Source organism: Triticum aestivum, chromosome 6B (genome assembly GCF_018294505.1).
Source record: "Triticum aestivum cultivar Chinese Spring chromosome 6B, IWGSC CS RefSeq v2.1, whole genome shotgun sequence".
NCBI classification, from domain to species: Eukaryota; Viridiplantae; Streptophyta; class Magnoliopsida; order Poales; family Poaceae; genus Triticum; species Triticum aestivum.
In genome coordinates, this window is record NC_057810.1 from 471610523 (window position 1) to 471682611 (window position 72089).

At 46.8% G+C, this 72089-nt stretch overlaps 1 long non-coding RNA gene across 2 annotated transcripts; it reads right to left on the reverse strand.

The window, feature by feature from the left end:
• Positions 1-547: 547 nt before the first annotated feature.
• On the reverse strand, positions 548-24972 carry LOC123137530 (uncharacterized). Of its 2 annotated transcripts, none has more exons than XR_006468337.1 (3): positions 24591-24972; positions 1226-1324; positions 548-777 (listed from the first exon to the last, which is right to left on the reverse strand). It is a non-coding gene; the product is annotated as an uncharacterized lncRNA (long non-coding RNA). The 2 variants fall into 2 exon arrangements; XR_006468338.1 differs by lacking the exon at positions 24591-24972 and adding an exon at positions 1863-2031.
• Between the last annotated feature and the right edge of the window lie 47117 nt (positions 24973-72089).

Sequence of the window (72089 nt, forward strand, 5' to 3'; positions counted from 1 at the left end):
CACATCATTCTCATAATGATGTGATCCTGTTATCAATGACATCCAATGTCCATAGTCAGAAAATCATGACCATCTGTTGATCAACGAGCTAGTCAACTAGAGGCTCACTAGGGACATGATGTGGTCTTGTATTCACACTTGTATTACGGTTTCCGATCAATACAACTATAGCATGAACAATAGACAATTATCATGAACAAAGAAATATAATAATAACCATTTTATTATTGCCTCTAGGGCATATTTCCAACACATGGTCCATATACATGTCCTTTTTTATTCAACATTAAAGCACTTGATTTGTTAAGAGTGTAATGTTGTAAACAGTGTACCTAATGATCATGTGTAGCCTGGTTGTAATGTAGTTTGTAAACTTCATATAAGCATACCAACACAACGTGGGCACACATGCCAGCGACACAAGAGACATAGCGAGCGTCCAGCCATAACCATGACTTTGAAGGATATCAAGAACAAATGTTCACAAAATTAAGCATACATGATAGAATTGCCAAATTCATAATCTACAAGCAAGATGCAATCAACGGGGTCTGAAATTAGGATTTAGATTAAGCATATATGATTGAATTACTGAATTCAGATTCTAGAATTTCATGTCATTATCAAATGTAGATTAAAGTCAAAAATAGCAACTGAAGAACTGGTTGTCATCACCTTCCTCATTCACCATCTGGTTGTGCTCATCAGGCTGGGCAACGAGATCACTTTCATTGGCCATAGAGGTGTTATCATCACGATGGACGAGGTCATCATCTTCTAAGAAAAAGCAGTTAGGGAGAGTGCATTGATCATAGAATAAAACTTAATAGACAAGGCTCGTTGTTTAAAAAACAAATAAATCTTCAATACTGGTTATTTATAACATATGCAACATGAAATTACTTAGAAAACTATTACTACCATGAAGAAATAGATACACATCTAGCTATTCCATTTAAACAAGCATATTTTAATGGATATCCATGACTAATCCATGTCTAAAGACAGAATCATGCGCATGGTATGATATTAACAATAAGGAACAAAGTGCAATAAAGCCAAATTAAGGTTTAGATTAAGCATATGAGATTGAATTGCTGGATTCAGATTCTAAAATTTCATCAATGGTTAATCCCTACGGTTTAAATGGTTAATCCCTACGGTTTATTAAGAATTGCAGATAAAAATCAGTTCAATAGCAACTGAACAGACCGGTTGGCATCACCTTTCTCATAAACCATATGGTTGTTCTCATCAGGCTGGGCAACGTGACCACTTCCATTGGCCATAGAGGTGTTGTCATCACGATGGATGAGGCAATCATCTTCCAAGAAAAGGCAGCTCGTGAGAGTGCATTGATCATATAATAAAACTTAATATACCAGGCTCGCTATTTGAAAAACAAATAAATCTTCAATACTGGTTATAACATATGCAACATGAAATTACTTAGAAACGTATTACTACCATGAGGAAATAGATACACATCTAGCTATTCCACTAAAACAGGCATAATTTTATGGATATTCATGACTAATCCACGTCCAAAGACAGAATCATGAGCATGATATGATATTAATAGTAAGGAATAGAAACCACCGATGATAAAAAGAAAAAGAAATATTAAGGTAATACACAATATAAAAATTTGTTGGATATAAACATGTGTGTGGAAATTCAGTTTGTACTTATCAAAGGTCAATTTCCTGCACTCATAAAGTGAACATCAGTATTCAAGTGAATCCATTGAGTTTAGATAATTTCCTTGAACCTAGAAAAGGTCAACATAGTAAAAATCATGGTAGTAGAATTTTCCTTCAACACCATGTTGTGTGTGGTCATGAAAGTTGCAAAAGACTTACCAATTGTGGCGGGGACGAGCGACAGAAGCAGTCATGCATTTAGGGTCTGACATCCCTTCTCTTTGAGTACTTGCATCAGCCTCTTGTAGAAGTTGTTTCTTTGACCTTGTATTTGTTTTATTAGTTGGCAGGCCTGCATGAGCTCTCTTAGTTGGCCAAGGCTTAATTCCACAAGTCTTTTCATAGTAGTTTTTTTTGCCTAGTCCTCTTACATTCCTTCAAGCCCTTAATTCCACTGGGTACACGCACACTCTAAATATTTTTCTAGAGATGTGTGGGATGGTGCGCTCTGGCGATTGCCGTGGCGCCTCGCCCCTGACCGTGGCTCCGCCCACGATGGCCGGCGCGCGCAGCACCCCGCCCAGCCCCGCTGTCCCTTCGCCGTGCCCGCCCCCTCCGCCCTCGCCGGAGATGCTTTTCTCCCCCTCCCCGGCCGTTGTGCCCCTGGCTGCCCCGCCGAGGATCCGGTGGGCCGATCTCATCAAGGACGATGCCGATTCCCCCCTCGCATGCCCCTTTGATGCTCGTATGGCACGCCCCTCCCCGGCCCCTCGGCGAGTCGCGCCGCCCTACATGGCTGGCAGCTTAGCCTCCCCCGTGCGAGGCTCGGCTGCTAGCTTGCAGCGGTCGTTGCGCTCTGCCCCGACGCCTGGGTCGCAAGACGCTGTCTTGCGGGGACGCGGTGCTCGACATCGTCGGTAGCGTGCCTGGGGCATGGCTGGACGCTCGGAGATGGGCCTGGCCGGTGCGTCTTGGCGCCGGTCGGTGGCGGGATCTCCCCTCTCGTCGGTGCCACTCCCGCGGTTAGCTTGCCGTGCTGAGATTCTGGCTGCCCCGCTCGTGCGCTCGTCCCCCTTTCGCCCCTTCATCGCCTACTTTGGATAGTCATCGCTTGCTCTCTGCCAGTCTCAGCCCACCAGCCGGACCTGGCTGGCCTCCCCCCGCATCCTCGCACCGGTGGCGGCGGCGGCGGCGGTGGTCGCATGTGGAGGGGAAACCCTTTCGGCAACCACCCCGCGCCCCTTGGGCCTTGTCGATCATGGCGTGGCCTGCTGGGCCCGTGCCCTGCCCAGTGGCCCGTTGCCCTTGTTGGGCCTATCGCCTGCCGTTTGGGCCAACCTGGCCAGGTTGGGCCTCTGCGATGCCCTAGGCCCATTGTGGCTGATTCACGCATTTGCCCCCCCCTACGGGTTTCCGCTTGCCTCGGTTCCCCTATCCGCCGCCACATCTGTTTCCTCTCTTGTCTCCCCGCGTGCTACCTCTGCTGCTCCATCCCCGCCGCCCTCCCCGTCCTCTTGCGCCCCGACCTCCCCTCCCCCCTCCCCCCTTCCTCCCCCGACCCGTCTGGCCATGACCCGGGAATGGACGATGGGGAGGCTCGCCGGAAGCGGCGTTTTGAGGACCGGCCTCGCGCGTCCCCCAGACACGGTCCGCCGGGAGGAGGAGCTTCAGCGGGAGCTCTGTGCTCTTCGGGATGGACACCTTGAAGACCGCCGGTCCCTGGGCCGCTCGGACCGGCAGGACCGCTCCCGCTCTCCTCTGGGCACCAGGGCCGATTGGCGCGGGTGACGCCGTTCGCCCTCCCCGCTTCGTGTCCGTTCCCCCTCGCCTTCGCGCCATCCTCACCCTCCGTCCCCCTGTCAGCAAGCCCTACCGCCTCCCACGCCGGCCCGGAAGTATGTTCCCCCGCATGCCACCTTCGCGGCTCCTCTCGCTTCCAGGTTCGGTGCGGGTGGCGCTCCGGCCCGCGGCCGCCAAGGTCAAGCAAAGAAGAAGAAGCGCCGTGGTCAGGGTTGCGGCATCTTGCCCACTCCCGCTCCGCTAGGCCCTGGCTCCTCGTTCGCCCCGGGTCTGGTGTCCGGCCTCCCTCGCCCCCCGTGCTTCAATTGCGGGGTGGCGGGTCACTCCCAAGTCTCCTGCGTCAACCCTCAATGCTGCTATATATGCAAGGACCCGGGCCACCCCGCCCTTCTGTGCCCGGATCGCCCCGTGCCGGCCAAGCTCATGATGTACGGTCATGGCATCGAGGGGTTGGGCTTCTTCCACCTCGAGGTCCTGGACATCCCTCCCCCACCCCGTCGCTCCAGGCGGTCGTCACGGTGGTGGTGTTGGGGAACGTAGTAATTTCAAAAATTTCCTACGCACACGCAAGATCATGGTGATGCATAGCAACAAGAGGGGAGAGTGTAATCTACATACCCTTGTAGACCGAAAACGAAAGCATTAGAACAACGCGGTTGATGTAGTCGTACGTCTTCACGGCCCGACCGATCAAGCACCGAAACTACGGCACCTCCGAGTTCTAGCACACGTTCAGCTCGATGACGTCCCTCGAACTCCGATCCAGCCGAGTGTCGAGGGAGAGTTCCGTCAGCACGACGGTGTGGTGACGATCTTGATGTTCTACCGTCGCAGGGCTTCACCTAAGCACCGCTACAATATTATCGAGGAGGACTATGGTGGAGGGGGGCACCGCACACGGCTAATAGATCTCAAGGATCAATTGCTGGTGTGTCTTTGGGGTGCCCCCCTGCCCCCATATATATAGGAGCAAGGGGGGAGGCGGCCGGCCTATGAAGGAGGTGCACCAAGGGGGGAGTCCTACTCCCACCAGGAGTAGGACTCCTCCTTTCCTTGTTGGAGAAGGAAATAGGAGGAGTAGGACTCCTCCTTTCCTTGTTGGAGAAGGAAAGAGGAGGAGAGGGAGAAGGAAAAGTGGGCTGCCCCCCTTGTCCAATTCGGACCAGAGGGGGGGCGCAGGCCTCCTTCCTTTTGGCCTCTCTCCTCTATTCCTGTATGGCCCAATAAGGCCCATATACTCCCCGGCGAATTCCCGTAACTCTCCGGTACTCCGAAAAATACCCGAATCACTCGGAACCTTTCCGAAGTCCGAATATAATCGTCCAATATATCGATCTTTACGTCTCGACCATTTCGAGACTCCTCGTCATGTCCCCGATCTCATCCGGGACTCCGAACTCCTTCGGTACATCAAAACTCATAAACTCATAATATAACTGTCATCGAAACCTTAAGCGTGCGGACCCTACGGGTTCGAGAACAATGTAGACATGACCTAGAACTATTCTCGGTCAATAACCAATAGCGGAACCTGGATGCTCATATTGGCTCCTACATATTCTGCGAAGATCTTTATCGGTCAAACCGCATAACAACATACGTTATTCCCTTTGTCATCGGTATGTTACTTGCCCGAGATTCGATCGTCGGTATCCAATACCTAGTTCAATCTCGTTACTGGCAAGTCTCTTTACTCGTTACGTAATGCATCATTCCGTAACTAACTTATTAGCTACATTGCTTGCAAGGCTTATAGTGATGTGCATTACCGAGAGGGCCCAGAGATACCTCTCCGACAATCGGAGTGACAAGACCTAATCTCGAAATACACCAACCCAACATGTACCTTTGGAGACACCTGTAGTACTCCTTTATAATCACCCAGTTACATTGTAACGTTTGGTAGCACCCAAAGTGTTCCTCCGGTAAATGGGAGTTGCATAATCTCATAGTTACAGGAACATGTATAAGTCATGAAGAAAGCAACAACAACATACTAAACGATCAAGTGCTAAGCTAATGGAATGAGTCAAGTCAATCACATCATTCTCCTAATGATGTGATCCCATTAATCAAATGACAACTCTTTTGTCTATGGTTAGGAAACATAACAATCTTTGATAAACGAGCTAGTCAAATAGAGGCATACTAGTGACACTATGTTTGTCTATGTATTCACACATGTATTATGTTTCCGGTTAATACAATTCTAGCATGAATAATAAACATTTATCATGATATAAGGAAATAAATAATAACTTTATTATTGCCTCTAGGGCATATTTCCTTCAGGTGGATGGGGTGGCCTCCCCAGAGATGATCGAGGTGGAGCTCAACCACCTGTACCAGCGTCAGTGGGACTGGGTGGTCACTCCCACCGCCGACAACATCTTCACTGTGATCTTCCCCGACGCCATCAGCTACGGCTACGCCACCCGCAGCGGCCAGATCACCCTCGCCCTCCACCAGCTTGTCGTCGACATCACTGAGCCGATCTTGGACCCGTAGGCGGTGGCCGTCCTGGACACAGCCTGGATCTTGGTGGGAGGCCTCCCAGACATTGCTTGGTCTGAGGTGGTCATCCGCCAGATGTCCCAGATCCTAGGCAAGGTGGTGGTGGTGGACGAGCTCTCCCTCGCAAAGAGGAGGAGGTCCGCATCAAGGTCAAGTGTCTGGACTCCTCCAAGCTTCAAGCCACCATCCGAGTGTTCTTCAACGACCAGGGCTTTGACCTCCGGATCGCCCGTGAGCCTCCCAACCACGTTGGGCGCCCTCGCTCCTCCGATGACGCCCCCCCGGTGGCAACCCTGGGACCGACGACAACTTCCATGGCCACCACCACCCCCGCTCTCACCGCTCCCACCGCTCCGATTATGATGCGGGCTCCGACGACTCACGCTCCCGCTCTCTGTCTCCGTCGCCTCCACACCCCGCTGTTGGACCCCAGGTCCGTCAGGCTTTGCTTGCCCCTCTCCCTGTCTCTTCGCTTCCCCGGGACGCCTCCCCTGTCCCGGGCAGCGAGACCATGGAGGGGAGCGACGCGTCGAGCGTCGGCCTGGTGGTCTTCCCAGCATCCTCTCCTCGCTCCCCGGCCGTCGTCGGCTGCTCCATGCCGGCTTTGGAGGGGTCGCCGCCGTCTCCCTTGGTCCTCCTGGTCCCCTTTGAGGTCGTCCCGTCCCCGACCAGGGTGGATGGCATCGTGGCCTCCTCGCTGGTCCCGGTTGCCATCGCTCCTTTGGGTCCCTCCGCCCCGGCCAGGTCGGGTTCGCTGGCGACTCCCGTCGATCGACCCGCCTCGCCGGTGCTGTCCGCCCCGGGCCTCAGCCTCGTGCTCGCCCCCGCCGCCATCCCCCCGGCTCCGTCTCAGACCTGGCGCTCTGTCCCTCGTCCCCGACTACTCCGACGTCGCCTTCCTCGCACCTCGTCTGCATCGGGCAGGCGCCCTGGCCCGCCCCCGCGGTGGCCCCTGATGCGGAGCGGGAGACGCGGGTGACCACCCCGGTGGCCGCTCAGCCTCCTCCTCCGCGAACAGCGGCCTACTCCCACCGGGGCCGGTCTGTCTCCTCCCCGGTGACGGCTTCCCGCCGGAGCGCCCGACTTGACGCAGCGTGTCCCGACAACAGTCCGGCTCTGCCCATTCCCGCCTGGGCGGAGCTTCGCGCTGCAGCTCGGAACCTGGACCCATGTACCCCTTCTGTCCCCCCATCTACTTCTACTTGCTCGTTTTCTGCTCCCCCTTAGTCCAAATTGCGGCCATCAAGGCCCGCGAGATTCTCGATGGTAGGCTAGTGGAGGCCCGCGCGGCTCTGCTTTCGCCTGCCGACCCCTCCCCTTCTGTGGGGGACGCCTCCCCAGCACCACCTAGGTGGCCCGGCGGCCTCCTCCCCCTCGCCGCGGCCGAGCTTAGTGGTCGTACGCGGTACCGCACCGCCGCCCTCCGCGCCCAAGCGCATCCCGCGTCCTGGGGTCAAGCAACCCCCAATGGCGCCTTACTGCGGGCTCTTTTCTGGAACATCCGCGGTTTCGGCCATGATGGCCGACGTCGCCAACTCGTGGAATACATGCATGATGAACACATTGATATTGTCGCCATCCAAGAAACCATGCGTATAGAATTTTCTCTCCCGGCGCTTGATCGTCTGAGCTCTCACCTCTTTGCTTGGCATTGGCTCCCTTCTAGTGGGAGCATAGGCCACTCGGGTGGCATCCTTTTAGGTGTCAAGGATGCCACCTTCGAGGTGGGTAGCATGGACCGGGGGCAATTCTTTGTGATCGTGGAACTCTTCGAACGGTCGCTCAACTTCAAGTGGGAGGTCATCATTGTCTACGGCCCGGCCGACCATAGTAGGTTTGCTTCCTTCCTCGAGGAGGTCCACCGGAAGATTTCGGCTGCCTCTCTTCCTGTGGTCGTTGGAGGCGATTTCAACCTCCATTTTGTGGAGGACAAGAGCAACGCGAACGTTAACTTTGCATGGATGCAAATGTTTAATGATTGCATTACTGACCTTGGCCTCCGCGAGATTGATAGGATTGGTGCCAGGTTTACCACCAATCACCAGGCCTTCCCGACCCAGTCTGTTCTGGACAGGGTCCTAGTTTCCCTGGAATGGGACCTTCGTTGCCCTCTAGCCTCCCTTCATGCCATCACCAGGATTGGATTTGACCACGTGCCCCTCCTCCTCTCCTCCACCGATGAGCGGCCGCTGATTCCCCCTCGATTCCGCTTTGAGACATTCTGGTTTTCCCAAACCGTTTTTGTGGAGGCTGTTGGCGCCTGCTGGGTGGAGGCCCGTGCTCACCCCCACCCCGCCCTCCCTCGGCTATTGACTCTTGGCACTTCTGCGCCAAGAGGGGCCGGCAGTTCATGAAGGGTTGGGGTGCTAACTTGGGACGTGACCTCCAGGAGCGTAAGAAGGCCTTGTTGGCCGCCATCCAAGCCTTGGGCATGCGTGCTGACTCAATCAGCCTCTCCCCGGATGAGTGGCACTCTCGCTACGACTTAGAAGACCAACTCTCCGTCATCTACACTGATGAGGAGGCATATTGGCGCCTCCGCGGGGCCCAGAAATGGATCTTGAAGGGCGACGCGAACACGACCTACTTTCAGGCCATCGCAAACGACCGGCGTAGATGCAACACCATCCCCCTCCTCTGGGATGGTGCCTCCCTATTGTAGGATCCCCGTGACATTCGTAGCCATGTCGATGGTTTCTATAAGTCCCTGTTCTCTGCCGCTCCTAGGAGCGGCCTCTCCCTGGCATCTAATTGTTGGGCCGGTGCTCAGCTGGTTTCTGATGAGGAAAACGCGGCCCTCACGGCCCCTTTCTCCGAGGGCGAGGTTTGGGCCGTGATTCGAGGCATGAATCCCACCTCCGCTCCGGGCCCCGACAGTCTTCCGGTTACATTCTTCCAGGCCTTCTAGAATGTGATTAAACCTGAGGTGATGGCCATCTTCGATGAGTTCTATGTTGGGTCCATCGACCTCGGCCGCCTCAACTATGGGATAATCTCGCTCATCCCGAAGGTTCTGGGTGCCTCCGACATCCGCCTGTTTTGTCCAATCACGGTCGTCAACGTGATCTTATGGATTCTGGCTAAAGGGTACGCCAATAGGGTGACCCTCCTCGCTGACCACGTTACCCACCCCAACCAGTCAGCCTTCATTCAGGGGCGGTACATCCTGGATGGGGTGCTTGTTCTTCATGAAGTCCTCCATGAGGTCCGATCTAAACACCTCAAGGCGGTTTTCTTGAAGATTGATTTCCATAAGGCCTATGACACTGTTAGTTGGACCTTCCTTCGGGAAGTTCTGCTCCGGAAGGGCTTCGACGACCGATGGATCACCAGAGTTATGCAGATGGTCTCATGCGGTCGCACCACCGTGAACATCAATGGGGAGATCGCCCCTTACTTCCCCACACTCTGTGGGGTTAGACAGGGTGATCCCTTCTCCCCTTTCTTGTTCAATATTGTGGTGGACGCGCTTGCCGCCATCCTGGATAAGGTTAAGTCTGCTGGCCACATTCATGGGATCACTCTCCACCTAGCTAGCCGCACTGGGATCTCCCTCCTCTAGTACGCCGATGACACCATCATCATGGTCGAAGGCTCTGAGTCGGACATCTCCAATCTTAAGTTCCTTCTCCTCTGCTTCCAACTAATGTCTGGCCTTAAGATAAACTTCGACAAGAGTGATGTGATGGTGATGGGCTACTCTGAGACCGAGTCCCTTGCCATTGCTAACAGGCTCAATTGTCGCCTTGGGTCCTTCCCCACGACCTACTTGGGAACACCCATTAGCGACTCTCGGCTCACTGCCGCGGACCTCCGCTCGACCGTGTCCAAGCTTCAGACGCGCATCGAACCTTGGCAGGGTAGGTGGTTGCCAAAGGCGGCTCGGACTATTCTCATTAACTCATCCCTCTCCAGCCTCCTCTTGTTTCTCATGAGCTTCTACAGCCTACACGAGACTCTGCACCATGAGATCGTCAAAATCCAGTCCCGCTTCTATTGGGTTGGCGACAACAACAAGCAGAAATATCATATGGTCAGCTGGCCTAAAATTTGCAAGCCCAGGTAACAAGGCGGCCTCATATCATGTGCTCCAAGCGTATGAATATCGCCCTCCTATCCCGCTGGCTCTGGCGCATCTCGCAAGGCCAGGGTGGTCTCTGGCTCGACATCATCCGGAACAAGTACCTGCGTGGACTGATGGGGTTATGTACCTAGGGTAGGGTCATGGACCTGATCCAAGTAACTTACCCCAGGACATCCTTAGAAGAGGTCGCCTTCCAGTCGACCAACGAGGACTCACTCGACTGGCCTGAAGGACTCGACCACGAAGACTCACTCGACCACCAGGAGGTCAAGAGGCACTCTGCACTGCAACGGCCTGTAATCAAGTAGACTTTATGATAGTAAAGGCACTTTATGTGGGGCGTTACCAGTAACGCCCCAGACTTAACTCACCTTAAACCCTCTCCTACGTGGGCTGGCTAGGGTCCTGGCGCACTCTATATAAGCCACCCCCCTCCACAGGCAGAAGGGTTCGGCATCTTGTAACTCATATACTCATAATCCACTCGATCGCCTCCGGGCTCCGAGACGTAGGGCTATTACTTCTTCCGAGAAGGGCCTGAACTCGTACATCCCTTGTGTTTACAACCTCTCCGTAGCTAGGACCTTGCCTCTCCATACCTACCCCCACTCTACTGTCAGGCTTAGAACCACGACAGTTGGCGCCCACCGTGGGGCAGGTGTTTTAGCGATTTTGTGGAGAAGTTGCGATTCTTCCGAGTACTTTCATCATGGTGTCTGCTGGAGTTTTGGTCGAGGGTCAAGAGATCCGTCTCGGCACTCTCACCTTCATCGCCGACGACTCCGCATGGCTCCAGGAAGCTCCACTCGACGTAGATGCGCTCCCCGTCCGCGGTGCGACGCATTTTCACGCATGTGTCCGCGGCGTTCTGCTGCGGCAACCGTCGACCCAGTATCGGTCGGCTCCTTTATCGTCCACCCTCCCGGCCTCCCGCCAGCGCAAGCGCTCAGGCCGGTCGAGGCTTCAGCGATGGGTGAGGCACGCGGTGGCTCGCCAATCGGCCACCACCCAAGTTGCGGAAATCGAGCCCAACGAATCTCTCTACGGCTTGTTCGATCAGTCGACTGGCTCCGTAGAGACTGCATCCGAGTGCGGTAGCAGTGATCCAGCGGCCGAAATCTTGATGGTCGACGGGCCCCGCAGTCCCCCTGGCTTCGCCCGTGGCGGTGGAGCAGGTGACGGCGGCGACCCTACACGAGGCTACGAAGAGTACCAGCCCGAGCCACTCGACTCTCTGCAAAGAGAGGAACTTCTTCGCAGGAACGAGGATCCCCTGCGTATTACCATCGCAGGAGAAACCCCCGAGGCTCGTGCCTTGGAGGAGGCGCGTCTGGCCAATTTGGCCGAGCGCACTCGACTGGAGAACCTTCAGCGAGCTCTCGACGAGCGCGCGCGGCAACGAGTTCCCGACAACAGTCGACGTCAACTCTTCCCGCCGACTCAGGTATATCGAACCCCAATTCAGAATTTAGCAGCTGCGACCCGTATAGCAGAGTCCATCCAGCCTTCGCAGTCGGAAGCTGGTAGAGGTTTGCTGCAGATCAGGGATCTGCTCCGAGCAGCAGGAGATCAGAATTCAGCCGTGTCTCAGTCGCGCAACAGGATTCACAGTCGATCCGTCACTGTGAATATGGTTCAGTCGGCTCATAGCCCCAGATCGCCTCCGCGGCGTGAAGGGCGCGAGAATCGACGAGATCAATATGGCGACAGACTCGACCGAGATGATAGGCGTCGAGTGCCCTATTCCCCTCCGAGGGGTGGGTCTTACGCTCCTCGGCAGCCAGATGATAGGCGTCAGTACAGTACAGGGCGTAGGGTTCCAGTCGACCCCAGAGAACCAGGCTTCGACGCGCGATCCATTATCGTACAAGGGTTGGTCGACCGGAACAGAGCCCATCGAGGTGGACTCGACAAAGATGTACCCACAAGCAGTCGAGTGCATGTTTCTGGTCCTGAATGCTTCAGCAGAGCTATCAGAGCCGCATTTATCCCTCCCAATTTCAGGTTGGCGACAGGAGTCAGCAAGTTCACTGGTGAGTCTAAGCCTGAAACTTGGCTTGAAGACTACCGAGTGGCAGTTCAGATCGGTGGTGGGAACGACGAGGTGGCCATGAAACACTTGCCTCTCATGCTGGAAGGTTCTGCCAGGGCATGGTTGACTCAATTACCTCCTAGCAGCATTTACACTTGGGAAGATCTGTCCCGAGTGTTCATCAGAACGTTTGAAGGAACTTGCAAGCGACCAGCTGGATTGACAGAGTTGCAAGTCTGCGTGCAGAAAACTAATGAGACTCTCAGAGAGTATATTCAGAGGTGGATCACTTTGCACCACACTGTGGAGAATGTGTCTGATCATCAGGCAGTCTGCGCCTTCAAAGATGGCGTCAAGAATAGAGAACTGAGTTTGAAATTTGGTCGAACCGGTGACATGACCTTGAGTCGGATGATGGAGATTGCTACCAAGTACGCCAACGGCAAAGAAGAAGACCGACTCCGAAGCGGCAAGCACAAGCCGAGTCAGTCGGAAAAAGGAAACACCAGTCGGAAACAGAAGCGGAAGGCTGAACCGGCAGCTCCTGGAGAGGCTCTGGCCGTGACTCAAGGAAAGTTTAAGGGGAAACCAAAAGGATCCTGGAACCCCAAGAAGGTAAAGGATAAAGAAGGGAACGACGTGATGGACATGCCATGTCACATTCACACGAAGAAAGACGAAGAGGGGAATATCATCTACCCGAAGCACACCACTCGCCAATGTCGACTCCTGATCCAGCAGTTTCAGGGAAAACAGTCTAAGGACAAGGAGAAGGAGTCGGACAAGGCCGAAGACAAGAAGGACAGTGAGGAAGGATATCCGCATATCAACTCCACTCTGATGATCTTTGCAGATGTGGAAAGCAGAAATCGACTGAAAGTGATTAACCGAGAGGTGAACATGGTTGCCCCAGCAAAAGCAAATTATCTGAAGTGGTCTCAAACACCCATCACATTCGACCAATCTGATCACCCGACTCATATTGCCACCCCTGGGAGGCAAGCTTTGGTGGTCGATCCAGTTGTCGAAGGCACTCGACTGACAAAAGTGCTGATGGATGGTGGAAGTGGACTGAACTTGTTGTATGCAGACGCATTGAAAGGTATGGGCATTCCGATGTCCCAACTGAGCACTAGTAACATGAGCTTCCATGGAGTTATACCAGGGAAGAAGGCCGAGTCACTCGGCCAGATAGCTTTGGACGTGGTGTTTGGTGATTCGAAGCATTTTCGCAAAGAAAAGTTGACGTTTGAGGTCGTGGATTTTCAGAGTGCATATCATGCCATTTTGGGGAGACCAGCTTACGCGCGGTTCATGGCTCGACCATGCTACGTATACCTCAAATTGAAGATGCCCGGTCCCAAAGGAGTGATCACTGTCACCGGTGATAGGAAAAAGGCAGAAGAGTGCTTTCAGAAGGGCTCCAAGATTGCCGATTCCCAGGTGACAGCAGTCGAGTTCGAAGAATACAAGCAAAACGCAGATCCGAGTGACTTGCTGCGATCCAAGAAGCCCGCCACAGAGTCTGCTTTCCAGTCGTCCAGTGAGACGAAGCCTGTTCACATTCATTCGACCGACCCCGAAGCAGCTCCGACCCGCATCTCCACAACACTCGACCCAAAATAGGAAGAAGCGCTCATCCAGTTCCTCCGTGAGAACTGGGACATTTTTGCATGGAAGCCCGCTGACATGCCAGGTGTTCCCAGGGGACTGGCTGAGCATCGCCTAAGATTCGACGCATCTGCCAAACCAGTCAAAGAGCATCTTCGGCGGTCCGCCGTCCAGAAGAGAAAAGCCATTGGTGAAGAAGTGGCTCGACTGTTGGCGGCAGGATTTATCCGAGAGATATACCACTCCGAGTGGCTCGCTAATGTCGTCATGGTTCCTAAGAAGGACAAGTCGCTCCGAATGTGCATTGATTTCAAGCACATCAACCGGGCCTGCCCGAAAGATCATTTTCCTCTCCCTCGCAAAGATCAAATTGTTGACTCGACCGCGGGATGTGAGAGGCTATCTTTTTTAGATGCCTACTCCGGGTACCACCAGATCCGTCTGTACGGGCCCGACGAGGTAAAAACAACTTTTATCACTCCATTCGGGTGCTTCTGCTATATCACCATGCCATTCGGCCTCAAGAATGCCGGCGCCACATTCATGCGAATGATTCAGAAGTGTCTACTCACTCAAACCAGTCGGAATGTGGAAGCTTATATGGATGATATTGTTGTCAAGTCACGAAAAGGTTCCGACCTGCTCGCTGACCTCGCCGAAACGTTTGCCAACCTCAGAAGGTATGATATCAAGCTCAATCCATCAAAGTGCACATTTGGAGTTCCTGGTGGCAAGTTACTCGGTTTTCTCATTTCCGAACGGGGAATCGACGCTAACCCAGAGAAGATTGGCACCATTCTCCGAATGAAACGCCCTGTGCGAGTGCACGATGTCCAGAAGCTTACTGGATGCTTGGCCGCATTAAGTCGATTCATCTCACGACTCGGTGAAAAGGCATTGCCTCTTTACCGACTGATGAAGAAGGCAGACAAGTTCGAGTGGACTCCAGAAGCTGATGCAGCGTTTGCCGAGCTAAAAGCTCTACTCTCCACCCAGCCGGTGCTTGCTGCTCCAATCAGCAAAGAGCCTCTGTTGCTCTACATCGCAGCCACAGGACAAGTCGTCAGTACTGTGCTAATGGTCGAGCGGGAAGAAGAAGGAAAAGCTCTCAAAGTTTAGCGCCCGGTGTATTATTTGTCTGAAGTCTTGACTCCATCCAAGCAGAGATATCCTCATTATCAGAAGCTTGTGTATGGAATATACATGACCACAAAGAAGGTTGCTCATTATTTCTCTGACCATTCCATCACAGTCGTCAGCGACGCTCCACTATTAGAGATTTTGCACAACAGAGATGCAACTGGTCGAGTGGCCAAATGGGCGATTGAACTTCTTCCCCTTGATATCAAGTTTGAGGCAAAGAAAGCCATTAAGTCCCAGACAATAGCAGATTTCCTCGCCGAGTGGATTGAACAGCAGCAGCCGACTGAAGTTCACTCGGAGCATTGGACCATGTTTTTTGATGGCTCTAAGATGTTGAATGGTTCCGGTGCTGGGGTTGTCCTGGTTTCCCCCAGAGGAGATAAGCTCAGATATGTGCTCCAGATTCACTTTGATTCCTCCAACAATGAGGCAGAATATGAGGCCCTCTTATATGGGTTGCGCATGGCCATTTCACTCGGCGTCCGTCGCCTAATGGTCTATGGCGACTCGGATTTAGTGGTCAATCAGGTGATGAAGGAGTGGGACGTGAGAAGCCCAGCCATGGCTGGATACTGCAGTGCAGTGAGGAAGCTGGAAAAGAAGTTCGAGGGGTTGGAGCTCCATCATATACCCCGACTGAAAAATCAAGCAGCTGATGATCTAGCAAAGATAGGTTCCAAGAGAGAAGCCATTCCGAGTGGTGTGTTCTTGGAGCATATACACACTCCGTCAGTCAAAGAAGATCCTTTCACCGAAGAAACTCTGCAGCCCAAGAGTGCCACAGATCCGACTGAAGTTGAAGTCCCAGCGGTGGTCGACTTGATCATGGAGGTTTTAGTGGTCATTCCCGACTGGACGATTCCGTATGCCGCATATATCTTGAGGAAAGAGCTTCCGGAGGATGAGGAAGAGGCTCGACAGATCGTCCGTCGATCTAAGGCCTTTACCGTAATCAAAGGACAATTATACAGAGAAAGCGCGACTGGAGTCGGTCAGAAGTGCATAACACCAGAAGAAGGTCGACTCATCCTCAATGATATTCACTCGGGGACCTGTGGTCATCATGCGTCCTCTCGGACCATCGTGGCCAAAGCATACCGAGCCGGATTTTACTGGCCAAAGGCGAATGAGATGGCAAAAGAGATAGTGGATAAGTGCGAGGGATGTCAATTCTACTCGAATATGTCACACAAGCCTGCGTCGGCTCTGAAGACCATCCCACTCGTCTGGCCTTTCGCAGTATGGGGATTGGACATGGTCGGCCCCTTGAGAACAGGACGAAGTGGCTTCACGCATGTACTGGTGGCAGTCGACAAGTTCACCAAGTGGATCGAGGCTAAACCAATCAAGAGCCTTGACACCGGTACTGCTGTTAGCTTCATCAGGGAACTAATATTCAGATATGGAGTCCCGCACAGCATCATTACGGATAATGGGTCGAACTTTGACTCAGAGGAATTCAGAGCTTTCTGCAACTCCCAGGGCACACGGGTCGACTACGCATCAGTCGCCCATCCGCAGTCGAATGGACAAGCAGAGCGAGCTAATGGACTGATTCTTAAGGGATTGAAGCCTCGACTGATGCGTGATCTCAAACACGCAGCTGGAGCTTGGGTCGACGAACTTCCCTCTGTACTCTGGGGACTGCGGACCACACCTAATCGGTCGACTGGAAGAACTCCATTCTTCTTGGTCTACGGAGCTGAAGCAGTCTTGCCGAGTGATCTTCTCCATAATGCTCCCCGAGTTGAAATCTACAACGAAGCAGAAGCTGAACAAGCGCGGCAGGACGCGGTCGACCTTTTAGAGGAAGAAAGGGAGATGGCTCTGATCCGGTCGACCATCTACCAACAAGATTTACGCCGTTTCCACGCCAGAAATGTGAGAGGACGAGCCTTCCAGGAAGGGGATTTGGTTCTCCGAGTGGATCAGCACAAACCACACAAGCTTGCTCCTTCTTGGGAAGGCCCCTTCATTGTCACCAAGGTCCTCCACAACGGGGCGTACCGTCTTTACAACGTCAAGCATAATATCGACGAGCCCCGAGCTTGGAACGCGGAGCTACTCCGCCCATTCTACACTTAAGTTTTATCACTCGGATGAGTTACAATAAAGTACTTTTGTAGTTCATGGACCTCAAAATAATAGTGTCATAGTCCCTCCATAATATCTGTCACTTTTTATTTTTGTCCAATGAAATTCCCCTCAGTGGGTGACTTAGCTGCGAATCCGTTTCGCCTAAGTTTGTAAAAATCCTACTGAGTGAGGAGCAACCCTCTCACTCGGGGGCTTAGCTGCAGTGCAAGCACTCGCCTAAGTTATCAAAATCCTACCGAGTGGTGAGCCAGACTCCCACTCGGAGGCTTAGCCGCGAATCCGTTTCGCCTAAGTTTATCAAAATCCTACCGAGTGGTAAGCCAGCCTTCCACTCGGGGGCTTAGCTGCAGTCCAAGCACTCGCCTAAGTTATAAAAATCCTACCGAGTGAGGAGCAACCCTCCCACTCGGAGGCTTAGCTGCAGCCCTGTGCTCGCCTAAGTTATAAAAATCCTACCGAGTGAAGAGCAACCCTCTCACTCGGAGGCTTAACTGCAGCCCTGTGCTCGCCTAAGTTATAAAAATCCTACCGAGTGAAGAGCAACCCTCTCACTCGGGGGCTTAGCTGCAGTCCAAACACTCGCCTAAGTTATAAAAATCCTGCCGAGTGGAGAGCAACCCTCTCACTCGGGGGCTTAGCTGCAGTCCAAGCACTCGCCTAAGTTATAAAAATCCTGCCGAGTGGAGAGCAACCCTCTCACTCGGGGGCTTAGCTGCAGTCCAAGCACTCGCCTAAGTTATCGAAATCCCACCAAGTGAAGAGTAAAACCTCTCACTCGGGGGCTTAGCCGCAGCCCAGTGCTTGCCTAAGTGGACTAAAGAATAAGTCGATTGCAGTAAAGGCGCCTTGCTTTGAACCTGCAAAAGACATTTCGAGCCGAAGGCAATCGTATTCAAGCACCAAATTCAAGTTTGAATCGACATCTAAAGGAACCGAAAGTGCTCAGGCATCAAGCCCGTTAAGGCTTGTCGGTTACAATTCCACTCGGCATACCAAGGCAAATTTAAAGCGTCGAGCCAGAAGAAGTTTTTTACCCCTCCTGTGGAGGGATGGAAGGTGCAACAAATTCATCAAGGTCAATTCCGTCGGCGATCCGAGTGGCAGCTGCAAGGAAAGTTTCCATAAAGGACCTGAAGTCGTGCTTCTTGGTATTGGCCACCCGAAGGGCCGCCAGCTTCTCTTCTCGCGCATCTTTGCAGTGGACTCGGGCCAGACACAGAGCGACATCTGCACCACACCGAGCCGAGGACTTCTTCCACTCCTGCACTCGACCAGGGATCGTGTTCAAGCGGGCCATCAGCGACTCAAGGTCATTCTGAAGTGTCTCCTCAGGCCAGAGCGTCGAGTCGATGCGCGATGTGGCGGCCTTCAGCCTTGCGAGATAGTCCACGACAGCTGCAACACGAGACTCCAGTCGGAAAACATCCATGGCAACTTCGTCGTTCACCGGAGAATTGACAGGGTCGAGGTTTGGCTCCAGCCGGCTAGTTTCTTCTTCAAAGTTTTGACAGAATTCTGCAAAGGTGACCACTAAGTCAAGGGGATGGTCGAATGGAAAAATCACAATTGGAAATGTCTGCCAAGCATAGAGGTTTACCTTCAAGCATAAGAAACAGCTTCTTGGCAAGTCCACTCAGGAAGGCCTCCAGATCAGTTTTCTTCCCAGTCAATTTGCTGACTTGGTCGGTCAGAGCAGCTTTATCAGTTTTCAGTCGACTGATCTCCTTGTTGGCAATCCCAAGAGCAGCTTTCAGATTGGTATTGTCTTGTTCAAGCTTGGTGACTGAAGCTAACTTCTCGTCAGCAAGCTTGATCTTCTCAGCTAGCTCAAGGTCTTTCTTCTGTTGGGCCTCCCTTACCTTACCTGCAAGTTACAGCAAGATCAGATTTTGAAACAAGCAAGGGGAAAAGCAGTCGTCAGGGTCTCACCAAACATACCTTCGGTCTCCTCCTTTGCCTTTGTCAGCTTCTCCTGAACCAGCTTCAAGCTCAGCTCGACTTGAGTATGCTTTTGTTCCAGCTCTGAGTAGCGAGCCACAAGATCACAAGAGTTCTGCGAAGAACCAATCGACTAAATGTCAAATATAATTCACTTCCGAGTGAAAAAGGGAAAAACACACGTTTCTAAGACTACAGCCGAATACAAGCATTCGACCGTAGTCTCGGGGACTACACCCAGTGGGTGCACTCAGCGTGCCCCCACTAATCATGTTGAAGACAAAGTCGACCAGTCGACTTCAAAAGAAAAAAGAGATGCATTCTCTAAGACTGTGATCAACTGCAAGCAGTCGACCACAGTCTCGGGGACTACACCCAGTGGGTACACTCAGCGTGCCCCCACCGGTTTGTGGAATCCAGTCGACATAGTCGACTGACAGAAAAATTGACATCATAAAGCCTAAGGCCGACTGCCAGCAGTCGACCTTAGCCTTGGGGACTACACCCAGCGGGTGCACTCAGCGTGCCCCCGCCAACACGGAGTTTATTCGACACACCCAGTGGGTGACTACTATAAATTTCGGAAAAGAAAAGTTTTTGGTAGCATATCCAACAGAACAAACAGCGGTCGACTGACCTGGACATTGCTTTGGAGGGCAGAACTGGCGTCATAAGCTGCCTGGCTCGCGTCCCGGATGGTCTTCAGCTGCTCCATCATGAGTCCCGCCTGGCGTATTGCCTCCTTCGCTGCGCCAGCTTGGTCCTCTGGGACGTGGTGCGTCGTGAAGAGGGAGGGCTGCTGAGCACTCGTCAGTGGATTTGCGAAGGACACCGTGTGTCGAGTGGTGTTCTCTTCCTCCATAGTCAGAATCTCAGGCGCCGTCACATCCTGAGGCACCTTACTGGCGGACGCTTGCCGACTCCTCCTGCGCTTCAGCGGCTCTTCATCCTCATCATCATCAGGAAGATTGATAACAGTATTGGGTGGAGCTGTGGAGAAGAATCAGGATCAGAGATCGCAAGTCAGTCGACTAAGAACGGCGTTAAGAATACAGTACCTGGGGTCGAAGTTGCTGCGTCCTCCATCTCGTGGTCATCAGCCCGGGCCGAGGTTTCAGAAGTAGCAGCACTGCAACTCCAAAGGATCAGTCGACTAACTTCAGCGTCGACCGGAGACAAAGTTCACACAGAATAAGAAGATATGAGCAGCACGGTTACCCTGATATGGTGGGGATGGACACCTTCATCTTCGGCAAGAGCTTGATCGGCTTCGACGAGGCCGCCCTGGGCTGCTTCGGCGCCTTTTCAGTCGGCACCGGAGAGGTGGTCCGAGGGCGCTTGGTCGACTGAGTGGCAGTCGCAACCCCCTTACCACGTTCGGTCGAAGGGTCGTGGACAAGCTTCGACCGCCTTTCCGAGCGCGGTGGTACGACCTCCTCCTCCTCTTCTTCCTCGTCCTCGACGTCGTCTTCATCACCGTCATCATCATCGTCGTCATCATCATCCTCTGCAACATCCGAGTCCCATTCCTCCTCTTCCTGGCTCTCGCCCCCGCTCGCCTCGCCCTCTTCAGTCGAAGCTTGTGCCCCATTGGGCATCGAATACAGCTCGGTGAGGGCCTAGCAGATGCCCAGACAAGGATCAGTCGACCAGTCGGCAGGGTTAACAGAAATGAATACGACAAGGGCGCAGTGGAGAGCAGAGCAAGTGTACCTTGTTTGGGTCGCTGTTGTGGTCGAGTGGAGGAATCCTTCTGGCTCCGCGTGGGTTGTCCTTGTTTCCGGTAACGGCTACCATCCATCTTTCCAGAGTGACGTCGTCGACTGCTTCTGGATGGACTCTAGTCTCGTCTTCGGTCCCACAGTACAACCACATGCAGTGGCTCCGGAACTGAAGGGGCTGGATGCGACGCCTGAGGAAGACCTCCAGGAGATCCATGCCCGTCACCCCCTCCCGAACCAACTGCACCACGCGCTCCATCAACATCTTCACGTCAGCTTTCTCCTCCGGAATCAACTTCAGAGGGGAGGGCTTGTTCACTCGACCCATGGTAAACGGAGGGAGTCCACTCGACTGCCCTGGCGTCGACTGGACCTGGCAGTAGAACCAAGTCGACTGCCAGCCTCTTACGGACTCGGGAAAGGTCATGGGCGGGAAGGTGCTCTTGTTCCTCACCTGGATGCCCAAACCCCCACACATTTGGACGACTCGGGTCTTTTCGTCGCCTGGGCTCGCCTTCTTCACGGTCTGAGAGCGACACGTGAATATATGCTTGAACAAACCCCAGTGTGGTCTACAACCCAAGAAACCCTCACACATGGACACAAACGCGGCGAGATAGGCAATGGAGTTTGGGGTAAAGTGGTGGAGCTGCGCTCCAAAGAAATTCAAGAAGCCACGGAAGAAAACACTCGGTGGCAAAGAAAAGCCACGATCAACATGAGTGGCCAAGAGCACACACTCACCCTCTTCTGGCTGGGGCTGCCACTCCTTCCCCGGAAGTCTCGCAGCTCCATGAGGGATCAAGCCCTCGTTGGCCATGTCAAGGAGGTCATTCTCCGTGATGGTCGACTGGATCCAGTCTCCTTGGACCCAGCCCTTCGGCAGGCGGGATCTGGACGAGGACCCGCCGCGGCTGGTGGATCTCCCCTTCGCCTTCTCCGACGCCGACGCCTTCTTCGCACGCTCCAGCGCCGCCGTCTTCTCCTTGGCCATGGTCGCCGGCGAGATGCGCGAAGGGAAGTGGTGCGGGCGCGAGAGCGAGCACGCTGGGCGGGGAAGAAGGAAGCAGAGAAAGGGAGAGAATGCTGAGGCGCAGCACAAAAATCCTCACCGGGCACATTTATGAGGTCCCTTCCGAGTGGATGACAGGTGGGCCCGTCGATCTAATCATATCTGGGAGCAGTTATGCAGACGGGATACGTGGCGAAAAAGGCGGCGCGGAGATCGAGGCGTCCATGCCCCGTCCCATCCGAACGCCGCGGTCCGCCCCGCTTCGCGCGCGTCCCCAAATTTCGCATCCCGCGGAATCCGCGAACAGCAAATCAGTCTATCAGACGCGGTGTTTCCGGCGATCCGTCGCTCGGAGATCATCGAAGCCTGAAAGGTCACTCGACGCAAAAACAGAATGGATCGAGTCGACTGAAGGCAAGTTGCTCCCTGTCGACGAAGGGATTCTTTGGTCCAGAACAGCGCACAACCAGAGCGCAAAGGTTAATCGGAAACGACATCAACTCCTTCTTCACTCGAAGCCTCAATCCATTCGGGGGCTAATGATGGGGTTATGTACCTAGGGTAGGGTCATGGACCTGATCCAAGTGACTTACCCCAGGACATCCTTAGAAGAGGTCGCCTTCCAGTCGACCAACGAGGACTCACTCGACTGGCCTGAAGGACTCGACCACGAAGACTCACTCGACCACCAGGAGGTCAAGAGGCACTCTGCACTGCAACGGCCTGTAATCAAGTAGACTTTATGATAGTAAAGGCATTTTATGTGGGGCGTTACCAGTAACGCCCCAGACTTAACTCACCTTAAACCCTCTCCTACGTGGGCTGGCTGGGGTCCTGGCGCACTCTATATAAGCCACCCCCCTCCACAGGCAGAAGGGTTCGGCATCTTGTAACTCATATACTCATAATCCACTCGACCGCCTCCGGGCTCCGAGACGTAGGGCTATTACTTCTTCCGAGAAGGGCCTGAACTCGTACATCCCTTGTGTTTACAACCTCTCCGTAGCTAGGACCTTGCCTCTCCATACCTACCCCCACTCTACTGTCAGGCTTAGAACCACGACATGGACAACCCCTTGCCTTTTGTCAGAGAACTAGCGGCTCGCAGTTCTGGCAGTCGGTCGTCCAGCTTCCCCCTATCCTTCGCATCGGAACTTCCATCACGGTGGGGTCTGGCACGAAGACTTTGTTCTGGTTTGACCGGTGGGCCGGTGACTCTCCCTTCACTGCGCGCTTCCCTGACCTCTTCTCCATCGCTGTAGACCCCTTGATCTCAGTTGAGAGGGCCCTTATTGACTTAGGGTGCCTTGCTTTCCGGAGGCCCTTTCGCCCCCCGGAGTCCGCCGCCTGGCGCGAGTTACTAGATTGCGTGGCTCTCCACGAGCCTGTGGTGGACGGTGTCCTGGACAAGGTGAGATGGCGTCTCGAGCCTTCGGGCCAATTCTCCACTAAGTCTCTCTACCATGCCATCGCCCCCTCCTCCGCCCTCCCCCCTTTGCGACGGTGTGGTCCATCCGCTTGCCTCTGAAAATCCGAATCTTCATATGGCAGTGGATTCGCGGTCGGATACCGTCGGGCGTGGAGGTCCACAAACGTAATGGCCCGGGCACTGGCCTTTGCCCGCTTTGCGCTAGCCCCGAAGACTCGAACCACATCTTTTCTTGTGTGTTCGCGCAATTCGTGTGGAGCTGCTTCCGCGAGGTGGTGGGTGGAAATTGGTGCCACACAAACTTCCCCAACCTGTATACGGAGCTCCAGTCCTCCCCCTTGGCCTCTCGCCACATTAGGTGGCTTGAGATTGGGGTCATCGCTTGGACCCTCTGGACAATCCGTAATAAGCTTGTGATCCAGCGCGATCCTCTTCAACGGGCTACTGATGCTATCTTCAAACGGTCTGGTTTCTTGCAGCTTTGGCGGCCGCTTAGCCGCTCTGATGACCGTGGCGGCATCTCTGCCTTCATCGTCGACCTCCGCTCGATGGCCGTCCGTCTGTCTCCGCCGCCCCCGCCGAAACCCGACTAGATGCTTGTTTGGCTCCTCGGCTCTTTTCTTTTAGTTTTTTGGGCTTGCTGAACTGTGCCCTCAGCAAAACCTTCGTACTTGTGTGTGAGACTTGGGTGCGTGTGTTTGAACTAGTCCATGTATATGTGCTCTGTGGCGGTTTGCTTTATTTATAAAGCGGGGCGAAAGCCTTTTTCGTATAGAAGTGAAAACATGGATCAATCAACAAAGCATGAAAAAAACCCGCAGCATTAGCAAACAAGCAACATATGAATTTCAGATACGGAAATTGTACATACTGTGGTAGAACACAGAACTTTAGAGCAAGATAACTTTCAAAGAACATGGTACCAATGTGTTGTGCACAAAAATTCAGAGATCATGGCAGGACAAAAAATTTAGAGAATGTTCCAACTAATTGCATCATCAAACTAGATGGAAGAAAATATATAGGTCATGTGGTGGTGTATATTATACTGTGTTATATGCTATAATATTACTGTGTTCATCTGCTATGTGCCACGATATGATCAAGATATACAGACGGAAAATAGACATCACTGTGCATAGGGGACATAGGTACTACACTCAAAACGTGGAGCAAAAAGACTGAAAAAAGGAGTGCAAACGTCGAGTTAAGTGGTTTCTCAAATTGCACCACAACACCAGACTATAAGTGGTATATCAGTTTAGCATGATGACAAATGATTTCAGGGCACCCTCCATTCTTATCCTAGATCCATCATTGTGCTCAACAGTTCTTAATAACAAATTACTATTTTTTAGTGATGAGTTTATATCTATACGAGACCCAAATTTATTTGTTGCAGCACAGGGCCCTTATTTCATAGGAACGACCAGAGATCTAATGAACCACAAGCACTAGCAAACGAAATCAAACACAAGCACAAACTCTTTTATCAACCACCTGAAATTACGCATACATGTGTACAAACAGCAGATTGGCAACCGTGAGGTGGGTTAAGGACTATACCATCTTGCGCGTCCTCGACGTGTCTTCACTACCCTTGAAGCAGCGACTGTGTGGTGCCGGAGAGATACTTGAAGCGGGGACAAGTGGTGGCAGCGACTGCTTGTGGTTGGTCTAGGGTTTGGTGGATGCGGAGGGAAAGGGGGGAGGGGAGACGTATCTAGATCAGATGCGGAAGGGGGGTGGAGGTGAAGTGCTGGCCGACAATGGAGGCAGTGAAGTAGGGTCGTGACCGGCGGTGGAGGTGGAGTAGCGGCTGTCGGACGGTGGCGGGAGGGGGCGGCTTGGTCAAAGGGTCGGTGGAGGCTGAGGGGGGGTGGGGAAGAAGTGGCCGGAGGTAAGGGAGGAATGGTGAGGTGGAGCCGTGGCCGGCGGCAGAGGTGGAGCCGTGGCTGCGTGTGGAGGTGGGAAGCGGGATTTGGGGGAATGAGATCCGGTGACTTGCTGTGGGCTAGTCACCAGTGAACAGTGTGGTAACTTGCCCTCCTCTTTAGACCATTCGATCAAGGATCAACGGACGGATCGGACGTAAACAGTGGGATAGCTACAACAGACGTCTACAGTATCCAGTCTACAGTACCCCGTGAACAGTAAATCGTGAATGGTCTTTGTTGCTACATGACTTGATCTGGGCTGTCCATTTCTGATCAGACGGCTGGGTGCCCGCAAGTTACGGCGTGACTCGCTATGGACAAGTCACCTAATCCCTATCCGAATTTGGGGGGTTTGCGGGCTCGGCGCGCGGCGTGGGTGGGGTCATGGAGTACCAAATTACCAACAACCCTTCATACAGAGTAGCCGAATATATTTTTTAGAGGCTTAAACATAGGTAATAGGGTCAATTCTCGATACTTTTTTGGCTTGCCGCCATTGCAGCGAAAATTGGACGTGTGGGCGCGGGTTTTCTTGCCGCCCAGCCATAATTAATATTTAGAACATTCTAGAAGATATATTACACAAAATAATTAGTATTTTTTTCATTTCTTACACTATGTTTTAGTGAAAAAATACTACAGTTGTTAAGGGGTATGTGCTAACCTCGACTGTTATGGCTCTTCTATACCTGAATAATCAAAATAAGACAAATGTCGATCTGATTACCCCTCAACAGCTGCTTGGTTACCCTTTGGCACACTATATCACGGCTTGATTACCCCCACCAAAATTTGTCTTGATTATCCCTCGGCGTTGGCTCGATTTCCCCTCTGTGTCGGCTTGATTACCCCTCAACACGCTAGCTAGATGGCGGATGTGTACCCCTTAGCACACTAGATCGCGCCCTGATTACTCCTCAACACCGGCTTGATTTCCCCCTTGATATACTAGATCGCGGGTTGATCACCCCTCAGCACACCATGTCGCGGCTTGATTCACCCCCCCTGTATAAGTTTGCTTACCCCTCAACACACCAAATTGATAGGACGACACTAACCGGCTTGCTAAGGAGGAACACGGAAGACATTAATGGGATTGAGGCATCCCACACTTGGATGTTGAAGGAAGGAGAGTCGATTGGTGCCGACCATTAGTTGGCCAATGGGGGGGTCAACCCACGTGCTCCTCGCTACACATGGGAGACTTACATGATCTTGGGGTCCTCAATTTTGGTGCCCCATATTGATGGTGTGGCCATGAATAGCCGAATAAGATTAAAGTTAGTTTGATTACTCCACGACACGCCAGATAGTGGTAAGGAAGAGATCATCATACGGGCACATTACAATGGTTGAAGACGTCGATGCTTGGCTCCACGAGGGATAGAGAGGGGAAGACCATTGGTATCCCCATATGAGCCCCCTCCCCTCCCCACCATGGCTAGTGACCGCCTCTCTTGTAGTCACCACTTCTTATCGCTTATTTCGTAATAACCTAATGCTAGGGCAAATACATGCTTCATCGTGTTCTACTTTGGTCATCTAAACGAATGCTTATATTGCCTTCAATACTCGTTGATTCAGCATATTAAAGGATGCCATTTAGTATACTTGTCGAGGAGGAACACACAAAGTAGTAAGTGGACCGGGCCCTTCCACGCTCGGGTGTTCAAGGAGGGATATGTGATCATCGTCAGACCATTGATCAACTTGTGATCGACAACCATGTCTAGACCCATCGGATTTCTCGACTAGCTATCATTATCTTTAGATTCACCTCTAACCATCCACGTGGAAGATAACAACGATGCAAGGGTCGTCGGATGATCATCGGAGTGCCACCGCAGCCCAAAGTCCTAGATCTGCACCCTCCCCTCGTGGCATCTCTCATCTCTCTCCCACAAATCCTCTCTTTCTCTGACCTACATACTCCAACGAGCCAGCACTAGACGAGTGCACACATCAGGCACAACGAAGCATGCCTTTCATCCTAGTACTCTCTATAGGACGGTGACACACATATAAGCCCTTTTTTTATACCCAAACACTAAGAGAATCAATGATTTTACCTATAACTCACTAGACTCCCCAAGGAAGAGGAAAAATCCATGAACAAAGCAACTTACATGAAAGTGAATTTCCGTGTAAAAGAAAGAAGAAATAAACCAACGCCCATTGCACGCGTGAACATTACATATTAGATTGTGATGTGGAGCATCCTTCGGTCATCCCCATGGACCTACCATCGTCTCACCAAGTGCCAAGAGGACCCATGACATGAGCACGAGCTAGAGCTCTCGAGACCGAGGTGACTTCTCTCCTTAGTGATATCTCATTCGATTCTCTCGAGACATGGCTACTACCTAAGTCCGGAATGTTGTGCATGATTAGGTACCAAGAGAACCCTCCCGAGGATGCACATGAAGGTGGTCAAGTTCCCAACTCCATGGGTGAAGAGAACCAACGGAAGAAGACAAAGGCAGCTTCCAGGTCTCGGACATCCAGCGTCCAGCCCGGACATCCGGCCCCTGGAGATCTCACCCACAGTCAAGGACCTGCAGCCAAAGCTACAGGGCCTGGACATCTGGTCCAGCCCGGACATCCGGCACGTCGCCCCGGAAATCCGGCCTCCAGCCCAGACATCTGGACAAGCTGTCCAGGGAGTACAGAAGTCTGCCTCGACATCCCGGACATTCGGCCATGACCCGTCGGACATCCGGCCCTTCACGTCGCCCCGGAAGTCCGGCCAACACCCAGACATCCAGACCAGCCTTGCCCAATGAGATCCAAGACGGCGCCAGGCCAGCCCGGACATCTGGCTGACAACCCGGACATCCGGCACCTCGCGAACAACCGGACATCCGGCCTGACCTATTTGCACACAGTAATGGGTCGAGCCCGTGTACCCCTCTTCGCCCCCTAGACTATATAAACTCCTCCTCCACCCTCTTTCTAGGGTTAGCATTGTGATAGCTCATACTTTGAGATAGAGCTTTGCTCATCCATCCGGATCTACTCCATCGCGAGGGACCGACACCTCTTCGGAGAAGATCCACTTGGATTCAAGACCTCCACTCGGAGAAGACCATCTTCAAGACCTCCTCACGGTGAAGAACCGGTTACCCTATGTATCGTCCCTTGTTGGATTCGGATCTTGTACCCTTTTGTGTTTCGAGGATCTAGCACATGTGTGACTATCTTCTTGTTGGTTGAGTGTTTTCCCTCGTGTTCCCCTCGTGTTCCCCTCTCGCGTTCTTCGTGTTCTTGGTAGGATTCCCTCCAAACGTGAAAGATCGGCCTCTAGGGTTCTACCCTATATCATCTTGGTATCATGAGCCACGAGGATCACGTTTTTGGACCCCCTACCCTTTGTTTTCTAGCTTGATTTTGTTGATTTCGTCCTAAATCCAAAAATCCCCACCAAAAATAGCCCCCCAATTTTTGTGTGTGATTTGTTCATGTGATGAATGATGACCCACAAGTGTAAGGAATCTATCATAGTCCTTTCGATAAGTAAGAGTGTTGAAACCAACGAGGAGCAGAAGGAAATGACAAGCGGTTTTTAGTAAGGTATTCTCTGCAAGCACTGAAATTATCGGTAACAGATAGTTTTGTGATAAGGTAATTCGTAACGGGTAACAAGTAACAAGAGTAAATAAAGTGCAGCAAGGTGGCCCAATCCTTTTTGTAGCAAAGGACAAGCCTGGACAAATTCTTATATGAAGGAAAACGCTCCCGAGGACACATGGGAATTATCGTCAAGCTAGTTTTCATCACGCTCATATGATTCACATTTGTTACTTTGATAATTTGATATGTGGGTGGACCGATGCTTGGGTACTGCCCTTTCTTGGACAAGCATCCTACTTATGATTAACCCCTACTGCAAGCATCCGCAACTACAAAAGAAGTATTAAGGTAAACCTAACCATTGCATGGAACATATGGATCCAAATCAGCCCCTTACGAAGCAACGCATAAACTAGGGTTTAAGCTTCTGTCACTCTAGCAACCCATCATCTACTTATTACTTCCCAATGCCTTCCTCTAGGCCCAAACAATGGTGAAGTGTCATGTAGTCGACGTTCACATAACACCACTAGAGGAGAGACAACATACATCTCGTCAAAATATTGAACGAATACCAAATTCACATGACTACTTATAGCAAGACTTCTCCCATGTCATCAGGAACAAACGTAACTACTCACAAATCATATTCATGTTCATAATCAGCGGGGTATTAATATGCATTAAGGATCTGAACATATGATCTTCCACCGAATAAACCAACTAGCATCAACTACAAGGAGTAATCAACACTACTAGCTACCGACAGGTACCAATCTGAGGTTTTGGGACAAAGATTGAATACAAGAGATGAACTAGGGTTTGAGAGGAGATGGTGTTGGTGAAGATGTTGATGGAGACTGACCCCCTCCCACTGAGGGGATCGATGGTGATGATGACAATGATGATTTCCCCCTCCTGGAGGGATGTTTCCCCAGCAGAACAGCTCCGCTGGAGCCCTAGATTGGTTCCGCCAAGGTTCCGCCCCGTGGCGGCGGTGTTTCATCCCGAAAGCTTGCTTATGATTTTTTCCAGGGTAAAAGACTTCATATAGCAGAAGATGGTCACCAGAGGACTGCCAGGGGGCCCAAGAGGCAGGGGGCGTGCCCCCCACCCTCGTGCCCAGGGTGTGGGCCCCCTCTCGTACTTTCTTCGCCCATTATTTTTTATTAATTCCAAAAATAACTTTTGTGGAGTTTCAGGGCTTTTGGAGTTGTGCAGAATAGGTCTCTAATATTTGCTCCTTTTCCAGCCCAGAATTCCAGCTGCCGAAATTCTCCCTCTTCATGTAAATCTTGTAAAATAAGAGAGAATAGGCATAAGTATTGTGACATAACGTGTAATATAAGCCCATAATGCAATAAATATCGGTATAAAAGCATGATGCAAAATGGACATATCAACTCCCCCAAGCCTAGACCTCGCTTGTCCTCAAGCAGAAGCCGATATCGAAAAATATGTCCACATGTTTAGAGATAGAGGTGTCAATAAAATAAAATATGGACATGAGGGCATCATGATCATTCTTATAACAACAACATATATATATATATATATATATATTGTCATATGATTTCTTATGCTAAAGTAACAATCTATTCACAATGTCAAGTATGAATCAGAAACTTCATTGAAAACTAACAAACTACAATCTCGGTCAATGAAGCAATTGCAATTTATCATAACATCGGAAAGAGTCAATATAAGAGCTTTTCAGCAAGTCCACATACTCAACTATCATTTAGTATTTCACAATTGCTAACACTCACGCAATACTTATGGGTATGGAGTTTTAATCGGACACAAAGAAAGATCGGAGCTTATAGTGTTGCCTCCCAACAATGTCAACAATAATAGTTCATGCTAACTTACATCCAATTAGATATATATATCAGGACCTTTCCAACACAAGGTGCTTTCCAAAGGATAAAATATAAAAAGGAAAGGTTGTCATGTGTAAGACAAGAATAAAAGATAGGCCCTTCGCAGAGGGAAGCAGAGGTTGTCATGTGTTTTTATGGTTGGATGCACGAAATCTTAATGCAAAAGAACGTCACTTTATATTGCCACTTGTGATATGGAACTTTATTATGCAGTCCGCCACTTTTAATGCTTCCATATCACAAGATAGTATAAAGCTTATTCTCTCCACACTAATAAGTCATACATATTTAGAGAGCAATTTTTATTGCATGCAACATGACAACTTACTTGAAGGATCTTACTCAATCCATAGGTAGATATTGTGGACTCTCATGACAAAACTGGGTTTAAGGATATTTAGAAGCACAAGTAGTATCTCTACTTGGTGCAAAGAATTTGGCTAGCAAGAGAGGGAAAGGCAAGCTCAACATGTTGGATGATCCATGACAATATACTTTATTCCGGATATAAGAAAACATAACCCATTACATTGTCTTCCTTGTCCAACATCAACTCTTTAGCATGTCATATTTTAATGAGTGCTCACAATCATAAAAGATGTCCAAGATAGTATATTCATATGTGAGAACCTCTCCTTCTTTATTACTTCCTATTATATGCAACGATGAACAAAACTATGTTTGTCAACCCTCAACAACTTTTATTCATCATACTCTTTATATGTGAAGTCACTACCCTCCATCAGATCCATATGATCTCTTTATTTCTTTTTATTATTTCCTTTTATTTTATTCCCTCAAGATCATAGAAAGATAGCAAAGCTCTTGACTCAACACTAATCTTTATTATATATAGCTCACAGACTCGATTACATAGAGGGATCATAAAGCAAAACTCAAAACTAAATCATACCAAAACTTTATTCTACTAGATCAAGATATTACCAAAAGGATCAAACTAAATAAAACGGTAAAGATAGGAGTGTGATGGTGATACGATACCGGGGCACCTCCCCCAAGCTTGGCAGTTGCCAAGGGGAGTGCCCATACCCATGTGTTTATGTCTCCTTCTTCGGAGGTGGTGATGATGGAGTTGTTGATGATGTAGGCTTCTTCCTTGATTTGTGCTTGAGGATGGAATTTTGCTCCCTTAGATCATCGATCTCCTGCTCAAGGCTTAAAATCCTTTTACATAGTTCCTGTTTGTTCTCCTGCAAGAGACGAAAAGGGATAAACTCGATCTTAGGTTTCTTTGCTCTATCAGAGAGGCTCGACTTTTTAAACTCCATGTGCATGTCCCCAGGTTGAGGTAGTGGGACTTCATCTTCATCTGAGCTCGTCTCCTCCTTTCCCTTAGGTTCATAGTCTTCTTCTTCCTCAGTGGACCAACCATAATGCTCCAAGTCCCCATAGACCTTAGGGTCTGCAAGGTAATCAGCCACATAGCTTTCTCCCTCCGAATCCTGGGATGACATGTTGCTCTAATCCGCGGCAGAAACAACTCAAAACAAAAACAGAGGATTTCGTCGTGGTACGGTGATCAAAACCTTCGGGAGATTATATAATGATTTTTTACTGACCAAAAGAAGTATCGTACAGGAAAACAGAGTCCGGAGAGCACACGAGGTGCCCATGAGGCAGCGGGGCGCGCCCAGGGGGTAGGGCGCGCCCTCCACCCTCGTGGATGCCTCGTGTCCTTCCCGGACTACTTCTTATTTTTCTATTTTCTTAAGTATTCCAAAACGGAGAAAAAATGTTGTTAGACCTGTTTTAGAGTCGGTTTACTTACCATACCACATACCTATTCCTTTTCGGAGTCTAAAACGTTCTGGAAAGTGTCCTTTATGTATTCCTCCGGGGTTACGATTTCAATAACATTAGTTTCAACATTTATTGGACTACCTGAGATGTAATGTTTGATTCTTTGACCGTTCACCACCTTCGGACTTGTGCCTTCAAAGTTGTTGATTTTTATGGCACCGGAATGATAGACCTCCTCGATAACGTAAGGACCTTACCATTTAGAGAGGAGTTTTCCTGCAAAAGATCTTAAGCGAGAGTTGTATAGCAAAACATAATCACCTACGTTAAACTCATGCTTTTGTATTCTTTTGTCATGCCATCTTTTAACTTTTTCTTTAAACAGTTTGGCATTCTCATAGGCTTGAGTTCTCCATTCATCAAGTGAGCTAATGTCAAATAACCTCTTCTCACTGTCAAGTTTGAAATCATAATTGAGCTCTTTAATGGCCCAATATGCCTTATGTTCTAGTTCGAGAGGTAAGTGACATGCTTTTCCATAAACCATTTTATATGGAGACATACCCATAGGATTTTTATATGCAGTTCTATAAGCCCATAATGCATCATCAAGTTTCTTGGACCAATTCTTTCTAGATCTATTAACAGTCTTTTGCAAAATCAATTTAAGCTCTCTGTTACTCAGTTCTACTTGGCCACTAGAATGTGGATGATAAGGAGATGCAATTCTATGATTAACATCATACTTAGCAAGCATTTTACGAAAAGCACCATGAATAAAATGTGAACCACCATCAGTCATTAGGTATCTAGAGACTCCAAACCTCGGAAAAATAACTTCTTTAAGCATCTTAATAGAGGTGTTATGATCAGCACTACTAGTTGGAATAGCTTCTACCCACTTAGTAGCGTAATCAACAGCAACTAAAATATGTGTATACCCATTAGAGGAAGGAAAAGGTCCCATATAATCAAAGCCCCAAACATCAAATGGTTCAATAACAAGAGAATAATTCATAGGCATTTCTTGACGTCTACTAATATTACCAATTATTTGACATTCATCGCAAGACAAAACAAACTTACGTGCATCCTTGAAGAGAGTAGGCCAATAAAAACCGGATTGCAATACCTTATGCGCAGTTCTATCTCCAGCGTGGTGTCCCCCATAAGCCTCGGAGTGACACTTGCATAGGATCTGTTTCTGTTCATGCTCAGGTACACAACGTCTAATAACACCATCTACTCCATCTTTATAAATGTGTGGGTCATCCCAGAAGTAATGTCTTAAATCATAGAAAACCTTTTTCTTTTGCTGGTATGTGAAACTAGGTGGTATAAATTTAGCAACAATGTAATTAGCATAATCAGTATACCATGGAGCAGTGCAAGAAGCATTTATGACAGCTAATTGTTCGTCAGGAAATCTATCATCAATAGGCAGTGGGTCATCAAGAACATTTTCTAACCGAGACAAGTTGTCTGCAACGGGGTTCTCAGCTCCCTTTCTATCAATAATATGCAAATCAAATTCTTGTAGTAGGAGAACCCATCTAATAAGTCTAGGTTTAGCATCTTTCTTTTCCATAAGATATTTAATAGCAGCATGATCAGTGAATAGTTACTTTAGAATCAATGATGTAAGGTATGAACTTATCACAAGCAAATACAACTGCTAATAATTCTTTTTCAGTAGTAGCATAATTTCTCTCGGCACTGTCTAGAGTTTTACCAGCTATAGGATCGAAAGTATTGTTGGGGAACGTAGTAATTTCTAAAATTTTCCTACACACACGCAAGATCATGGTGATGCATAGCAACGAGGGGGGAGAGTGTTGTCCATGTACCCTCGTAAGCCGAAAGCGAAAGTGTTAGAACAACGCGGTTGATGTAGTCGTACGTCTTCACGGCCCGACCGATCAAGCACCGAAACTACGGCACCTCCGAGTTCTAGCACACGTTCAGCTCAATGACGTCCCTCGAACTCCGATCCAGCCAAGTGCCGAGGGAGAGTTCCGTCAGCACGACGGCGTGGTGACGATCTTGATGTTCTACCGTCGCAGGGCTTCGCCTAAGCACTGCTACAATATTATCGAGGAGGACTATGGTGGAGGGGGGCACTGCACACGGCTAAGAGATCAAGAGATCAATTGTTGTGTCATGGGGTGCCCCCCTGCCCCCGTATATAAAGGAGGGAGGAGAGGGGGCCGGCCAAGGGGGTGGCGAGCCCTAAGGGGGGAGTCCAACCCCAACCGGGAGTAGGACTCCCCCTTTCCTATTAGGAGTAGGAGAGGGAAGGAAGAAGGGGGAGGGAAGAAGGAAAGGGGTGCCGGCCTCCTTCCCAATTCGGATTGGGCTTGGGGGGGCTCCTTTGCTCCTTCTCCCTCCTTTCCACTAAGGCCCAATAAGGCCCATATACCTCCCGGGGGGTCCAGTAACCTCCCGGAGATTCGGTATTGTCCCAATCTCACCCGGAACCTTTCCGGTGTCCAAATATAGTCGTCCAATATATCAATCTTTATGTCTCGACCATTTCGAGACTCCTCGTCATGTCTGTGATCACATCCGGGACTCCGAACAACCTTCGGTACATCAAAACTCATAAACTCATAATAAAACTATCATCGTAACGTTAAGCGTGCGGACCCTACGGGTTCGAGAACTATGTAGACATGACCTAGAACTGTTTCCGGTCAATAACCAATAGCGGAACCTGGACACTCATATTGGCTCCTACATATTCTACGAAGATCTTTATCGGTCAAACCATATAACAACATACGTTGTTCCCTTTATCATCGGTATGTTACTTGCCCGAGATTCGATCGTCGGTATCCAATACCTAGTTCAATCTCGTTACTGGCAAGTCTCTTTACTCGTTACGTAATGCATCATTCCGTAACTAACTCATTAGCTACATTGCTTGGAAGGCTTATAGTGATGTGCATTACCGAGAGGGCCCATAAATACCTCTCCCACAATCGGAGTGACAAATCCTAATATCAAAATACGCCAACTCAACATGTACCTTCGGAGACACCTGTAGAGCTCCTTTATAATCACCCAGTTACGTTGTGACATTTGGTAGCACACAAAGTGTTCCTCCGGTAAACGGGAGTTGCATAATCTCATAGTCATAGGAACATGTATAAGTCATGAAGAAAACAATAGCAATATACTAAACGGTCAAGTGCTAAGCTAACGGAATGGGTCAAGTCAATCACATCGTTGTCTTAATGATGTGATCCCGTTAATCAAATGACAACTCATGTCTATGGCTAGGAAACTTAACCATCTTTGATTCAACGAGCTAGTCAAGTAGAGGCATACTAGTGACACTTTGTTTGTCTATGTATTCACACATGTATCAAGTTTCTGGTTAATGCAATTCTGGCATGAATAATAAACATTTATCATGAAATAAGGAAATAAATAATAACTTTATTATTGCCTCTAGGGCATATTTCCTTCAGTCTCCCACTTGCACTAGAGTCAATAATCTAGTTCACATCATCATGTGATTTAACACCAATATTCACATCAATATGTGATTAACATCCATAGTTCACATCGTCAAGTGACCAACACCCAAAAGGTTTACTAGAGTCAATAATCTAGTTCACACGCTATGTGATTAACACCCAAAGAGTACTAAGGTATGATCATGTTTTTCTCGTGAGAGAAGCTTAGTCAACGGGTCTGTCACATTCAGAGCTGTATGTATTTTGCAAATATTCTATGTCTACAATGCTCTGCACGGTGCTACTCTAGCTAATTGCTCCCACTTTCAATATGTATCCAGATTGAGACTTAGAGTCATCTGGATCGGTGTAAAAAGCTTGCATTGATGTAACTTTTACGACGAGCTCTTTTATCATCTTCATTATCGAGAAATATTTCCTTAGTCCTCACTAAGGATATTCTTGACCGCTGTCCAGTGATCCACTCCTAGATCAAAATTGTACTCCCTTGCCAAACTCAGAGCAAGGTATACAATAGGTCTGGCATACAATATAGCATACTTTATAGAACCTACGACTGAGGCATAGGGAATGACTTTTCATTCTCTTTCTATTTTGTGCCGTGGTCGGGCTTTGAGTCTTACTCAACTTCACACCTTGCAACACAGGCAAGAACTCCTTCTTTGACTGTTCTATTTTGAACTACTTCAAAATCTTTATCAAGGTATGTACTCACTGAAAAATCTTATCAAGCATCTTGATCTATCTCTATAGATCTTGATGCTCAATGTGTAAGCAGCTTCACCGAGGTCTTTCTTTGAAAAACTCTTATTCAAGTATCCTTTTATGCTATCAAGAATTTCTATATCATTTCCAATTAACAATATGTCATCTACATATAGTTTTAGAAATGTTACAGAGCTCCCACTCACTTTCTTGTAAATACAGGCTTCTCCAAAAGTCTGTATAAAACCATATGCTTTGATCAACTCATCAAAGCGTATATTCCAACTCCAAGATGCTTGCACCAATCCATAGATGGATCGCTGGAGCTTGCACAATTTGTTAGCACCTTTAGGATTGACAAAACCTTCTGGTTGCATCATATACAACTCTTCTTTAATAAATCCATTAAGGAATGCAGTTTTGACATCCTTTTGCCAGATTTCATAAAATGTGGCAATTGCTAACATGATTCAGATAGACTTTAAGCATCGATACGAGTGAGAAAAAACTCATCGTAGTCAACATCTTGAACTTTGTCAAAAACCTTTTTTGACAAGTCTAGCTTTGTAGATAGTAACACTACTATCAACGTCCATCTTCCTCTTGAAGATCCATTTATTTTCTATGGCTTGCCGATCATCGGGAAAGTCAATCAAAGTCCACACTTTGTTCTCATACATGGATCCCATCTCAGATTTCATGGCCTTCAAGCCATTTTACGAAATCTGGGCTCATCATCGCTTCCTCATAGTTCGTAGGTTCATCATGGTCTAGTAACATGACTTCCAGAATAGGATTACCGTACCACTCTGGTGCGGATCTTAATCTGGAAGATCTACAAAGTTCGGTAGTAACTTGATCTGAAGCTTCATGATCATCATCATTAGCTTCCTCACTAATTGGTGTAGCAATCACTAGAACTGATTTCTATGATGAACTACTTTCCATTTCGGGAGAAGGTACAATAACATTATCAAGCTCTACTTTCCTCCCACTCACTTCTTTCGAGAGAAACTCCTTCTCTAGAAAGGATCCATTTTAGCAACGAATATCTTGCCTTCGGATCTGTGATAGAAGGTGTACCCAACAGTTTCCTTTGGGTATTCGGTTCAAGCTTATAAGGTTGAAACCTTTTTCACATAAGCATCACAACTCCAAACTTTAAGAAACGACAGCTTAGGTTTACTGCTAAACCATAGTTCATACGGTGTCATCTCAACGGATTTAGATGGTGCCCTATTTAAAGTGAATGCAGCTATCTCTAATGCATAACCCCAAAACGATAGTGGTAAATCGGTAAGATACATCATAGATCGCACCATATCCAATAAAGTGCGGTTACAACGTTCAGACACACCATAACACTGTGGTGTTCCAGGTGGCGTGAGCTGTGAAACTATTCCACATTGTTTTATATGAAGGACAAACTCGTAACTCAAATATTCTCCTCCACGATCATATCGTAGAAACTTTATTTTCTTGTTACGATGATTCTCCACTTCACTCTGAAATTCTTTGAACTTTTGAAATGTTTCAGACTTGTGCTTCATTAAGTAGATATACGCATATCTGCTCAAATCATCTGTGAAGGTCAGAAAATAACGATACCCTGCCACGAGCATCAATACTCATTGGACCGCATACATCGGTATATATTATTTCCAACAAGTTAGTAGCTCGTTCCATTGTTCCGGAGAACGGAGTTTTTAGTCATCTTGCCCAAAAGGCACGGTTCGCAAGCATCAAATGATTCATAACCAAGTGATTCCAAAAATCCATATTTATGGAGTTTCTTCATGCGCTTTACACCGAAATGACCCAAATGGTAGTGCCACAAATAAGTTGCACTATCATTATTAACTTTGCATCTTTTGGCATCAACATTATGAATATGTGTATCACTATGATCGAGATTCAATAAACCATCACCATTGGGTGTATGACCATAGAAGGTTTTATTCATGTAAACAGAATAATAATTTGTTCTCTATCTTAGATGAATAATCGTATCGCAAAAAACATGATCTTATCATATTTATGCTCAACGCAAACACCAAATAACATTTATTTGGGTTTAACACTAATCTCGAAAATATAGGGAGTGTGTGATGATGATCATATCAATCTTGGAACTACTTCCAACACTCATCGTCACTTCCCCTTCAACTAGTTTCTGTTTATTCTGTAACTCCTATTTCGAGTAACTAATCTTAGCAACCGAACAAGTATCAAATACTCAGGGGCTACTATAAACACTAGTGAGGCACACATCAATAACATGTATATCAAATATACCCTTGTTCAATTTGCCATCCTTCTTATCCACCAAATATTTAGGGCATTTCCGTTTCCAATGACCATTTCCTTTGTAGTGTAAGCACTCAGTTTCAGGCTTTGGTCCAGCTTTGGGCTTCTTTGCGGGAGTGACAACTTGCTTGTCATTCTACTTGAAGTTCCCTTTCTTTCCCTTTGCCCTCTTCTTGAAACTAGTGGTCTTGTCAATCATCAACACTTGATGCTCTTTCTTGATTTCTACTTGCATTGATTTCAACATCGCGAAGAGCTCGGGAATCGTTTTTGTCATCCTTTGCATACTATAGTTCATCACGAAGTTCTACTAACTTGGTGATGGTCACTAGAGAACTCTGTCAACCACTATCTTATCTGGAAGATTAACTCCCACTTGATTCAAGCGATTGTAGTACCCAGACAATCTGAGCACATGCTCACTAGTTGAGCGATTCTCCTCCATCTTTTAGCTATAGAACTTGTTGGAGACTTCATATCTCTCAACTCGGGTATTTGCTTGAAATATTAACTTCAACTCCTGGAACATCTCATATGGTCCATGACGTTCAAAACATCTTTGAAGTCCCGATTCTAAGCCGTCAAACATGGTGCACTAAACTATCAAGTAGTCATCATATTGAGCTAGCCAAACGTTCATAACGTCTGCCTCTGCTCTTGCAATAGGTCTGTCACCTAGCGGTGCATTAAGGACATAATTCTTCTATGCAGCAATGAGGATAAACCTCAGATCACGAATCCAATCCGCATCATTGCTACTAACATCTTTCAACACAATTTTCTCTAGGAACATATCAAAATAAACATACGAAAGCAACAACGCGAGCTATTGATCTATAACATAATTTGCAAAATACTACCAGGACTAAGTTCATGATAAATTTAAGTTCAATTAATCATATTACTTAAGAACTCCCACTTAGACAGACATCTCTCTAGTCATCTAAGTGATCACGTGATCCAAATCAACTAAACCATGTCCGATCATCACGTGAGATGGAGTAGTTTTCAATGGTGAACATCACTATGTTGATCATATCTACTATATGATTCACGCTCGACCTTTCGGTCTCCGTGTTCCGAGGCCATATCTGCATATGCTAGGCTCGTCAAGTTTAACCTGAGTATTCTGCGTGTGCAAAACTGGCTTGCACCCGTTGTAGATGGACGTAGAGCTTATAACACCCGATCATCACGTGGTGTCTGGGCACGACGAACTTTGGCAACGGTGCATACTCAGGGAGAACACTTCTTGATAATTTTAGTGAGAGATCATCTTAAAATGCTACCGTCAATCAAAGCAAGATAAGATGCATAAAGGATTAACATCACATGCAATCAATATAAGTGATATGATATGGCCATCATCATCTTGTGCTTGTGATCTCCATCTCCGAAGCACCGTCGTGATCACCATCGTCACTGGCGCGACACCTTGATCTTCATCGTAGCATCGTTGTCGTTTACGCCATCTATTGCTTCTACGACTATCGCTACCGTTTAGTGATAAAGTAAAGCAATTACAGGGCGTTTGCATTTCATAGAATAAAGTGACAACCATATGGCTCCTGCCAGTTGCCGATAACTTCGGTTACAAAACATGATCATCTCATACAATAAAATATAGCATCACGTCTTGACCATATCACATCACAACATGCCCTGCAAAAACAAGTTAGACGTCCTCTACTTTGTTGTTGCAAATTTTACGTGGCTGCTACGGGCTTTAGCAAGAACCGTTCTTACCTACGCATCAAAACCACAACGATAGTTCATCAAGTTAGTGCTATTTTAACCTTCGCAAGGACCGGGCGTAGCCACACTCGGTTCATCTAAAGTGAGAGAGACAGACACCCGCCGGTCACCTTTAAGCAACGAGTGCTCGTGAAGGTGAAACCAGTCTCGCGTAAGCGTACGCGTAATGTCGGTTCGGGCCACTTCATCTCACAATGCCGCTGAACCAAAGTATGACATGCTGGTAAGCAGTATGACTTGTATCGCCCACAACTCACTTGTGTTCTACTCGTGCATATGACATCTACGCATAAAACCTGGCTCGGATGCCACTGTTGGGGAACGTAGTAATTTAAAAAAACTTCCTACGCACACGAAAGATCATGGTGATGCATAGCAACGAGAGGGGAGAGTGTTGTCCATGTACCCTCGTAGACCGAAAGCGGAAGCGTTAGAATAACGCAGTTGATGTAGTCGTACGTCTTCACGGCCCGATCGATCAAGCACCAAAACTACGGCACCTCCGAGTTCTAGCACACGTTCAGCTAGATGACGTCCCTCGAACTCCGATCCAGCCGAGTGTCGAGGGAGAGTTCCGTCAGCACGACGGCATGGTGACGATCTTGATGTTCTACCGTTGCAGGGCTTCGCCTAAGCACCGCTACAATATTATCGAGGACGACTATGGTGGAGGGGGGCACCGCACACGGCTAAGAGATCAAGAGATCAATTGTTGTGTCATGGGGTGCCCCCCTGCCCCCGTATATAAAGGAGGAAGGAGAGGGGGCCGACCAAGGGGGTGGCGAGCCCTAAGGGGGGAGTCCAACCCCAACCGGGAGTAGGACTCCCCCCTTTCCTATTAGGAGTAGGAGAGGGAAGGAAGAAGGGGGAGGGAAGAAGGAAAGGGGGGGTCGGCCCCCTTCCCAATTTGGATAGGGCTTGGGGGGGGGCGCCCCCTCCTTTGCTCCTTATCCCTCCTTTCCACTAAGGCCCAATAAGGCCCATATACCTCCCGGGGGGTTCCGGTAACCTCCCGGAGATCCGGTATTGTCCCAATCTCATCTGGAACCTTTCCGGTGTCCAAATATAGTCGTCCAATATATCGATCTTTATGTCTCGACCATTTCGAGACTCCTCGTCATGTCCGTGATCACATCCGGGACTCCGAACAACCTTTGGTACATCAAAACTCATAAACTCATAATAAAATTGTCATCGTAACGTTAAGCGTGCGGACCCTACGGGTTCGAGAACTATGTAGACATGACCTAGAACTGTTTTCGGTCAATAACCAATAGCGGAACCTGGATACTCATATTGGCTCCTACATATTCTATGAAGATCTTTATCGGTCAAAACGTATAACAACATACGTTGTTCCCTTTGTCATCTGTATATTACTTGCCCGAGATTCGATCGTCAGTATCCAATACCTAGTTCAATCTCATTACCGGAAAGTCTCTTTACTCGTTAAGTAATGCATCATTCCGTAACTAACTCATTAGCTACATTGCTTGCAAGGCTTATAGTGATGTGCATTACCGAGAGGGCCCATAGATACCTCTCCGACAATCGGAGTGACAAATCCTAATCTCAAAATATGCCAACTCAACATGTACCTTCGGAGACACCTGTACAGCTCCTTTATAATCACCCAGTTACGTTGTGACGTTTGGTAGCACACAAAGTGTTCCTCCGGTAAACGGGAGTTGCATAACCTCATAGTCATAGGAACATGTATAAGTCATGAAGAAAGCAATAGCAATATACTAAACGATCAAGTGCTAAGCCAACGGAATGGGTCAAGTCAATCACATCATTGTCCTAATGATGTGATCCCGTTAATCAAATGATAACTCATGTCTATGGCTAGGAAACTTAACCATCTTTGATTCAACGAGCTAGTCAAGTAGAGGCATACTAGTGACACTTTGTTTGTCTATGTATTCACACATGTATCAAGTTTCCGGTTAATACAATTCTAGCATGAATAATAAACATTTATCATGAAATAAGGAAATAAATAATAACTTTATTATTGCCTCTAGGGCATATTTCCTTCAAGTATGTCTAGAGGGGGTGATTAGACTACTTGACCAAATAAAAACTTATCCTTTTCCCAATTTTAGTTCTTGGCAGATTTTAGCAACTTTGGACAAGTCAAGCAATCTTAACACAATTCAAGCAAGCATGCAAAGAGTATATGAGCTGCGGAAAGTAAAGCATGCAACTTGCAAAAATGTAAAGGAAGGGTTTGGAGAGTGCAAACGCAATAGGAGACACGGATGTTTTTGTCGTGGTTCCGATAGGTGGTGCTATCGTACGTCCACGTTGATGGAGACTTCAACCCACGAAGGGTAACGGCTGCGCGAGTCCACGGAGGGCTCCACCCGCGAAGGGTCCACGAAGAAGCAACCTTGTGTATCCCACCATGGCCGTCACCCACGAAGGACTTGCCTCCCTAGTGGTAGATCTTCACGAAGTAGGCGATCTCCTTGCCCGTACAAACTCCTTGGTTCACTCCACAATCTTGTCGGAGGCTCCCAAGTGACACCTAGACAATCTAGGAGACACCACTCTCCAAGAAGTAACAAATGTTGTGTTGATGATGAACTCCTTGCTCCTGTGCTTCAAATGATAGTCTCCCCAACACTCAACTCTCTCTCATAGGATTTGGATTTGGTGGAAAGAAGATTTGAGTGGAAAGCAACTTGGGGAAGGCTAGAGATCAAGATTCATATGGTAGGAATGGAATATCTTGGTCTCAACACAAGTGTAGGTTGTTCTCTCTCAGAAAATGTAAGTTGGAAGTGTAGGTTCATTCTGATGGCTATCTTCACGAATGAAGAGGAGGTGGAGGGGTATATATAGCCTCCACACAAAATCTGAACGTTACACAGAACTTGCCAATCTCGGTGGGACCGAATTGATAAACTCGGTCGGACCAATTTAGCAAATCTAGTGACCATTAGGATTCTCGATGGGACCGACATGCAACTCGGTAGGACCGATATGGTTAGGGTTAGGGCATAACGTAATCTCGGTGAGACTGATTACACAAACTCGGTGAGACCGATTTTGGTAATAAGCTAACCAGAGAGTTGGTTAGGTAAACTCAGTGGGACCGATTCGCTCATTTAGGTGAGACCGAAATGTTACGAAAGGGAAACAGAGAGTGTACATTGCAATCTCGGTGGGACCGATCGCTCATCTCGGTGGGACCGAAACGTTATGAAGGGAAACAGAGAGATTACAATCCCATCTCGGCGAGACCGAGATCCCTATCGGTGAGATTGATTTGCCTAGGGTTTGTGGCAGTGGCTATGACATTTGAACTCGGTGGCGCCGGATAGAAAGAATCGGCGGGGCCGAGTTTGACTTTTTGTTTAGGTCATATGTGGATGTGAGAAAGTAGTTGAGGGCTTTGGAGCATATCACCAAGCATTTTGAGCAAGAACCTCATTAAGCAACACCTCATTCCTCCTTGATAGTATTGGCTTTTCCTATAGACTCAATGTGATCTTGGATCACTAAAATAGAAAATATAGAGTCTTGAGCTTTGAGCTTGAGCCAATCCTTTTGTCCTTAGCATTTTGAGGGGTCCACTTTTCTCATCCATGCCATGCCAATCATTGAGCTTTCCTGAAATATTTATCTTGAAATAGCATTAGCTCAATGAGCTATATGTTGTTAGGAATTACCAAAACCACCTAGGGATAGTTGCACTTTCAATCTCCCCCTTTTTGGTAATTGATGAAAACATGTAGATCAAAGCTTCGACAAATGATAATAAGAGTGAAAAACATTGTTGCTTTGGGAAGTATGTGAAAAGCAAGAGCTCCCCCTAAATTTGTGCATAGTTTAAGATTTGCTTTGGACTGCAAATGCACAATGAGTTAGGATCATGGGTTACTCTTCCATGTCACATACATCTTGGTGGAGCGCTCAAAATGATAATAATTAAATACATGCACTCATCACCAAGCAAAGTGAATGATCATATAGAGATATAGAAGGATAATGTCATCCAACAAGCATTAAGGTAGCATTAGCATATGATCAAACACATGATCATCCAAGTATCACACAAAAGCATAAAGTATCTCAAACAAGCATTAAGGTAGCATTAGCATATGATCAAATACATGATCATCCAAGTATCACACAAAAGCATAAAGTATCTCAAACAAGCAAATAACAAAGTTCAAGCACCAAAAACAAGAGAGAACAAAAAGCAACACTCTTTCTCGAAGCCTATGATCTATACATTTTCTCCCCCTTTGGAAACAAGTTACCAAAAAGTTCACAAAAAATGCATAGTGCTAGATTGACTCTCAGTCTTAGTCTTCAGGTGGTGGTGTAGATAAAACTCCAAGGACGAAGGCATCAGTTGATGTAGATGGAGCTGGTAGAGTGGGTGTTGGAGCTGGTGGCACTGAAGTTGTAGCTGGTGCAGATGAAGTTGCTCTGGTGTCTGTAACTGGCACTGCAGCAGATCTCTGTCCTTTGGGCACTCTAGCAAAAGCATCAGTGGTAGACTTGCCCTTCTTCTCCCGCACTTCATCCTGAAGTTGCTCAACAACTGATTGTATCTTAGTGACCTTCACATCTAAATCATAGAACTTCTGCTCCATGATCCTCTCCAAGCTCTCCTGGTTTTGAGTTAGGGTGGCCAATCCCTTCTCAATCCTCAGAGTGGAGGCAATCAAGTAGCCAAGCTGATCTTGCTTGCTCTTCAGGAAATACTGAGATGCCTCATCAATGGTTGGCATTTTTGCAGCCTTTTCAGTCCTTGCTTTCTCCTTCTTTTCTTGTGCTTGCACAGAGGATGGTTCATTCTCATCCATCACCACAGTGTTGTCCTCAAAGTCTGGGTAGATGGGCATGTGTTCCTTGTCCAAGAGATATGTGCCAGTGCCCATCTTGGAGTTGATTAGCTCCTGGATCTGTGGGGCATACCCACAACTTCTCTTCTAATCAGCAGCTGTCCTCTTGATAGTTTCCACAATTAGGCTCATGACTTTGAACTTTTGAGGCACATCAAATATGTGAAGCAGGTTAATTGCATGGCCTCTGATCATCTTGTGATCACCTGACTTTGGCAATAAGAGGTTGCCTGAGGATCCAATTGATTGTTGGCAAACCTGACATAAGGTAATGTACTGATCCAAATTTGTGTGTCTCAACAGCAGCATCTGGGATCTCTCTGTACATATGTGCCATGGAGTTGTGATCCTTGTTCTTCTTGGCATAGAAATCCAAGTCATCCTCATTCTCCTCAGGAGCATTGATCAATTTTGCCCATTTTTCAACTGTTGATTGGTACCTAGTACCTTCAGACATCCAGGCAATCCTTCTAGCTGTGGAGTAGAACTGCATAATAAGCTCATCATTCCACTTTGTGAGCTTCTGCCCAACAAAGTTCTCCACTCCACAAGACTTGAAACTATCATAGACTCCAGGATAGTGTTCTTCATTTTCCCTGATGTACTTCTAGTCCACCCATCTCATATCACAGACTATAGGCTTCTTGTCAAGCAGCACTGTCTCATAGAAGTCCTGATGTTCCTTTGTATGGAACCTGTAGTCCACAGCAGTTCTTCTCCTGACTGTATAGGGATCATTCAATCTCCACTATCTGAGTCCTGCATCCTTCCTGAGCTTCATGTCCTCGGCTGCTGGATGAGCATCATTGTTATCTGGAATTTTGGGCTTCAACTTCCTCAAGACATGTGACTCATCATCTTCTTCTTCTATAGCAGCTTCAGGTACTGGGGCCTTGTTCTTCTCTCCAGCAGGAATATTCCTTGTATTCCTCTTGGGTGCAGCTTTGGGCTTTGGTGCAACTGCCTTGGGAGCTTCTTTGGGCTTTGATGGAGCAGCCCCTGACCTTATAGCATCTCCCATAAGCTTTTGAGCTTTAGGTGCTGGTGCAGCAACCTCTTCGTCTTCTTCTTTAGAGTATCTCCTCATAAAGGGCTTGCCAAGTACTTTGGCAGTGGTAGTTCTGACTCTCTTCTTCTTCTTGTCTTGGCCAACAGCTTCATCTTCAGACTCAATGGTGAACTTCATGGTTTCACCAGTGGCAACCTTCCTAGGTTTGGAAGTGGGAATCCTTCTTGCAGGTGCCTTCTTCTACATTCTTGGCTTAGTGGCAGCAGTTGTGCCATATTCCTTCTTCAGAACTTTCTTCTTTGAGGTGGCCTCATCCTCAACAGCCACATAGTCCTCATCCTCAGAATCTGAGGTTCTCTTCTTTCTGGCCCTGGTGGCTGCCTTAGGCAAGTCGCTGGGTGTGCTCCTGCTACCATCATCATAGCTACTAGAGGGACTAGTTCCCCCACTCATGCGAACTTGCTCCTCAGACTTGTTCTGACTGTCACTCTGATCTAACATGATGCAAACACTGACAGCAGACCCTGTGAATAGATATAGATGAGATAGATAGGATGAGCATCACAAAGTACACAGGTTTTTGCAAAAGAATGAGTCAAAAACTTAGTTTTAGTTTTCCACAGAAAGCATTTCGGATCTACCGATTTGAAAACTCGGTGATACCGAAGTAGCTTTTGGAACCTAAACTAGTGAACTCGGTCAGACCGAGTCACGGTTCGGTGGCACCGAGACTGCTAGGGTTTCACAAAGTCCTGAACTCAGTGAGACCAAGAATCACATGTGCAATGGCCTTAGCCAAATCGGTGGAACCGATTTCTACAACTCGGTTGGTCTGAGATGATTTCGGCGGAAACCTAACCCTAAATTTTCAATCCACAACTAAGCTACGGAGTGATTTCGCTGGATAGTGATCTCAATCGTGGCAAGATAAATGGCAAAACAATGTGCTAGGAATCGGAATGAGATTAGCACAAGGATCAAGTCCATACCCTAAGTGCGGTGATGGACCTGCTACGGCGGCAACGACAGAGACGATTCCCGTTGATGGCGGCGGAGACCAGCGGTAGGAGGCAGCTGGCGACAAGGAGGACGATCCGGAGACCCAGGGAGGCAGAGCAGGCTGAGTGCGGGTGAAGGGGTTCGGAGAAATTTCCAAATTTTGGCCCGGGGATATATATAGCCTAACCCTGTCGGTGTGACCGAGTGGAACAACTCGGTGGCACCGAGATGCATAACTGCAAGCAGTTACTGCAACTCGATGTGACCGAAAAGTTCAAATCGGTTGCACCGAGATTGAAAACCTAGATCGACTTAGTGATCTCGGTATGACCGAAATGGATGAATCGGTCAGACCGAAACGCACAAAGAAGTTTTGGAAGTTTAAGTATATGACAAATCGGGGACTCCGAGTGCTCCTCACACAGAGTGGTTCGAATCTGACTTGATCAAACTTTGTGATGTAGCATGAATAGAGTTTGAGACAAGAAAAGCATAGATATCTAGAGAGGGTTCTTAGGCATTCTTGTCCATCCACTTTGCAAAAGAAAAAGAAACCAAATAATCAAAACAACAAGTGGATGTCCTCGAATGAGTAAATTATGCAACCAACATGCTCACACAATAAAATGGCAAATGAAATATGTGGCAAAGCATGCACAACCATTCTAGCATCTATCAAGCAATTGGCGATGAATAGGTCATCTATATATGAGTATATTGACTTAGGAGTCAAATGAGAACATTTGATCATAGGTCATACTCATCGTTTAAGCTCAAGTGGGGTTGCCACTTTTACATAATGCATTGTTGTGTTCAAACCATTAGAGTTGCTTTAGCTCAATTCTTAGAGTAAAGCTCCCCCTAGATGTGAGATCCCCCCTAAGAGGGATGAACTAACCTTGGGTTTTGTCAATGATCACTTCATGTAGGTGTTGAAGATGTGGATGCTCAACGTTGATGTAGATCATTTGAAGCAATCCTTTGGAGTGAATTGCACTTTCAATACCTACACGGGTTAGTCCCACAAGGAACAAACAAGGATATCCATAGACATGGAGTGATGCATGTCGATGTTAAAACCGGCGGATCTCGGGTAGGGGGTCCCGATCTGTGCGTCTTAGGCTGATGGTAACAGGAAGCAAGGGACACAATGTTTACCCAGGTTCGGGCCCTCTCGATGGAGGTAAAACCCTACTTCCTGCTTGATTAATATTGATGATATGAGTAGTACAAGAGTAGATCTACCACCAGATCGTAGAGGCTAAACCCTAGAAGCTAGCCTATGATGATTATGATTGTGATCGTGATCGTGATCGGCCTTCTAAGGACCAACCTCTCCGGTTTATATAGACACAGGAGAGGGCTAGGGTTTACACGGAGTCGGTTACAAGGAAGGAAACATAATATCTGGATCGCCAAGCTTGTCTTCCACGCAAAGGAGAGTCCCACCCGGACACGGGACAGAGTCTTGAGTCTTGTATCTTCATGCTCCAATAGTCCAAACGAAGTATATAGTCCGGCTGTCCGGATACCCCCTAATCCAGGACTCCCTCAGTAGCCCATGAACCAAGCTTCAATGACGATGAGTCCGATGCGCAGTCTTGTCTTCGGCATTGCAAGGCGGGTTCCATTTCCAAATACTCCAAAGTAATTATCAAACATGTAGACCGTGTCCGGATCTGCAAGAGGATATTCAGATACCACCATAGGGAGCATAGCTTAAATCTGATCCGCGGGCAATCTTCGTACGTCATGCTCTGCATCGCGGCCCGGTCCGACACGAACCGGTGCTTCTTGGCCCTCCTCGACTCGCGTTGCGAGGCAGTTTTATTGGCACACCCTGCCAAAGCAGAGATCATGTTCCCCTTATTACGGGATCTTCCATCAATACGGGCGTGAGCAACCCTACGACGACCGTTGGTATGACTCCGTGTGTTTTAGATAAGTCTCAAGCGGTCACGCTGGGGACTCTTGATATTCACCCCCCCTTATAAAGGGTCCGAGGCCTATACCTCTTTTCCACCACCCTTGCGCCCTTCCGCATCTCGAGTTCTAGCACCCGAGACCCAAACTCGAACGCCCCGGATCCTCAAATATGTCCGGATCCAATTCTCAGGGCCGGTGGGTGGCCTCCTCGATCAAAGAGGAGGACATTGCGAGGCTTAGGGAGGTCGGATATCTGACTGCCGACATCCTGCACAGGCTTCCTGCTCCAGGGCAGGTCATCCCAACTCCCGAGCCTAATGAGAGCGCCGTATTTGTTCCTCACTTCCTCCGTGGCCTGGGTCTCGCCCTTGATCCTTTTGTGAGGGGGCTCATGTTCTATTACAGATTAGATTTTCATGATCTAGCCCCGGACGCCATCCTCCATATCTCGTCGTTCATCATTGTGTGCGAGGCTTTTCTCCACGTCACTCCACACTTCGGCTTATGGCTTAAGACCTTCAATGTGAAGCCGAAGATGATCGAGGGGCGACATGGGCAGTGCGGAGGTGACATAATAAGCAGGAACGCCGATGCCCCATGGCCAGAGGGTTCCTTCCTAGAGGTATCCGATGTATGGCAGCGGAGGTGGTTTTACATCACGGCTCCCAGAGGCACAAAGTGGGTGGCCGCCCCTGATTTCCGCTCGGGCCCTCTGTCACAACTGGCATCATGGACTGACGTAGGGCGCAATTGGGGGCCCGCTAGCGACGTACCAATACTACAGAGCCGTATCCGGGAGCTTCTTGAGAGGGACATTAACCTTGTCAACATAATTCAGGTGATACTAATCCGACGGATGTTGTCGTGCAAATGTCGGCCTCTCCGGATGTGGGAGTTCAATCCAGAGGGTTCGCGGACTATTAAGCACTTCTTCGGACTGAAGCTCGAAGGGATGTGTAAATTATTCTTCGGCCCACAAGTAAAGTGTCCGGACACCATAGAGGACGCGGGCCTAAGCTGCAATCGCCTAGATACCCAAGTAAGTAGCCCTGAAACCGGACACTTTGTTTGCATTCGTCATAGTCATCATTCTGAAAATCCTCCGTGGCCAGGAATGGCTCACCAAGGCGGAGAGAATCAGGTGTCCGGCGCCACTTCCCGAAGGCTCACCTAGTCCAACCATAGCCAAGATGCTCGGCCGGGTGCTCAGCAAAATGCCCTCGGGGAAAGACGAAGGGAAGAACAGAGAAGCCGAACTTCACACACTGTACATCCAAACAGGGGGAATTGCTACCTCCCCTAAGGAGGATAGTCGGGAAGGGGAATCCAAGGCCTCCTCCCCGCACGGGAAGAAAAGGGCTGCCTCCGAAGACTTGGAGGCGGAGATGCCCAAACAGGGGGAAAAGGTATCACCAGGGGGCTCTGCCCCGACGGGTGCCTTCACCGCATCATGCCCGCGAACGGGCCAACCCTCCACCGAGCTGTAAGTTAACCATAAATTCGAAGGTACTACCTTTCTCCGAGTACACTAACTAGAATCCATCCTTTGCAGTCCGGCTAGCAGCTCTTCTCGACAGAGTTCGTCTTCGGGGGATCTCCCTCTAGAGATGATGGAGAGTGAGACCCCACCAGCGTCTCCGCCTCATGAGGCGGGTGACACCGAGGTGTCGTCACGGAGGAGTCCGGATCTGCCGAAGCCAGAAGCTAATCCCTCAGCCGCCCTGGACCCGGAGCGTTCGGCTCCCACGGGGGGCGATGAGAGGAGTCCGGCACAGCTTGGTGTCCGGCTGGACATACTAACGGACCTTCTGGAGCGAGCTGCGCTCTCGGAGGAGCACCTCTCATTAATGAGCATGGTGCTCAAGAAGATTTCATCCACCACGAGCGGTTTGAATGAAGCATTTACGAGCCTGCTCAGAGGCTTTGAGGTATGTAGTAAAAAATACACAATTTTGACTGTGAGGCACGCGCTATGTGTGCTCCATATGGATAGTAGCCCCTGAGACTTTGGTTGCCCGCCCTAGGCGGCAAACGGAGGATCATATTGTGTAAGTAATGATTGCGTTGTACATATGCGCAGGTATCTAAGGATCCGGCAGCCGACCAGTTCGTAGAAGTTGCCGAACTACGGAGGTAGATTGGATCTATTGATGCCGATATCACGCTGGTGAACGAGCGGCTGAATGAGTCACAGGGTATGCGCTCTGCTTTCCTTATTATGTTGTATAGGAAAATATGAGAGGGGCATAATATTAATGCGACATACTTGGACTGCAGACGGTGCTGCTGCCGTGGAAGCCCTGAGGGCGGAACTTGCCCAGGCCAAGGAACAAGCTCGGGCTAGCAATGCGGCTGCCCTAAAGGCGACCGAAGAGTTGAGAGTCGAACAGGCCGCTCATCGCCGAAGCGAAGAAAAGTTAGCCGAAATGGCTGTGGAATTAAAAAATGCCGCCGACCGATATGAGCTCCTTGAAAAGGAGAATCAGATTAATTTGGTTGACCTAAACAAGGCACTTAATACGGCCAAGGAGATGCGGACGGAAGTCAGGGATGTGCGGGAGGAGCTTCGATAGGCCGGAAAAATCACGGCTGGGAGCCCCTACCTACTGCGGATGAAGTTTTTGGATCCAAAGTATGCTCTCCTGGATCGACGCTGGAGTCCTGCAGACGCTTATGCAGACTTGGCGAAGAGTACAGCTGATGCCGCCAAGTTGTTCGAGGATCCAGGTGATAAAGAAGTGGAGAAGTTGTTCTGGTCCCAATTCAATGCTCCTGTGCGTCCATTGCCGTTGAGTGAGAAGATGGCTGCCTTGGCGGAGCTTCATAGGTTGTCCGGGCTTGCCATGCGGTCTGTAATAGACCATCTTTGGCCGAAAGGGCCTAAGCCGGACAGTTATTTTGGTTTGGTGCAACAATTCCTCTGTGCCCTATCTCAGATCGATGCCATGAGAAGGTCGGCGTGTATAGAGGGTGCACGAATGGCTCTCGCCCGTGTTAAAGCATATTGGACGGATATGGAGGCCACCATCGTTGCAACCCAAAATCCGGCAGGAGGCTAGGATCTGGCCGAGCATTACTTGGAGCAGGTAATAGAGGGTGCTCGTTTGATTGAGGCTCTGTGCTCGAAGAATGTAATGTTTGAGTGACAAATCGTGTCATTTGTGAAAACAATATTATTTTGATTGTGAGGCTATATTTATACTTTGTGCCCGAAAGTATTATTTGTGCCTCCTGTTCGGCCGTTTTTATGTATATGTGTAATTTTGAAAGTTAGCAGTCGTTGGCTTCAGCCCCCACGCATACAATGCGGGGGTGTTCGCAAAAAATATGCATAATCACTCTTGATCCAACGTCTTGGTCCAATAAGGAGGTGATCGCATGTCGAACTAGGCAACCGGACTATATAGCTGTAACACTTCCACTTAACCATAGGAGTTTGATGGTGGGGCTACTATGTAGCCCCTAGTACTTTTGCGTGCATCCGTATACGGGCGCGTGTGTACATGACCGGGAAACGGTCCTTCGTTAATGCGGAGGAATCCTAAAGATTCCGGTAAGTCTTCGAGTGGTTGAACAGTCTCTCGCTGTATCATGACAGTCAGTTTTCAGCTTTCTCTACTGAGGTGCTCGTCCGGAATAACCAGGGCACAATCGCAGTAGTTCTCCTTTGGCCGCCTTAGCCGATAAGAACGGAACGTAAGGCGGCAAACCCAGGAGCCGGGCAAACCCAACATTTGACCAAAGACATGATTCGGAGCTGATGCATATAAGGCCAAACTTGTGACGCCGAACACTCCTTAAGGTATTCAGACTTTATAAAAAATGGGCTTAAGAATGCCTTTTCATTATAAACCCTGTATTTCCAGGTACGTGCATTAGTCTGTCATGGCGAGATGCCAATAACGGCAGTACCCTCTGTGGGTATAGTACCCATGGGATGTGTAAACAACAAGAGGCAATAGAAAAGGTTTACACAGGGGCTTAATCTAAAGAGAAACCTTTGAGCGGGGCCTTGCTGCACGTCTGCGCCTTTGTCTCCGTTGTGCCATTTCCTGGAAGGGTATCGCATGCACTGTGTCTGTAAAAAGGAAAAACTCGTGTAGAAGAGTACAACGTTAGCGTGCGATGGATAGTAAAAGTGTAAGGCGTTGGCCTGTAAATAAGGTCAGGCCAACAGTGGGGATTTATTAAATATTTATGGCCCCTGGTGTCCTCTATGGGATTGCATATATGGCGCCCTGGCTCATTTTTATCTGGGCTACCGGACTTGTCTAACCGTGTTCGTGGTCTTAACAACTGGTCATGCTTTCTAGTGTTTGAGGCCACTTAGAGTCCGGCCGCTAGGGCCGTCGCGTATTCCTCTGCGTGTGAAGAGTGCTCTGTGTTTCCAATGACGGTGATGACGCCACGTGGGCCGGGCATCTTGAGTATAAGGTAGGCATAATGTGGTACTACGTTGAAGCGGGCAAAGGCCGTTCTCCCAAGCAATGCATGATAGCCATTTTGGAAGGGGGCGATGGTGAAGAGTAGTTTCTCACTTCTGGAGTTGCTTGGGGAGCCGAATGTTACCTCCAGTACCACGGAGCCCCTCCCGCAGGCTTCGGCGCCTGGTATCACCCCTTCAAAGGTGGTGTTGCTTTGGCTAATTCTGGATGGGTCTATCCCCATCATGCGGACAGTGTCCTTGTATATTAGATTGAGACTACTGTCGCCGTCCATGAGGACGTGGGTAAGATGATATCCGTCGATTATTGGGTCAAGCACCAAGGCCTCTGATCCTCCGCGCCGAATACTAGTCCGACAATCCGTGTGGTTGAAGGTGATCGGACAAGATGTGGGAGTCGCGTGGATCATGTTTACTGTTTTTACCTCTGGTGGGAATTTTTTCTGTTCCCCGGTGTTCGGCTGGCGAGGCTCATCCTCGTCTTCACTTGGTGTTTCCCTTCCCTTGTGTTCGGCATTTAACTTGCCGGCCTACTTGAAGACCCAGCATTCTCTGTGAGTGTGGTTTGCAGGTTTGTCGGGGGTGCCATGAATTTGGCACAGTCTGTCCAGGACTCTGTTCAGACCGGACGGTCCCTCTTTGCTGCCTTTAAATGGCTTCTTTTGTTGACCGGGTCGAGAGCCCCTAAATCCGGCGTTGGCCGTTGTGTTGTCCGGGCTCTCTTCCTTGTTTTGACGTTTGTTTTTATTACGCCATGGCTTCCCGTTGCCATCCCTTATTTCGGATGTGCTTGGGTCGCTGGTGCCTTTACGGGCCAACCAACTATCTTCACCCGCGCAAAAGCGGGTCATAAGGCTTGTTAAGGCTGCCATTGTCCTTGGCTTTTCTTGGTCGAAGTGTCTGGCGAGCCACTCGTCTCGGATGCTATGTTTGAAGTCCTCTAAGGCTTCGGCATCCGGACAATCAACAATTTGATTCTTCTTCGTGAGGAATCTGTTCCAAAGTTTGCGAGCGGACTCTCCGGGCTGTTGGATTATGTGACTTAAATCGTCCGCATCCGGAGGCCGAACATAAGTCCCTTGAAAATTGGCCCTGAAAGCGTCCTCGAGTTCCTCCCAACTTCCGATTGAATTTTCGGGGAGGCTTTTCAACCAGTGTCGAGCTGGTTCCTTCAGCTTGAGAGGGAGGTATTTGATGGCGTGGAGGTTATCCCCATGAGCCATGTGTATATGTAGGATAAAATCCTCGATCCAGACCCCTGGGTCTGTCGTTCCATCGTATGCCTCTATGTTCACAGGTTTGAAACCCTGTGGAAATTCATGGTCCAGTACTTCTTTGGTGAAGCATAAGGGGTGAGCAGCCCCTCTATGTCTGGATGTGCTGTGGCGTGCCATCGGCTGTTGTTGTGTCCGGTGTTGATTCCGAACTGGTATTCGATCGGCATGATCATTTTGGTAACCATAGTCCCACGCCGGGGTGTGTCCTTTTGATCCGTAGATGGACCTAGCCGTGCCGGCTTTCTTGTCCAGGAGCTCGCGTAAATCGTCCGCGGCGTCGGTGGCTGCTCTGTTGCGGTTATGAAGTGGTTTGTCCGGCCTCCTGGCCGTGTTGTTCTTTGGTGGAACAGTCTCGTCGTTGAATTCTGGCAATAGCTTGCATTTTGGATAGCTCTTTGTATGGCGATCGTCGCCGTATCTTTCTTCAGTGTCTAGCACTTTATTCCATCTGCGATTGAGCGTTTCTTGTGCGGCCTTTAGCCGTTGCTTCTGCTTCTTTAGACTTCTCACGGTGGCCATAAGCCTTTTGTGGAGGTTATCTCGTTCCACGCGTGTTTTTGGGATGATGAATGCATCGTCATCCGAACTGTGTTCTTGTCCTGGGGCGGTTTGATGAACTCGTCCCTCGGGATCGTTGTGATCGGGAGTCTGCTCCGAACTGTGTTTGGTGTGACCTGGCTCGTCCTGCTCCATCGCTGGGTCCATATGGTCGTTGTTGCCTTCGGAGTCGACTGGGGTGTCGATCTTTCTGGCGCTCTTGTCGCTGTTTTTACTGTTGGTGGACTTGGAACAGCGTTTGCGCCGTCGTTTTGGCTTTTGCCCGGGGGTTTTATCTCCCGGATTGTCGCCATCGTCCTCCTTAGGCGTGTCCACCATGTATATGTCATATGACGGGGTGGCTGTCCACCGCCCCGTGGGCGGTGGTTCATGTTCTTCTCCTGCATCATCATCCATACCGTTGATGTCTTCGGAGTCGAAGTCAAGCACGTCGGTTAAATCATCGACCGTGGCAACAAAGTGGGTGGTGGGTGGGCAACGAATTCCTTCTTCGCCTGCTTCCCGCTCGAGCCGGACATAGTTCGGCTGAGAGTCTCCTGACAAAGAGAGAGACCTCAACGAGTTCAGCACGTCGCCAAGGGGCGAGTGTTGGAAGATATCCGCTGCAGTGAACTCCATTACAAGAGCCCAACCAGATTGGGCAGGCTCAGGAGAGCGCGGACTAGAACCTACAGCCGGATACGAGTCCGGGGGTCCGGTGTCACAAGCTTCTTTGGGGGCGAGGCCTGTGTTTGGCTCTACCGCCGATGAGTGTGCAGCCTGCGGGGCGGGGTCCATCCCTCCGTCCTTAGGCGACGCGGTCTGTTCCGGATTTAGGTCCGGGTCTAACGCATGGATGACATCCCGAGCATTGTCCGACAGCAGGTCTAAGCCGTGCTCATCGTGACCGTCCGACGCTCCTAGCACAGGCCCGAAACCGTTGAAGATCAAGTCTCCGCAGATATCAGCCGTGTAGTTAAGGTTTCCAAACCTAACCTGGTGGCCAGAGGCGTAGCTGTCGATCTGCTCTAGATGGCCAAGCGAATTGGCCCGCAGTGCGACACCACCGAACACGAAGATCTGTCCGGGGAGGAAAGTCTCACCTTGGACCGTGTTGTTGACGATGATCGAAGGAGCCATCAAGCCTTGCAGCGATGACACAGAGGAACTCTCAATGAAAGCACCAATGTCGGTGTCAAAACCGGCTGATCTCGGGTAGGGGGTCCCGATCTGTGCGTCTTAGGCTGATGGTAACAGGAAGCAAGGGACACAATGTTTACCCAGGTTCGGGCCCTCTCGATGGAGGTAAAACCCTACTTCTTGCTTGATTAATATTGATGATATGAGTAGTACAAGAGTATATCTACCACCAGATCGTAGAGGCTAAACCCTAGAAGCTAGCCTATGATGATTATGATTGTGATCGTGACCGTGATCGGCCTTCTAAGGACCAACCTCTCCGGTTTATATAGACACCGGAGAGGGCTAGGGTTTACACGGAGTCGGTTACAAGGAAGGAAACATAATATCCGGATCGCCAGGCTTGTCTTCCATGCAAAGGAGAGTCCCACCCGGACACGGGACGGAGTCTTGAGTCTTGTATCTTCATGCTCCAATAGTCCGGACGAAGTATATAGTCCGGCTGTCCGGATACCCCCTAATCCAGGACTCCCTCAATGCACACACAAGATGATGTCTATGGAAGCATTAGGTTACCTTGTCCCTTGTCTTACCAACAAGAGGGTTTGTGACTCCATGAACTAGTGTAGGATGTGGAAGTTGATTGCACTTGTTCTTGCCAAAATGATAAGAGTGAAGTATGTTGGCGGAGTCACCCTCAAGAACTCTCTAGTTCTTCTTCTTCAGGATCCACATCATCTTGATGGGCATCCTTGGAGTTCTAGTTGTACTTGATGAACTAGAACTTGATGTAGTCTTGGTAACCCACTTGACCAAGGCCTTAGGAGCTTCCTCAAATGCATCAATCTCCTCTTGAAGCTTATCCTTGCCTTTTTGCTTGTGGTCTTGTGGTGGAAAATCATCTTGAGCTTGTGTCTCTTTGAAAGAAGTAGGATCATACTTCTCTTGTTGAGGAACAAACTTCGTCTTGGGGTATTGATCTTATTCCCACTCAACTCCATTGGCATTGAACTTTCGTTCAAAACCAACACCTTGGTTCTTCCGATGCCTTCCTTGCTTGCGTACAATTTCCTCGAATTGCTTACTCCCGGCAAGGCTCTTGTAAACACCTTTCTCTATAATTCCCTTCAATAAGCTATTTTCTTGCTCAAGTGTAACTTGGCTAAGATAATCATTAGTGGAATCAAGAGAACTACTAGAAGCAACAACATTGGATAGCATGATTATTGTTACTACTAGAGGAAGAATCTTTCTTGTTCTTGTTACTAGACTTGACTTGAGGCATGTAAGTGGATAAGAGTAAATGCTTAGCAATGTAAGAAGAACTTTTCTTGCGAAGATCATCATTGATTGCCTTTAAGAACTCATGCTCTTGCTCAAGGTTGAGCTTTTCAAAGCATAACTTCTCATGAGTCCTTAAAAGTTCTCGATGATCTCCTAAGATAGTTTCATGAGCTAACTTAAGAGTGTTTAGTTCTTTAGTTAGAAACTCAATCTTCTCCTTATCATTGTCATTCGTTTTATCTTGATTGGCATGATTAATTGACGTTTCATCATACTATTCATCACTAGAGTTGTCAAAAGGTAAATCATCATCACCTAACAAGTCATCTTCATCACTATTGAAATCAACATACTCGGGGTGTGATACTTTTGCGCTTTTAGCCATGAAGCATCTTCCAAGTCCTTCATTTGGTGAATCAAACATGTCGTAGGAGTTGGTTGACACAAGTGCTAGACCGGCAACACCTTCATCTTGAGTATATTCAGAGTCGGAGTGATAGCTTCTCTCGGAGTGATTGTTGGAGTCGGAGCCGGATACCCATTCACCAACATGAGCTTGATGTCTTTGTTTTGTGTAGCTCCTTGATGACTTGTCCTTCCTTTCCGAATCCTTGCCTCTCCGGGATGTTCTTCATTCATAACGATCATCTCTACTCCTCTCTCTTGATGGTGATTCTTCTCTTCTACTTCTCCTTTTTGGAGAATCTTCTCTTCTTTTGTAGGGTGTCGTACACTCATTGGAATAGTGTCCGGGTCTTCCACAATTGTAGCAATTACGCTCTCGACTAGAAGATCTTTTGTCATTGTAGGACCTTGACTTGGAACTTCTTTCCTTACTTCTACTCTTGTAGAACTTGTTGAAATTCTTCACCATTAGGCTCAATTCTTCATTGAAGGTTTGTTTCTCACTTGATGATGTGGGAGCTTCACATGAGGCTTTGTAAGCACCACTTGACTTGTTGTGGAGCTCCTCCTTATCCTTGAGTGACTTATCATGAGCAACAATTCTTCCAATGACTTCCATTGGCTTGAGATCTTTGTAATTGGGCATCATTTGGATCAATGTGCACACGGTATCATATTTTCTGTCCAAAGCTCTTAGGATCTTCTTGATGATGAATTTGTCGGTCCTCTCTTCACTTCCTAAGCCATCAATCTCATTTGTGATAAGAGCAATCCTAGAGTACATTTCAGCGACACATTCACCATCCTTCATTTTGAACTTGTCAAGCTGACTTTGAAGCACATCCAACTTGGATTCCTTGACGGAGTTGGTACCTTCATGCATATCAATCAAAGTATCCCAAATTTCCTTTGAATTCTCAAGATGACTGATTTTGTTGAATTCTTTCGGGCACAGTCCGTTGAAGAGAATATCACAAGCTTGAGCGTTGTATTGCAACATCTTCAACTCTTCTGCGGTAGCTTCACGGTTTGGTTCTCTCCCATCAAAGAATTCACCTTGCAAGCCAATACACACAATAGCCCAAACGGCGGGGTTATGTCCAAGAATATGCATTTTCATCTTATGCTTCCAACTAGCAAAATTAGTACCATCAAAGTAAGGACCTCTACTGTGATAATTTCCCTCGCTAGACGTCATACTCTCCTAGGTTGTGAAACCAAGGCTATGACTACCAAAAGCTATGGAAATCAAAGCAAATGGAGACCAAAGCTCTGATACCACTTGTAGGATTGAAATTATGTCTAGAGGGGGGTGATTAGACTACTTGACCAAATAAAAACTTATCCTTTTCCCAATTTTAGTTCTTGGCAGATTTTAGCAACTTTGGACAAGTCAAGCAATCTTAACACAATTCAAGAAAGCATGCAAAGAGTATATGAGAAGCGGAAAGTAAAGCATGCAACTTGCAAGAATTTAAAGGGAAGGGTTTGGAGAGTGCAAACGCAATAGGAGACACAGATATTTTTGTCGTGGTTCCGATAGGTGGTGCTATCGTACATCCATGTTGATGGAGATTTCAACCCACGAAGGTAACGGCTGCGCAAGTCCACGAAGGGCTCCACCCGCGAAGGGTCCACGAAGAAGCAACCTTGTCTATCCCACCATGGCTGTCGCCCACGAAGGACTTGCCTCACTAGCGGTAGATCTTCATGAAGTAGGCGATCTCCTTGCCCGTACAAACTCCTTGGTTCAACTCCACAATCTTGTCGGAGGCTCCCAAGTGACACCTAGCTAATCTAGGAGACACCACTCTCCAAGAAGTAACAAATGGTGTGTTGATGATGAACTCCTTGCTTTTGTGCTTCAAATGATAGCCTTCCCAACACTCAACTCTCTCTCACAGGATTTTTATTTGGTGGAAAGAAGATTTGAGTGGAAAGCAACTTGGGGAAGGCTAGAGATCAAGATTCATATGGTAGGAATGGAATATCTTGGTCTCAACACAAGTGTAGGTGGTTCTCTCTCAGAAAATGTAAGTTGGAAGTGTAGGTTCGTTCTGATGGCTCTCTTCACGAATGAAGAGGAGGTGGAGGGGTATATATAGCCTCCACACAAAATCTAACCGTTACACACAATTTACCAAACTCGGTGGGACCGATTCAACAGACTCGGTCGGACCGATTTAGCAAACCTAGTGACCGTTAGGATTTTCGGTGGGATTGACATGCAACTCGGTGAGACCGATATGGTTAGGGTGAGGGCATAACGTAATCTCGGTGAGACCGATTACACAAACTCGGTGAGACCGATTTTGGTAATAAGCTAACCAGAGAGTTGGTCAGGTAAACTCAGTGGGACCGATTTGCTCATTTCGGTGAGACCAAAATGTTACGAAAGGGAAACAGAGAGTTTACATTGCAATCTTGGTGGGATCGATCGCTCATCTCGGTGGGACCGAAATGTTACGAAGGGAAACAGAGAGATTACAATCCCATCTCGGTGGGACCGAGATCCCTATCGGTGAGACCGATTTGCTAGGGTTTGTGGCAGTGGCTATGACATCTGAACTCGGTGGCGCCGGATAGAAAGAATCGGTGGGGCCGAGTTTGACTTTTGGTTTAGGTCATATGTGGATGTGAGAAAGTAGTTGAGGGATTTGGAGCATATCACTAAGCATTTTGAGCAAGAGCCTCATTAAGCAACACCTCATCCCTCCTTGATAGTATTGGCTTTTCCTATAGACTCGATGTGATCTTGGATTACTAAAATAGAAAATGTAGAGTCTTGAGCTTTGAGCTTGAGCCAATCCTTTTGTCCTTAGCATTTTGAGGGGTCCACTTTTCTCATCCATGTCATGCCAATCATTGAGCTTTCCTGAAATATTTATCTTGAAATAGCATTAGCTCAATGAGCTATATGTTGTTAGGAATTACCAAAACCACCTAGGGATAGTTGCACTTTCACTAGAATATTGGATAACATTTAGTTTCTTATCAACTCTTTGTCCTAGAACAGCACCTACAGCATAATCACTAGCATCACACATAATTTCAAAGGGTAAATTCCAATCAGGTGGCTGAACAATAGGTGCAGAAATCAAAGCTTTCTTAAGTATTTCAAATGCTTCTACACAATCATCATTGAAGACAAAAGGAATATCTTTTTGTAAGAGATTAGTCAGAGGCCTAGAAATTTTAGAGAAGTCTTTAATAAACCTCCTATAAAAACAACATGACCAAGGAAACTTCTTATACCTTTAATGTCTTTAGGCCCGGCATCTTTTCAATAGCATCAACTTTGGCTTTATCAACTTCAATACCTCTTTTAGAAATTTTATGCCCCAAGACAATACCTTCATTAACCATAAAGTGGCACTTCTCCCAATTCAAGACAAGACTAGTATCTTCGCATCTTTGCAAAACTCGATCAAGGTTGCTCAAGAAATCATCAAACGAAGATCCATAAACGGAGAAATCATCCATGAAAACCTCAAAAATCTTTTCACAAAAATCAGAGAATATAGCCATCATGCATCTTTGAAAGGTAGCAGGTGTATTACATAAACCAAAAGGCATACGTCTATATGCAAAAGTACCGAAAGGGCAAGTAAAAGTGGTCTTTTTCTTGATCCTCTTTTGACACAGGTATTTGAGAGAAACCAGAGTAACCATCTAGAAAGCAAAAAATGTGTATGTTTGGATAATCTTTCTAGCATTTGATCAATAAAAGGCAAAGGGTAATGATCCTTTTTAGTAGCTTTATTTAATTTGCAGAAATCAATTACCATTCTATAACCTGTAACAGTTCTTTATGGGATCAATTCATCTTGATCATTAGGAACAACAGTAATACCTCCCTTCTTAGAGACACAATGGACATGACTTACCCACTAACTATCAGCAACGGGATAAATTATACCTGCCTCCAGAAGCTTTAGTATTTCTTTTCTTACCACTTCTTTCATCTTAGTATTTAACCGTCGTTGGTGATCAACAACTGGTTTGGCACCTTTCTCCAATTTTATTTTGTGTTGGCATAGAGTGGGACTAATGCCCTTAAGATCATCAAGAGTATATCCAATAGCAGCACGGTGCTTCTTCAGAGTTTTCAATAATTTCTCTTCTTCCTGCTCTAAAAGGTTAGCACTAATAATAACAGGATATATCTTCTTTTCATCAAGATAAGCATATTTAAGAGTATCAGGTAGTGGTTTAAGCTCAAACACGGTATCACCCTTGGGTGGTGGAGGATCTCCTAGAATTTCAACAGGAAAGTTGTGTTTCAAAATAGGTCCCTGTTTAAAGAACACTTCATCTATTTCCCATCTTTCATTCATAAACATGTCATTTTCATGGTCTAGCAAATATTGTTCTAAAGGATCATTAGGAGGCACAGCAATAGAAGCAAGACCAATAATTTCATCCTTACTAGGCAATTCTTTATCATGGGGTTGTCTACGAAATTTAGCAAAGTTAAAGTCATGAGACATATCCCCTAACCCACTCGTAACAATATCCTTTTTGCAGTCTATCTTAGCATTAACAGTATTCAAGAAGGGTCTACCAAATATAATGGGACAAAAGTCATCTTGTGGGGAGCCAAGAACAAGAAGATCAGCAGGATATTTAACTTTCCCACACAAGACTTCAACATCTCTAACGATCCCAACTGGTGAAATAGTATCTCTATTGGCAAGTTTAATTGTAACATCGATTTCTTCTATCTCAGCAGGTGCAATATCATGCATAATTTCTTTGTATAAGGAATGAGGTATTGCAATAGCACTAGCACCCATATCACATAAGCCATGATAACAATGATCTCCTATTTTAACAGAAATAACAGGCATGCCTACAATAGGTCTATGTTTATTTTTAGTATCGGGTCTAGCAATTCTAGCAGCTTCATCACAGAAGTAAATAACATGCCCATCGATATTATCAGCCAAGAGATCTTTAACCATAGCAATACTAGGTTCAATTTTAATTTGCTCAGGTGGTGTAGGTGTTCTACTATTACTCTTACGGACCACAGTTGAAGCTTTAGCATGATCCTTTATCCTAACAGGGAATGGTGGTTTCTCAATATAGGTAGTAGGAACAATAGGATCATTATAAGTGATAGTATTTTCTTCAACTTTAATGGGTGCAATTAATTTTACTTCAGTGGGAGGATTATATTTAAACCACTTCTCCTTAGGGAGGTCAACATGAGTAGCAAATAATTCACAGAAAGAAGCTACTATCTCAGAGTCAAGTCCATATTTAGTGCTAAATTCACGAAAAGCATCGGTATCCATAAAAGATTTAACACAATCAAACTTAGGTGTCATACCTGACTCCTTACCTTTGTCGAGATCCCAATCTTCATAGTTGCATTTAATTCTTTCCAATAAATCCCATCTGAATTCAATAGTCTTCATCATAAAAGAGCCAGTACAAGAAGTATCGAGCATGGAGCGATTGTTGAGAGAAAGCCGGGCATACAAGTTTTGAATAATTATTTATCTTGAGAGCTCATGATTGGGGCATGAATATAACATTGACTTAAGCCTCCCCCATGCTTGAGCGATGCTTTCTCCTTCGCGAGGCCAAAAATTATATATATAATTATGATCACGATGAACAAGATGCATAGGATAAAACTTCTGATGAAATTCCAATTTCAATCGTTTGTAGTTCCATGATCCCATATCATCACATAGCCTAAACCATGTCAATGCCTCTCCCTTCAAAGATAAAGGGAAGACCTTCTTATTGATAACATCCTCGGGCATACCTGCAAGCTTAAATAATCCACAAACTTCATCCACATAGATTAGGTGCAAATCGGGATGCAATGTTCCATCTCCTGTAAAAGGATTAGCTAGCAGTTTCTCTATCATACCCGAAGGAATTTCAAAGTAAACATTTTCAGTAGGTTCAGTAGGCTGAAGAGCAACTCTTTGCCCTACTGGTCATGGCGAAGATACCCCGAACAAGCCCCTCAAAGGATTATGTTCCATAGTAACAAGTGACAGTAAATTTCAGCACACTATATAAATTTTTCCTTACCAAGTTCCACTTACCAAAGGCGCTTCACTCCCTGGCAATGGCGCTATAAAAGAGTCTTGATGACCCACAAGTGTAGGGGATCTATCATAGTCATTTCGATAAGTAAGAGTGTCGAACCCAACGAGGAGCAGAAGGAAATGACAAGCGGTTTTCAGTAAGGTATTCTCTGCAAGCATTGAAATTATCGGTAACAAATAGTTTTGTGATAAGGTAATTCGTAACGGGTAACAAGTCACAAGAGTAAATAAAGTGTAGCAAGGTGGCCCAATCCTTTTTGTAGCAAAGGACAAGCCTGGACAAATTCTTATATGAGGAAAACACTCCCAAGGACACATGGGAATTATTGTCAAGCTAGTTTTCATCACGCTCATATGATTCACGTTCGTTACTTTGATAATTTGATATGTGGGTGGACCGGTGCTTGGGTACTGCCCTTTCTTGGACAAGCATCCCACTTATGATTAACCCCTAGTTCAAGCATCCGCAACTACAAAAGAAGTATTAAGGTAAACCTAACCATAGCATGAAACATATGGATCCAAACCAGCCCCTTATGAAGCAACGCATAAACTAGGGTTTAAGCTTCTGTCACTCTAGCAACCCATCATCTACTTATTACTTCCCAATGCCTTCTTCTAGGCCCAAACAATGGTGAAGTGTCATGTAGTCGATGTTCACATAACACCACTAGAGGAGATACAACATACATCTCATAAAAATATCGAACGAATACCAAATTCACATGACTACTTATAGCAAGACTTCTCCCATGTCCTCAGGAATAAACGTAACTACTCACAAATCATATTCATGTTCATAATCAGAGGGGTATTAATATGCATTAAGGATCTGAACATATGATCTTCCACCGAATAAACCAACTATCATCAACTACAAGGAGTAATTGCTACGTCTTGAGCTTGCGTTGGTTTTCCTCGAAGAGGAGAGGGTGATGCAGCAAAGTGTAGTGTAAGTATTTCCCTCAGTTTTGAGAACCAGGGTATCAATCCAGTAGGAGGCTCCTCAAAAGTCCCACGCACCTACACAAACAAACTGAGAACTCGCAACCAACGCAATAAAGGGGTTGTCAATCCCTTCACGACCACTTGCGAAAGTGGGGTCTAATAAAGATAGTATGATAAGATAAATATATTTTTGGTATTTTTGATATAGATGCAAAAAGTAAAGATGCAAATAAAAGTAGATGGAAAGCAAATATGATAAGAGATAGACCCGGGGGCCATAGGTTTCACTAGAGGCTTCTCTCAAGATAGCATAAGTATTACGGTGGGTGAACAAATTACTGTCGAGCAATTGATAGAAAAGCGCATAGTTATGAGATTATCTAGGCATGATCATGTATATAGGCATCACGTCCATAACAAGTAGACCGACTCCTACCTGCATCTACTACTATTACTCCACACATCGATCGCTATCCAACATGCATCTAGAGTATTAAGTTCATAAGAACAAAGCAACGCATTAAGCAAGATGACATGATGTAGAGGGATAAACACATGCAATATGATATAAACCCCATCTTGTTATCCTCGATGGCAACAATACAATACGTGTCTTGCAACCCTTTCTGTCACTGGGTAAGAACACCAGAAGATTGAACCCAAAGCTAAGCACTTCTCCCATGGTAAGAAAGATCAATCTAGTAGGCCAAACCAAACTGATAATTCGAAGAGACTTGCAAAGATAACTCAATCATACATAAAAGAATTCAGAGAAGATTCAAATATTATTCATAGATAAACTTGATCATAAACCCACAATTCATCGGATCTCAACAAACACACCGCAAAAAGAGATTACATCGAATAGATCTCCACAAGAGAGGGGGAGAACATTGTATTGAGATCCAAAAGGAGAGAAGAAGCCAAGCTAATAATTATGGACACATAGGTCTGTGGTAAACTACTCACAACTCATCGGAGGGGCAAGGATGTTGATGTAGAGGCCCTCCATGGTTGCTTCCCCCTCCGGCAGAGTGCCGGCAAGGGCTCCAAGAAGGGATCTCGCGGATACAGAAGGTTACGGCGGTGGAAATTGTGTTTCGTGGTGCTCCTGGATGTTTTCGGGGTACGTAGGTATATATAGGAGGAAGAAGTACGTCGGTGGCCGCCCGAGGGGCCCACGAGACAAGGGGGCGCGCCCTATCGGGGGGCGCCCTCCTATCTCGTGGGGCCCTCGGAGCTTTCTTGACTTGCACTCCAGGCTCTCCGGATCAGATTTGTTCCAAAAATAACGCTCCCGAAGGTTTCATTCCATTTGGACTCCATTTTATATTCCTTTTCTTCGAAATACTGAAATAGGCAAAAAAACAGCAATATGAGCTGGCCCTCCGGTTAGTAGGTTAGTCCCAAAAATGATATAAATGTGTAAAATAAAGCCCATAAACATCCAAAAGAGGTAATATAATAGCATGGAACAATCAAAAATTATAGATACGTTGCAGATGTATCAAGCATCCCCAAGCTTAATCCGTGCTCGTCCTCGAGTAGGTAAATGATAAAAAAGAAATTTTTGATGTGGAATGCTACCTAGCATAATTCATAATGTAATTTTCTTTATTGTGGCATGAATGTTCAGATCCAAATGAATACAAAATAAAAGTTCATATTGACATAAGAAATAGTAATACTTTAAGCATACTAATCAAAGTAATCATGTCTTCTCAAAATAACATGGCTAAAGAAACTTATCCCTACAAAATCATATAGTCTGGCTATGCTCTATCTTCATCGCACAAAGTATTTAATCATGCACAACCCCGATGACAAGCCAAGCAATTGTTTCATACTTTAATAATCTCAAACTTTTTCAACTTTCACGCAATACATGAGCGTGAGTCATGGACATAGCACTGTATGTGGAATAGAAGGGTGGTTGTGGAGAAGACAAAAAGGAGAAGATAGTCTCACGTCAACTAGGCGTATCAACGGGCTATGGAGATGCCCATTAATAGATATCAATGTGAGTGAGTAGGGATTACCATGCAACGGATGCACCAGAGCTATAAATATATGAAATCTCAACAAAAGAAACTAAGTGGGGTGCATCCAACTTGCTTGCTCACGAAGACCTAGGGCACTTTTGAGGAAGTCCATCATTGGAATATACAAGCCAAGTTCTATAATGAAAAATTCCCACTAGTATATGAAAGTGACAACATATGAGACTCTCTAACATGAAGATCATGGTGCTATTTTGAAGCACAAGTGTGGAAAAAGAGATAGTAGCATTGTCCCATCTCTCTTTTTCTCTCATTTTATTTTTTCTTTATTTTTTATTTCTTTTTTTTTCTTTTCCTTTTTTTTCTTTGGCCTTTTTCCTCTTTTTTTGGCCTTTCTCTTTTTTTTTGTAAAGTCTGAAGTCTCATCCCGACTTGTGGGGGAATCATAGTCTTCATCATCCTTTCCTCACTAGGAAATGCTCTAATAATGAATATCATCACACTTTTATGGATTTACAACTCAAAGCTGGAACAAGATATGACTCTATATGAATGCCTCCGGCGGTGTACCGGGATATGCAATGAATCAAGAGCGACATGTATGAAAATTATGAAGGTGGCCTTGCCACAAATACGATGTCAACTACATGATCATGCAAAAAGCAATATGACAAAAGTAATGCGTGTCATATGAACGGAATGGTGGAAAGTTGCATGGCAATATATCTCGGAATGGCTATGGAAATGCCATAATAGGCAGGTATGGTGGCTGTTTTGAGGAAGGTAAATGGTGGGTGTATGGTACCGGCGAAAGTTGCGCGATACAAGAGAGGCTAGCAATGGTGGAAGGGTGAAAGAGTGTGTATAATCCATGGACTGAACATTAATCAAAAGAACTCATATACGTGTTGCAAAAATTTAGAAGTCATCAAAAACCAAAGTACTACGCGCATGCTCCTAGGACGATAGATTGGTAGGGAAATACCATCGCTCGTCCCCGACCGCCACTCATAAGGAAGACAAGCAATAAATAAAATTGTGCTCCAACTTCATCACAAAGCGGTTCACCATACGTGCATGCTACGGGAATCACAAACTTCAACACAAGCATTATTTAAATTCATAATCACCCAACTAGCATGACTTTAATATCACTACCTCCATATCTCAAAACAATTATCAAGTATCAAATTGATCATAGCATCCAATTCACTTTTCTATGATAGTTTTTATTATACCCAACTTGGATGCTCATCATTCTAGGACCAACTTTATGATAATAGCAAATACCAGGCTGTTCTAAAAGACTCTCAAAATAATATAAGTGAAGCATGAGAGACTAGCAATTTCTTCAAAATTAAGACACCACCGTGCTCTAAAAGATATAAGTGAAGCACTAGAGCAAAAACTATCAAGCTCAAAAGATATAAGTGAAGCACATAGAGTATTCTAGCAAATTCTAATCAAATAGGCTTCTCCCAAAAGGTGTGTACAGCAAGGATGATTGTGGTAAACTAAAAATCAAAGACTAATATAATACACAACGCTCCAAGCAAAACACATATCATGTAGCGAATAAAAATATAGCTCCAAGTAAAGTTACCAATGAACGAAGACGAAAGAGGGGATGCCTTCCCGGGGCATCCCCAAGCTTAGGCTTTTGGCTATTCTTGAATATCTTGGGGTGCCATAAGCATCCCCAAGCTTAGGCTCTTGCCACTCCTTATTCCATAGTCCATAAAAGCTTTACCCAAAACTTGAAAACTTCACAACACAAAACTCAACAGGAAATCTTATAAGCTCCGTTAGTGAAAGAAAATAAAACCACCACATAAGGTACTGTAATGAACTCATTATTTATTTAATTTTGTGTTAAACCTACTGTATTCCAACTTATTTATGGTTTATAAACTAATTTACTAGCCATAGATGCATTGAAACAAGCAAACAACACACGAAAAACAGAATCTGTCAAAAACAGAACAGTCTGTAGCAATATGTAACTAACGCAAACTTCTGGAACTCTAAAACTCCTACCAAAATAGGAAGTCCTGGAAAATTTGTCTATTGAACAGCAGCAAAAAGAATCAACGCAAAATCACATTACTGTGATTTAACAAAATTATATTTGTGCGCACAAAGTTTCTGTTTTTCAGCAGAATCAAATCAACTATCATCGTAGGTTATCCTATAGGTTCTACTTGGCACAAATACTAATTAAATGATAAAAACACATATAACCATAAGGTAGATGCAAGATTTATTACTAAACATGAGCAAAAACAAAAAACATAAAGAAAATTGGGTTGCCTCCCAACTAGCGCTATTGTTTAACGCCCCTAGCTAGGCATAAAAACAAAGATAGATCTAACGAGTGCCATCTTTGGCACTAGGTTCATAAGTAGCACGCATGATAGATTCATAAGGTAATTTGACTTTCTTTCTTGGAAAGTGCTCCAAGCCTTTCTTTAATGGAAATTGGAATCTAATATTCCCTTCCTTCATATCAATAATCGCACCAATCGTTCTAAGGAAAGGTCTACCAAGAATAATAGGGCAAGAAAGATTGCAATCTATATCAAGAACGATAAAATCTACGGGCACCAAATTTCTATTTGCAACAATAAGAACATCATTGATTCTTCCCATAGGCTTTTTAATGGTGGAATCCGCAAGGTGCAAATTTAAAGGGCAATCATCAAGATCATGGAAACCTAGAATATCACATAAAGTTTTCGAAATCATGGAAACACTAGCACCCAAATCACACAAAGCAAAACACTCAAAATCTTTAATTCTAATCTTTATAGTAGGTTCCGACTCATCATTAAGTTTTCTAGGTATAGAAACTTCCAAATTAAGTTTTTCATCATAAGATTGCATCAAGGCATCAAGAATGTGTTTGGTAAAAGCTTTATTTTGACTATAAGCATGAGGAGAATTAACAACGGATTGCAACAAGGAAATACAACCTTTTAAAGAGCAATTATCATAATCAAATTCCTTGAAATCCGAGATAGTAAGTTCAACATTATTAGAAGTTGAGGATTCTCCAATCTCACTCTTACCAAAATTAACATCAAGATCTAAAGACTCCGAATTTTTGGGACGCCTTCTAGGCAAAGTGGATTCATCATCACTCCCATCATTATAAAAATTCATATTGCAAAACATAGATCTAATCAGAGACGCGTCAATAACTTTAAGATCCTCGTCATTATTTTCATGAAGACTAGAAGAACACGCTTTTATAAAGTTTTCTTTTTTAGCACGCAATCTAGCGGTTCTTTCCTTGCACTCGTCAATGGAAATTCTCATTACTTTGAGAGACTCATTGATATCATGCTTAGGAGAAGAAGATCCAAGTTTAAGAGAATTAACATCAAGCAAAAGTCTATCAACGTTCCTAGCCAAATCATCAACTTTGAGCAATTTTTCTTCAAGCAAAGCATTAAAATTCTTTTGAGAAATCATAAATTCTTTCACACTATTCTCAAAATCAGAGGGCATCTTATTAAAATTACCATAAGAATTATTTTAGGAATTTCCATAATTATTAGAGGGATTACTAGGGAACGGTCTAGCATTAAAATTTCCTCTATAAGCATTGTTTCCAAAACTATTCCTACCAACAAAATTCACATCCATAGATTCGTTATTATTCTCAATCAAGGAATACAAAGGCATATCATTGGGATCAAGAGGAGTATTTTTAGTAGCAAACATCTTCATAAGTTCATCCATCTTTCCACTCAAAACATTGATTTCTTCTATAGCATGCACTTTTTTATTAGAAGATCTTTCGGTGTGCCATTGAGAATAATTAGCCATAATATTATCAAGCAATTTTGTAGCATCTCCTAACGCGATTTCCATAAAGGTGCCTCCCACGGCCGAATCTAAGAGATTTCTAGAATCAAAGTTCAAACCGGCATAAAAATTTTGTATGATCATCCATAAATTCAAACCATGAGTAGGGTAATTGCGAAGCATCAATTTCATTCTTTCCCAAGATTGGGCAACATGCTCATGATCAAGTTGTTTAAAATTCATAATATCGTTCCTAAGAGTGATGATCTTAGCGGGAGGAAAATACTTAGAGATAAAAGCATCTTTGCACTTGTTCCAAGAATCAATACTATTTTTAGGCAAAGACGAAAACCAAACTTTAGCACGATCTCCAAGTGAAAACGGTAATAACTTCAATTTGACAATATTGTTATCCGTATCTTTCTTCTTTTGCATATCACACAAATCAACAAAATTGTTTAGATGAGTAGCGGCATCTTCACTAGGAAGGCCGGTGAATTGATCTTTCGTAACAAGATTCAACAAAATGGTATTGATTTCACAAGACTCAACATCATTAAGAGGAGCAATCAGAGTACTAAGGAAATCATTATTATTGGTATTCGAGAAGTCACACAACTTGGTATTATCTTGTGCCATGGCAACAAGTAATCCAACACACAAGCAAACAGAAAAACGGCAAGTGAAAAGAGAGGAGGAGATTGGGAAAGAGAGGGCGAATAAAACGACAAGGGTGAAGTGGGGGAGAGGAAAACGAGAGGCAAATGGCAAATAATGTAAATGCGAGGGAGATGGGATTGTGATGGGTACTTGGTATGTCTTGACTTGAGCGAAGACCTCCCCGGCAACGGTGCCAGAAATCCTTCTTGCTACATCTTGAGCTTGCGTTGGTTTTCCTCGAAGAGGAGAGGGTGATGCAGCAAAGTGTAGCGTAAGTATTTCCCTCAGTT